Source organism: Coregonus lavaretus (genome assembly GCF_964263955.1).
Source record: "Coregonus lavaretus genome assembly, chromosome: 36".
NCBI lineage: Eukaryota > Metazoa > Chordata > Actinopteri > Salmoniformes > Salmonidae > Coregonus > Coregonus lavaretus.
In genome coordinates, this window is record NC_140023.1 from 399,623 (window position 1) to 454,790 (window position 55,168).

The following is a 55,168-nucleotide window of genomic DNA, read 5'->3' on the forward strand; positions in this document are numbered from 1 at the left end:
TGTCTGGTTTCTCTGTGGTACCTTCTGCTTTCCTTTTTCTTTTCTATATGGAGATACTAAGGGTAGGTTCTCTCAATATTAATGGAGGAAGGGACAGGAATAAGAGGTCTTGGGTATTAGAAGTAATAAAACAGAAAAGGCTTAATGTAGTTTTCCTACAGGAGACACATAGTGATGAGGAAAATGAGGTTGACTGGGGTATGAGGTGGGAGGGGCAGCATATACTCAGTCATGGTGCTAACTTCGAATTGAATTTAAAGAGACTATCAGGGCCCTTGAACAGGACATCAAATCTATTGAATTGAAGTTGCTCACTCAGAATGACCCCGGACTAGTCATGAACTTACAGGACAAGAAACATGAACTGAGGTCGTTTCTGCATGAAAGAGTGAAGGGTGCCTTGATTAGGTCTCGTTTCGCTTCCCTGAAGGATATGGATGCTCCTAGCGATTTTTTTAAAACCTAGGACAGTCGACATTGCAACGTAAACAGATGGTCTGCCTTCGTCTCCCTGATGGGAAGGTGACCACGGATGACAGTGAAATGCATCAACATGCCGTGGATTTCTACTCTGCCCTCTATAAGGCGGAGGATTGTGACTCTCTGTGTACTGAACAGTTGCTACACGGTCTTCCTCAATTGGGACCTGAGCAAAGAGTCGTATTGGACTCTGACATTACACTGCAAGAGCTGTCCACAGCAGTTATGCAGCTCTCAACAGGCCGAGCCCCTGGCATTGATGGTTTACCATCTGAGTTTTATAAGCACTTTTGGGGGTCTATTGGGGTGGATTTTTATGAAGTGGTGTGTGAATCTTTTCATGAGGGCTCTCTTCCTGTATCTTGTTAACGTGCGGTACTTTCACTGTTGCCAAAAAAGGGGGATTTGGCTCTCATAAAAAATTGGAGACCTGTTGCTTTGCTGTGTGCAGAATATAAAATTGTTTCTAAATGTCTCTCAAACAGGTTGAAAGAGTATCTGGGATTGTTGGTCCACAAGGACCAGTCCTACTGTGTACCTGATCGCTCTATTGTTGATAACTTGTTTCTAATAAGAGATGTTTTAGACATTTGTAAACTGTCTGATGTAAATGTGGGTTTACTTTCTTTGGATCAGGAGAAGGCTTTTGATCGTGTGGACCACCAGTACTTGTTTAAAACAATGAAAGCCTTTGGGTTTGGGGATGTTTTTTTGTCTTGGATGAATTTACTGTATGCTGGGGCCTCATGTATGGTGAAGGTGGGGGGTGGTTTGAGTTGCCCCATCCCTGTCCAAAGGGGCATCAGGCAGGGATGCCCAATTTCAGGGCAGTTATATAGTCTGGCGATTGAACCAATGCTTTGTTTTTTAAGAGCGAAGCTTACTGGTTTCTCTGTGCCAGGTGTAATGAAGGGTCCCACGATAGCACTGTCTGCGTATGCAGATGACGTGACAGTTTTTATTACAGGGGGTGAGGATGTTAAGGTTCTCTCAAACGCTTTAAAGGTGTATGAGGAGGCCTCCTCAGCTAGAGTCAATTGGGGAAAGAGTGAAGCGCTGTGGGCAGGTCAGCTTCAGATGGGGTCCGCTCCACGGTTACCAGGGGGGCTTCAGTGGGGCAGAGATGGGATGAAGACTTTGGGGAAAGACGATGTCTTTCAGAAAAAGAACTGGGAGGGTGTAGTGGAGAAAGTGTGTGCCAGACTGTCAAGATGGAAATGGGTGCTGCCCCAGCTGTCTTATAGGGGAAGGGTACTGGTAGCTAATAATCTTGCTGCCTCTACCCTGTGGCACAGACTAATGATGTTGCAGCCACCAAAGGGTCTGATACAAGAGCTTCAGAGGACCCTTGTCAATTTCTTCTGGTCTGGACAACACTGGATTAAAGCTGCAGCCCTGTACCTGCCACTGCACGAGGGTGGGCAAGGCCTGGTGGACATTTCCTCTAGGATCATGGCTTTCCGGCTTCAAGCAGCCCAGAGACTGTTGTACAGTGACGGTTCTAGCTGGGTTGACACAGCTTACACATTGATGAGGAGAGCGGGCTGTTTGTTCTTAGACAAGCACCTTTTCCTCTTAAAGCTGGATGGGGGTGAGTTGCCTGGCCTGACTCCATTTTATGAGTCTGTTATGCAGGCTTGGAGAGTTCTGGTCAAGTCCCGTAAGGCCTGCACGCCACCAGGGATGTGGCTTTTTGAAGAGCCTCTTTTTCACAACACTGCCATCCAGTCCCGTGTTCTGGGTTCAGCTAGCCTACGTTCATGCCTGTTAGGCGTGGGGTGTACTAAGCTGGGTCATCTGATGCGGAACAGGAATAGGTCGTTGGAGGAGCTGGGAGAAAGAGCGGGGATCCGATCGTCTCGCCTACTGAGGAAGGTCGTCGCTGAGGTCTGTGACTCCTTGCCAGTACTTCATCTGCAGAATGTGACTGACACTTCCAATTCTGATCGGTGGAAGGAGGGTCTGGATTATGTGTGTCCCTGCACTGATTGTTAGTGCTGCGGCGGGGGCATTCGAGGAGGACGTGGGGATGCTGCTTTCCTTCGATACCCCGGAGCTGGGGGAGTTCAAGGAGGTGGGAAAGAAGGCCATGTACAGAATATGTGTAAAGGTGTCCCATGCCTCTTCCCTGGAAGGGGTAAAATCGACGAGGTGTGCGGCTGTGCTTGGTCCAGGTGCCTCCCCAAAAGGCTGTTGGCGATCATTATACAAACTGCCTATTGATAAGATGACAGCTGACCTCCAATGGAGGATAATACATGGAGCCATAGCCACCAACATGTATCTGGTACACCTGGATCTTACTGTTGGGGAGGGGTGTCCATTCTGTGCTGAGTCTGAAACTCTGTCACATCTGTTTTTACAGTGTCCCAGGTTGGTCGGGATGATTGACCTGATCACTAATTGGTTCTCGACGTTGGGAGAGGTTTTCTCTTCCCAACTGTATATATTTGGGCCAAAGTACAGGTTTAGTCAAAACGGTGTAGTTGTGTTGCTTAATTTTGTGTTAGGGGCAGCAAAATTAGCGATATGGAAGACCTGAGAGAACAGTATTCAGGGACAGGGGTCTGTGGATGTGGTGGGAATGCTGGAGGGAATGTTGGCAGCGAGACTAAGGGTTGAGTTTGCCTATTATAAACTTGTCAACAATATTGATCTGTTTATGAGTATATGGGGTATTGAGAGGCTGTTGTGTTTAGTTACTGTGGAGGAGGAATTGGAGTTGTGTTTTTAATTGATGTGTAACTACGGTTTTGTATGAGTATTTATTGTGTGGTGGGCTCCCAGACCCAATAAAGATTATTTAAAACTCAAATCTCTCTCTCTCTCTCTCTCTCTACCTCTCTCTCTCTCTCTACCTCTCTCTCTACCTCTCTCTCTCTCTCGTCTTCTGAGAATACTATTATTAGGTCTAAAATCCACACAGAGCTGTCATTTACACCTCCTAGAACCAATATTTTCTGACATTGTAAAACCCATGAGATCATGTTGTCATAGATATGGAATGGATGTTCAAAACACCATGCACAATATAGCTGCCTGAAAGGGAGCTCCTACCAAGTGGCGTGGCGGGAAGCTGTCTCCGCACCACGTGCTCTCACCACTGGTGTCCCCCAGGGATCGGTTTTGGGCCCTCTCCTTTTCTCCCTATACACCAAGTCACTTGGCTCTGTCATATCCTCACATGGCCTTTCCTATCATTGCTACGCTGACGATACACAACTAATCTTCTCCTTTCCCCCTTCTGATCACCAGGTGGCGAATCGCATCTCTGCATGTCTGGCAGACATATCAGTATGGATGACGGATCACCACCTCAAGCTGAACCCTGGCAAGACGGAGCTGCTCTTCCTCCCCGGGAAGGACTGCCCGTTCCATGATCTCGCCATCACGGTAGACAACTCCGCTGTGTCCTCCTCCCAGAGTGCGAAGAGCCTAGGCGTGACCCTGGACAACACCCTGTCGTTCTCCGCCAACATCAAGGCGGTGACCCGCTCCTGCAGGTTCATGCTCTACAACATTCGGAGAGTGCGACCCTGCCTTACACAGGAAGCGGCGCAGGTCCTGGTCCAGGCACTTGTCATCTCCCGTCTGGACTACTGCAACTCGCTGTTGGCTGGGCTCCCTGCCTGTGCCATTAAACCCCTACAACTCATCCAGAATGCCGCAGCCCGTCTGGTGTTCAACCTTCCCAAGTTCTCTCACGTCACCCCCCTCCTCCGCACACTCCACTGGCTTCCAATTGAAGCTCGCATCCGCTACAAGACCATGGTGCTTGCCTTTGGAGCAGTGAGGGGAACGGCACCCCTGTACCTTCAGGCTCTGATCAGTCCCTACACCCAAACGAGGACATTGCGTTCATCCACCTCTGGCCTGCTGGCTCCCCTTCCTCTGCGGAAGCACAGCTCCCCCTCAGCCCAGTCAAAACTGTTCGCTGCTCTGGCACCCCAATGGTGGAACAAGCTCCCTCACGACGCCAGGACAGCGGAGTCACTCACCACCTTCCGGAGACATTTGAAACCCCACCTCTTTAAGGAATACCTGGGATAGGCTAAAGTATTCCTTCTAACCCCCCCCCCCCCCCCCCCAAATTGTAAAGTGGTTATCCCACTGGCTATAGGGTGAACGCACCAATTTGTGAGTCGCTCTGGCTAAGAGCGTCTGCTAAATGACGTTGATGTGCCCTTGAGCAAGGCACTTAACCCTAATTGCTCCTGTAAGTCGCTCTGGTTAAGAGCGTCTGCTAAATGACTAAAATGTAAAATGTAAATGTAAATAAAATGATAGCTTTCTGAAACTAATATAAGGGCTTTCTGAATATTGACAAATTACAAATAAGTACAAAATGAGATTTCAACACCTGTTTTTCATTTAATTTGGCTACTTAATATTTGTTACACCAATGTGCACACTGCACACAAAATGAAGTGGAAACTGAGCTGCACTTCCTAACCTCCTGCCAAATGTATGATCATATTAGAGACACATATTTCCCTCAGATTACACAGACCCACAAAGAATTTGAAAATAACTCAAATGTTGATCAACTCCCATATCTATACCACAGTGTGCCATCACTTCAGCAATATTTTTCACCCGTTGCCACAAGAAAAGGGCAACCAGTGAAGAACAAACATCATTGTGCATACAAACCATATTTATGTTTATTTATTTTCCGTTCTGTACTTTAACTATTTGCACAACATTACAATACTGTATATAGCCATAATATGACATTTGAAATGTCTCTATTCCTTTGGAACTTTTGTGAGTGTTTACTGTTAATTTTTTATTGTTTATTTCACTTTTGTTTATGATCTATTTCACTTGCTTTGGCAATGTAAACATATGTTTCCCATGCCAATAAAGCCCTTTGAATTGAATTGAGCAAATGAAGAAGAAGAAGAAGAGAGAGGTCTAATTATAGTTGTTCAGAGGTTTGTAAACAGGCTTTGCCAAACTGACAGAACGTGTCAACATGAAAGAAAACACTGATTGGTCAGTCAAATGCCTGCGGAAGACCACCAGGCAAATGTTTGAGCAAGCCGACGTTTATTGGACATCGCGTCTGAAGCTTTGTGACAGATCCAATAGATAGTTTGCCATGGCCTGCATTTCAAAGCTTTGACTTCTACACCAATCACCACATGAATGAAACAGGCAGGGTATAGAAGCCTAGACGTGAACATCCTCTAGCACTGAAGCCAACGTTCTCTTTTTGTTGGATAATTGGTATGGTAGGCCATGCCTATTTCTTATCCTGTTAATAGACCTACTGAGTAATATACCTCTAAATACGGTATTGAGGACCAATAGCCTAACTGCATAATATAATATAGAATAGAATAAAATAACTTTAGGCTATTCTTTCTAGAGGGATTATGAGCAGTGCATGCTCAATCTCAATGTTGGTCTTCAAGTGTCCAATGCAATAAGCTTCAAAAAATTTATACATTCTTCAGGAACATCAAGTAGGCGTATCTGAACAATACAACACAACAACAAAAAGTCCGTCCCGACGACAGGAGCAGATCACATGTCATTGACATTTTTTCAGGCTTTTATTTTCATTATCCGACACATTTTCTCTCTCGAGGCTGCGAAGTGCTGTGTAAACAAAGCATTTCCCAAAGAGTCCCTAGAAATTCTGGTGAGTGGGGACTCAAGTCAATACTTAAACCCATTATGGGGTTTGATCATTTTCTTATTAAAGAAAATCATCATTTATTGTGCGCCAAGATGGCAATGTCCATTCATTTTTTTTTATTGTTGCACAGGCAACATGTTTTCTCAGACATGTAAACACGTAAAAAATGATAAATAGTGATGGTAGAATAATAATTCGGGTACATACCCACTGCTTTGATGACAAACCCTTTGGGTGACCTCAGCGCTCTGCGCATCCAAGCTTCCCTCAGCACCTCTAGGTTGTTGGCATTCCCATGGACGAACAACACCAAATTCTCCATCCATCCTTGAAAGTAAACTTCAGCTATAGCTTTCACAAGTCTTTTATTCCAAAAACTGCGCAGATTTTGCGCTTTAAAATCCGCAAAAATCTCCTGGCCGCTTGCAGCGTTGTATTTCCCTCCACCCGTGGCTATCGAGCACTCCTCGTCATTGCAGAAGACCAGCGCGAGCGAGGCGGTCGACAGTTGGACGATCCGCTGTTGTTGTGACATTTTCGTTGTTATGTCGGATTTGCTCGATTCCAGGTGAGAAATATCATGCTACAGACACCATCAAAGATCGAAGCTCTTCTTCCAACTCATAAAGTGATGCTACTCCCCCATACTCTCCTTTGAACGCTAGAATTTGTAAAACATTCCGACAGTGGCTGTGAGCTGTGCCTGTAATTTAGAGGAGCGCAGACTGGGGTAGTTTCTCCTGCTTCCAAGGTAACCGGTGGTGACACGGGCAGAGGAGGCGGAGGATGCTGATAATCAGCTAGTTGTGACAGGGCCAATAAAATTAGTCTCAGGTTGGCTATTGAATAGGCCCTTGCTATCCGGGATCCTTGGGAGTCGGGACGTCCCTACCCCATTTAAGTTAAAATGGTTAAAGTAAGGGTTAGGGGTAGGTAAGGGTTAGGGTAGGGTTTAGGGGCAATGACGTCCCAAGGATACAATATATCACTAACCCTATTGAATAGCCATTCAACTGGAACCTGACAGACAGGTGCGAATCTCGACTGTTACCTATAGGCCTACACTCTAAAAAAGTTAAGGTTCCTGGAGGGTCCTTTATGGGTTCTTCAAATTGAAACTGTGGGGGAATCCCTATAAGTTCTTCGAATAACTCTTTAAAAGGGTTCTTCAAAGAACCCCTTTTAATTGATCCCCGAAGAACCTTTTGAATAACATTTTGGGGTACATTTTTTAACTACTCCCCCCTCCCCTCTTATTATTAGTAATACTCTTAACAATAACAACAATAACACAATATTTTAGTTGTCAGTGTTTATTAGGATTTTAGTGGCAAAGCAGAATAAAAAAATCTAAATATAAGGTAAACTCCCAGCAGAGCCCCATGTCCAATAGGTATATCCTCTGGCATGTGGATGTTAATATGTTGATGTTCTCCGTATCCATAGCCAGAATGATTTTTCAGTGCATGGTGATCGAACAGGTTTCCTTTTAAGTTCATCAGAGGTGTAGGGAGGGTGAAGTCTGTGAATCCCAAAAATAGTAATTATACAGATGATTAATAAAACATGCACACAACAGTATTCATACCTTGGTTTTTGTGGTAAATGTGGATGAATAAAACTCTTTTGATAATGGTTTTCATACACATACCTTGTCCATAATGTAGAGGCCTATGGGATTTTCTTTGAAGAGGTAAGGGAGGATTGTACATGTATGCATAACATACCAATACCAATTGACATACCTTTGTATACCTCCTCGTCTGTAAACCTGCAGACACAGACACAAAAGTGAGCAGTTCAGTCATCTGCACCCAATACAGCTAGCCTTCAAACATATTCTTATAGCATACATATTCTTACCTCTTTGTTGATTGATATCCATTGAATTGTGTCCATTTTCTGTTTTAGAAAGATTTGCACAAAGATGAAAAGATAGATGGTATCATCATAAAACAATATCAATTTAGGACATACAAGAGACAAACCTTACCTTAAATTGTGGAGGTCTTTATATTTTTCTGTTAAGTGCCTGCACCTGCTGTCCTTTCAAATTCAAATCCGAATGTTTCAGTTGGGCAGTTAGGTTCCTGCAAGAACCCCCACCAACTAATGAGGTTCCTCGATGAACCCCACCTCCTATGGGGTTCTTGGAAGTACCTTTTGGGGGCAATTTTCAGTGCTAAGAACCCTAAGGTTCTTTGAATAATTTTGAGGATCTTAGAAGAACCCTTGTTGAAGCCCTAATTTTTAGAGTATACTATGGTCTATGATTTTGACGCATTGCCATTCCAGCATAATAATATGCATATTATGCAAGGTTATAATTATACACCAACCGCACTCTAAACCCAAATACACTTGCCATGTTGCATATAATAAATAAACCATTTAATTATTTAACACGTGTGACATAGTAACACATGTAGACTATGTCTATTTAATTAGGGCTGGTATCAAAATGATATTCTGGATGACATTGAAATACACATGGGCCTACCGATGGGCTTTTCTAAAGTCAATAATCTCCAACAGTTCTTAGTTGGCATGTAGAAATTAGATAGGCCTAGCCATTTCATTCTGTAGGCTCCGTAATTATATCATGAATGCAAGACTTCATGCAAGAAAAAATATGTGCAAATGCCCTTGCTCACAGAAAACACAAGACAGATGTTGTTTGTTCAGTATACATCAATAGTAGCAGGTTAGGGTTTGGAATCAGACCAGCTTCAAGGTTCCTGTTCAAGGTTTCTCTTATAAATGGTTCCTACATCAGAAAAGCACACAGGATAGCTCATAGCGCCAGGCTTGAAAGCAACTTTTGTTGAGGGCTAGGCCTTTTAAATGAGGGCACCTCTTTCCTCTCTCACTAGACTGTGTTGCTCTGGGTTACTTCTTCCAACAGCCAAATAACTTGATGCCAATAAGAACATTTTCGCAAAAGGGTGCCATAGTTCTTTAGTTGTGGTACATGGAACTTACATGCAATGCCACAGGGCACAGGAAAAACAAACACTCGCTCAGTGGCTCTCATGAAAGTTTGGTAACCAGTAACCACTGCCCTATATAGATAGATAGCTACATTGAGAACCATTCCCTCCCATATGTTTTTACTACAGACACCCCATTAGGCCAGGCTTTTTCTCCAGCCTTTTAAAGGCCCAGTCAGAGCCACAGACAGACAGACAGACAGACAGACAGACAGCTCATATATCACAGTCTCAGAGAGCCCCTCAGGTCTATAGTTTCAGGGGCACTCAGAGCCCTGTACAAGTAGAGGGGCCACCCTGACTCCTTGTGGTATTAAGCCCAGTGCTTGAACAGGATATTGCGTTTCCTCCGTACATGAAAATAATACATCACCCAGACTACATGATGAATTATGTGCTGTGTTTAACCGGCGGTGGAGGGGAGGGGAGGGGAGGGGAGGGGAGGGGTCTGTTATTCACTTGGTATTGACATGGTAAGATGTAATTACCTAATGATTACTCTTTTGTTTCTTCTGGGACTTCTGAAAACAAGCAGCATTACCATTTGGTAACAGGTAGTTACCGATTACCCTGAATTATTTGAAGTAGCTAATTCACTGCTACCAGATCATTTTAGAAAACAGCCGGCAAATACCAGCTGAAATAGGAATGTTAATTGAAACCATATTTTCCCCTCAGTCATTAACCCATGATTTAGTATCTGAAATGCTTCTCTGGCTGACCCTAGAATGAAACATAAAAACTTTATTTGCATTTAACTGACATTTTTCTTTGTTTTTTACAAAAATGTCACCATTGTCATTCCAATTTAATAGAATCCCTGAAGGACAGTTATTATGTAGCGTAAAAAAATATGTAGATGTTGTTGAATTGCCTGATAAAGTTAGTCGGCAGACTGTGGGTAACTTTGTGAGAAGGTAACAATGGTAGTTGGAAGCCCCTGCTGATTCTTATTTAGATGTTTAGTCTACCGGTGGAACTGATTATCACAACGTATACTTCAGCAAGTTACTATAATTATTTGAAATACTACGTGGGTGGGTGCATCAGTGTGTGTGCATGTGCATGTGTGTGTTAATCTGAAACAATCTAGCCTGAGGCAGTCAGTTGTCTCTCCAGGTTTGTGCATGCCAGATATCCCAGATTGTATTATAGCCTACTGTATGTTTTCAACCAAATACAGTGGGGAAAAAAAGTATTTAGTCAGCCACCAATTGTGCAAGTTCTCCCACTTAAAAAGATGAGAGAGGCCTGTAATTTCCATCATAGGTACACGTCAACTATGACAGACAAATTGAGGGAAAAAAATCCAGAAAATCACATTGTAGGATTTTTTATGAATTTATTTGCAAATTATGGTGGAAAATAAGTATTTGGTCACCTACAAACAAGCAAGATTTCTGGCTCTCACAGACCTGTAACTTCTTCTTTAAGTGGCTCCTCTGTCCTCCGCTCGTTACCTGTATTAATGGCACCTGTTTGAACTTGTTGTCAGTATAAAAGACACCTGTCCACAACCTCAAACAGTCACACTCCAAACTCCACTATGGCCAAGACCAAAGAGCTGTCAAAGGACACCAGAAACAAAATTGTAGACCTGCACCAGGCTGGGAAGACTGGGAAGACTGAATCTGCAATAGGTAAGCAGCTTGGTTTGAAGAAATCAACTGTGGGAGCAATTATTAGGAAATGGAAGACATACAAGACCACTGATAATCTCCCTCGATCTGGGGCTCCACGCAAGATCTCACCCCGAGGGGTCCAAATGATCACAAGAACGGTGAGCAAAAATCCCAGAACCACACGGGGGGACCTAGTGAATGACCTGCATAAAGCTGGGACCAAAGTAACAAAGCCTACCATCAGTAACACACTACGCCGCCAGGGACTCAAATCCTGCAGTGCCAGACGTGTCCCCCTGCTTAAGCCACTATATGTCCAGGCCCGTCTGAAGTTTGCTAGAGTGCATTTGGATGATCCAGAAGAGGATTGGGAGAATGTCATATGGTCAGATGAAACCAAAATATAACTTTTTGGTAAAAACTCAACTCGTCGTGTTTGGAGGACAAAGAATGCTGAGTTGCATCCAAAGAACACCATACCTACTGTGAAGCATGGGGGTGGGAACATCATGCTTTGGGGCTGTTTTTCTGCAAAGGGACCAGGACGACTGATCAGTGTAAAGGAAAGAATGAATGGGGCCATGTATCGTGAGATTTGGAGTGAAAACCTCCTTCCATCTGCAAGGGCATTGAAGATGAAACGTGGCTGGGTCTTTCAGCATGACAATGATCCCAAACACACCGCCCGGGCAACGAAGGAGTGGCTTCGTAAGAAGCATTTCAAGGTCCTGGAGTGGCCTAGCCAGTCTCCAGATCTCAACCCCATAGAAAATCTTTGGAGGGAGTTGAAAGTCCGTGTTGCCCAGCGACAGCCCCAAAACATCACTGCTCTAGAGGAGATCTGCATGGAGGAATGGGCCAAAATACCAGCAACAGTGTGTGAAAACCTTGTGAAGACTTACAGAAAACGTTTGACCTGTGTCATTGACAACAAAGGGTATATAACAAAGTATTGAGAAACTTTTGTTATTGAACAAATACTTATTTTCCACCATAATTTTAAAATAAATTCATTAAAAATCCTACAATGTGATTTTCTGGATTTCTTTTTCTCATTTTGTCTGTCATAGTTGACGTGTACCTATGATGAAAATTACAGGCCTCTCTCATCTTTTTAAGTGGGAGAACTTGCACAATTGTTGGCTGACTAAATACTTTTTTCCCCCACTGTATGTCAATGAAGTGAATGTTTAACCACAACGTCTGAATTTCCCCCTTCATGCCAATACATTGGTTACCACTACAGCTGCTCTGGCTTTGGGACAGATTCGGACTAAACCCCAGAAAGGCTTTCCCGAATCCCCTGTCCCTCCCTGACCCGATTAATTCCAAAACCACTGCAGGACTCAACACATATGGAGCTCCCTCCCACAAAACTATAGCAATACTGAGACACTCAAGTGCGAGTCAAGCTGAAATGGTACCCAGAGCATTAACTTTGGCCAGAGCTACTTTAGTACAGGGAAAAGTAGTGCACTACATAGGAAATAGGGAGCCATTTGGCGCACTGTCAACCTATTTATTGTTAATTGGACTCCTTCATTCCAAATCTCTCCAAGCTGGTTGGGTTGTCTCGGGATGAATCAGGATTGACCCAGCTCTTGTCGTGAGCAGTGACCTGGATGGAAGGGAGCTGTCAGAATCGGAATGTTATAGTTAATTGGAATGGGCCATAGAAGAGAGGGGTCGGGCCAGAAGAGGTCAGGGTGAGGATTAGAATGTCTGGTGTAAGCAATCCATTCTCCTGCCTGCCAATACTGCTGCCAAAGTCCACGATAGATAGCAGGATATGTCTGTCTGCGGGGCTGGAGTTTTTCCTAGTCGGGACACATGGTCAGTGTCCCTTGACTCTATCTTTCCCTTCCCAACCAATCAGAACAGAGATTCCAAATGCATTTACTACTACTAGATATTTACAGAACATTATTGACAGGAGACCACAGGCATATACCTTTGTAATAGTGACCAAATTCGATAATGAGAAATGGTCAACATAAACGTATGTAGTATGTAACATCACCACGAACACACCCTATAGTGGCCTATATCCTTCCAGAGGGGTTCTATACATTTGAAGATGGACTTCCTGTGGAGAAAATGACCCGGAATTCATCACTTTACAGGCTGGACACAACACTGCGAGGCTGGTGGGGAATCAGTCATGTTTTAACAGTTTATTGTTTAAATGTAAGAAAGAACAAGCTTGATCCAATGTGGTGAGTCATCACCACAGACATCATGTAGGGTGGAAATCAGACAGGGTTGACTAGATTATCATGTACATTTAGACGTTGAATTGTCCCTCAATTAGTATAGAAAAGTATTTCACATTCACTTCATACTAAAGTCGTTTCACTATGCCTTCACATTTTCACCAGGCTTCTTCAAATAGAAAATTGGATTTCATATTTCAGTGTTTATATTTTTGTGTGATGTATCAGCCTGAGAGGAGAGGTTATGTCTCCCAACCCCCTCTCTATTCTCTTACTACAGTTTTCTTCTTATGAGAGGTTACTCCTCCAGCCCACCCCCTCTGCTACCAAGATCAAAGCAGCCTGGACCTGGTTCCTGTTCACTCCTGATGTTAATAAGACAGAAACAAGCGCATGACGAGTGCTTTAGTGGATAAAATCTATGCACTTCCTAATTCAAGCCTGGATGAGGCTTTGTTTCATCTTATTACACACACACACACACACACACACACACACACACACACACACACACACACACACACACACACACACACACACACACACACACACACACACATACACACACACACACACACACACACACACACATACACACACATACACACACACACATACACACACAGACAATGCAACAGTTGTAGGAGGTGTTTCCCTCTCTCAACTCTTGATCTCTCTCCCTGACACCCAAAGCGTCCCATTCACACACACACACACACACACACACACACACACGCACACACACACACACACACACACACACACACACATACACACACACACACACACACACACACACACACACACACACACACATAGGGTGCAGACAGCCACAGACAGGTCGTAAAACTTGACTGCTGAAGTCAGATCCTAAATTGGGTTGTCTTGTTTTAATAACTTGTGGATAGGAGGAGAACGTTACCAAAACAGCACTGAACTCTCAGAGCATTATGTGAAAGTTATCCCTGCTTTTAGATTTTCCAGGGTGGTTTTTACACATGGGGATATACGGCCCATTAAGGAAATAGACTCAATAGGAAAAGGATTATGACGGTTGCGTCGATGCATAGATCTATAATGTGTGTTGAGGGATTAGTGTATGTCTGTGTATGTGTATGTCTGTGTATGTGTGTATGTGTATGTCTGTGTATGTGTGTATGTGTATGTCTGTGTATGTGTGTATGTGTATGTCTGTGTATGTGTGTGTGTGTGCATGTAAGGAAGATTCAGGAAGGTCCATACTGAGCAGAAAGCAGAAGCCAGGCATTCTCTCAGATAACTGTTGAGTTGACAACGTTCCCTGAGAAAAGCTACGAACTTCCCGTCAAATTCCTATCAGTATTCCTGTCAGTATTCCTGTCAGATTCCTGTCAATATTCCCGTCAGATTCCTGTCAGTATTCCTGTCAGTATTCCCGTCAGATTCCTGTCAGTATTCCTGTCAGTATTCCCATCAGATTCCTGTCAGTATTCCTGTCAGGATTTCCGTCAGATTCCTGTCAGTATTCCCGTCAGATTCCAATCCTGTCAGTATTTATGTCAGATTCCTGTCAGTATTCCCGTCAGTATTCCTGTCAGATTCCTGTCAGTATTCCCGTCAGATTCATGTCAGTATTCCTGTCAGTATTCCTGTCAGATTCCTGTCAGTATTCCCGTCAGATTCCCCTCAGTATTCCCGTCAGATTCCTGTCAGTATTCCTGTCAGTATTCCCGTCAGATTCCCGTCAGTATTCCCGTCAGATTCCTGTCAGTATTCCCATCAGATTCCTGCCAGTATTCCCATCAGATTCCTGTCAGTATTCCCGTCAGATTCCTGTCAGTATTCCCGTCAGATTCCCGTCAGTATTCCCAACAGATTCCTGTCAGTATTCCCATCAGATTCCTGTCAGTATTCCTGTCAGATTCCTGTCAGTATTCCTGACAATCTTTACAGTCACTCACACAAAGAAGGGCCATACCACCTCAGACTCCTACGCACACAGCTCACACACAGCTCAGAGCCTAGTGTGAGGTGTCCACAGCTCACAGCCTAGTGAGAGGTTTCTACAGCTCAGAGCCTTGTGAGAGGTATCCACAGCTCATAGCCTAGTGTGAGGTGTCCACAGGTGAGAGCCTAGTGTGAGGTGTCCACAGCTGAGAGTCTAGTGTGAGGTGTCCACAGCTGAGAGTCTAGTGTGAGGTGTCCACAGCTGAGAGTCTAGTGTGAGGTGTCCACAGCTGAGAGTCTAGTGTGAGGTGTCCACAGCTGAGAGTCTAGTGTGAGGTGTCCACAGCTGAGAGTCTAGTGTGAGGTGTCCACAGCTGAGAGTCTAGTGTGAGGTGTCCACAGCTGAGAGTCTAGTGTGAGGTGTCCACAGCTGAGAGTCTAGTGTGAGGTGTCCACAGCTGAGAGTCTAGTGTGAGGTGTCCACAGCTGAGAGTCTAGTGTGAGGTGTCCACAGCTGAGAGTCTAGTGTGAGGTGTCCACAGCTGAGAGTCTAGTGTGAGGTGTCCACAGCTGAGAGTCTAGTGTGAGGTGTCCACAGCTGAGAGTGTGATGTCTCCACAGTGTGAGAGTGTGAGATGGGTGGGTTTCCTTTCTCTCATCGCCATGGGCAACAGTGTGCACTGAAACCATCAATCAGAAACCACCATTGTGGAGCTCACAGCACAGGTGCACTCATTCAGGTGGTGCCGTGCAGACAATAAAATGTGATTTCACAACGTCTAGTTACTCAGTGTTATTAAGTTGCCTTCTGTTAGTCTGTGTACTGTGCTTCAGTACTCAATCAATCAAATGTATTTTATAACGCCCTTTTTACATCAGCAGTTGTCACAAAGTACTTATACAGAAACCTAGCCTAAAACCCCAAACAGCAAGCAATGCAGATGTAGAAGTACAGTGGGTAAGAAAAACTCCCTAGAAAGGCAGGAACCTAGGAAAAAACCTGGCTCCAAGGGGTGGCCAGTCTAGTCGAGAGGGTTTGAATGATACACTGACTTTTTGGATTAGTGACATGAAGCAGGACAGGAGGATTCAATATGTGGAATCACAGTAATATGGTAACATTCACATGTGGTCCTTCTGCCAATGTGTACTTGGAATGAAAACGTTTTATAAATGTTTTATAAATATACATCCGTCTCAGTATGACTGAAACCTGAAGACATCTGAGTGATTGGCTAACTACACAAATATGAACTGTAAATCAGCCCTGAGTAGAGCTGTTCTCCATTACCTGTCATCTCCATCACCTGTCACCATGTTAACACAGGGCCGACTGCAGAGCCTTAACTACATTACAGCCCAGGTCTAAATGACTGTTACAGGCTTTGGTTTTTCCATTTATATTTCGAGTTTGGACTTTAGCACGTATAGCATGTTAGCACTTAGGGCACACCGATTGGTGTCACCTCCTTAGTCAGTATGTGTTACACCTGTGCTGGCTTGTCCATCTCATTAGTCGGAGGTACTGGCCCAGGTGATAGTACTGTACTGGCCCAGGTGATATTTAAGAGTGGCTGGCCCAGTGCTCCAGCTGTCTTGAGAGATGTGGAGGGTCAACACCTTTAGTTGGCTCTCCCTATTTGATTTCTAGAAAAACATCCTTTATCTCATCTTCTCGTTTTTTTGTTTTGCTCTACTTTTTGGTTTGCTTTGTGTCTTTATGTTTGTTGTGGGTTTCTTCTTTTGTTTGCCTCTTAGTGGGCAAATTTAGTGGGTGCTCATGGTAGGTGTCTTTTAGGTCCCAGTTGTTGTTACTAGTCAACTTACAGTGGACACCCCCATGAGTTTCTTTCAGAACCCATCCTAAAACCCCACCTGTTTCGTTTAGGTTGTTGCCAGTGACTCTTTGTTAGTTCCCCCTTCTGTTTAAGCGACAGTTTTGGTTTTCTTGCTGGGGAACGTAACAATGACCAAGGCTTTGTACAACCAGTCTGAAAACTGCTGTGGCAGAGCGATGTCAAACATTAGCCACATGAGGTTCATTAGGGGACAAATACACACACGTCCTGACACACACGCATGCGCACGCACACACACACCGACTGGCAGAGAAGAGAACCTTCCCACTTTTCCCAGTGACCCCTGCACCAAGGTGACCTGAAGTATACAGGAAATACCTCGCTGTGACTTCCTGGTTCTGGTTTAGAGCTTTACACTTCAATGACGGAGACAGGGAGGGACATGGTGTGAGAAGGAGAGAGAGCGAGAGAGAGAGAAGGGGGATGAGTGAGAGAGAGAGAGAGAGAGAGAGAGAGAGAGAGAGAGAGAGAGAGAGAGAGAGAGAGAGAGAGAGAGAGAGAATGAGCTGTATTTGCATTATTACACCAGCTTGAGCTGTGAATGATAGAAGACAAGTGAAATCTGAAGAGATGACTGAGCTGCAGGTTGTTTTTCATCTGTAGAGGCTCATGGCAAGATGATGCGGCTCTAAGACTTGTGAATGACATTGTAACAACTGGCACGAACGGAAATGTGTTTGTCTGTGTGTTTTCCTGCGCTTTTTCTCATAAATGTTGCTTGCTGTATGTTTTGACCCGTTTGCATGCACCACCACGACTAAGACAAAGCCAAAGACAGCTATGTAGTTTCACAATGGAGATGTTGTTTGTTTTTCCAAATTGCAGGCTGGGACTGGCTCACCGTATGATTATCTTATTGAGTGAAATGCTTTCCTTCAGGCCAGCTTACTGCAGCGCAATTAAACTAAAATCTGCTTTTGCCCCAAAGTGTATATGCCAAGCGCAGATGAATGCTATGCTTCATGTGCATATTGTCTGTGAAATCTGAAACACGCTATTATATCCAATATTAGCGCTTTGTGTCAGGTTTGACTTGGAGTTCTTTTTGAAGGAGATTATAACATGCCTAGTTGTGGATAAGAATCAGTTGTGGATAGATGCATGCACACATGCAGGTCCACACACACATAATGAAGTCACTCCTGTGTAGACAGCTTGTTATTTAGGTAGAGGTCGTCCAGACGACGACTCAGGGGCGTTCCGACATTCCCAGTGGGATTCTATGCCCCTAGAGGGAATGTTGTCAAAAGCAGCCGTGAAAGGTTCTCACACTGTAACCCAGTCTTCCCAGTATTCCCATGTCCTCCAGGCCAGGAAAGAGGATCATTTCCTCAACAACCACACCACTCTACCCCGCTCAGGAGAAACCATGGGTACCGTATCGGCTACGGAGGCCCTGAACATTGAACATAAGGGCCCTTATACATAAGGGTGGGTGTGTGGGTGTGGGTGCAGGGGGCCGGGGGTGTCGATAGGACAGGGAGAGGCCAGGGAGGACTAAATCAATGGGACCACTCATGTATCAATTACCTAAAGTATCAAACAGCACTGAAGTGGGCGGTTTGCCTGTTTGACTACGGTGGACAGGCATCTTCTGGTGAGAGGGAGAGAGAGAGGTAGAGATATAGAGAGAGAACCCAGAACAGCGTGTTCCCTCCTTTTCCACTATAGGTAACATGCTCCAACAAAATTCTATGTGAATATGGTTTCCATTTCCTAAAGCAGGCAATATATGGTGCAAATGTTACCTATACAGGGCTGTTACAAGGAGTCTTCTGAGGCACACCAAACTTCCATTGTCAACCTAATGGAGTCTCGTCCCTCCTAATCTTGCATGCCAGGTTTAACATGAAATATTCAGACACACTCGTCTGGTTTGGCTAGATGACTTCCCCAACTAACTACTGGCAAGAAATCAAGACAACAACCCAAAGTAAACAGACAGAAAGTTGGGGTGAGTTACGAAAAGCAGACATCAGATCACTAACGGCTGTGAGCGAAGCTGGGGGAAACAGGCTTTGTCATGATAATCACAACACTGAACTTTTGACAGACACAGAGAATGGGACGCTTTGGGAGTCAGGGAGAGAGATCAAGAGTTGAGAGAGGGAAACACCTCCTACAACTGTTGCATTATGTGTGTGCATGCATCAATGGTTCTCCCTAAGATGGGGGAGGTGTTGATGGTGATTGTAGACAGGGGATGTGTTGGACTCCCAGACTGACACAGAGGAGAGATTGAACAGAGAATGCCCCCACTGCCACAGGACAATGGACCCCCATCAGACCATACAACTCTACACAGGATAGCTGGAGGACGGCCATCAACCCCTACAGACAACCAGCTAGTTACTATCACATCTATAAGAACTCCGACTGAGCTGAACAGAGACAAAATAAAGGGTAATGATAGGCAGATCAGAGGTCAATACCTGCAAGGTGAGAGGTCAAATTTTGTAAAGCATGTTCTGACTATATCCAACCATCAATGGAACCAGGGTAGCACCATATCCAGATCAACATGTGTTTTTAACCTCCACAATCCCAACAAACACCAAGGGAGAAGAAAATGCAACTTGATCTGTAAAAAAAGCCAACCTGCTCCCCTCCTCTCTACCTAATTTACCATCACAGTCCCCTTAGTTCCCCCACAGGTAAAACCTACGGGGGAGGCAGGGAACTCTAAACCTGACCCTACCAGAAAGGAGGGGAACTCTGACCCTGCCGGGAAGGAAAGGAACTCTGACCCTGCCAGGAAGGGAGGGAACTCTGACCCTGCCAGGAAGGCAGGGAACTCTGCCAGGAAGGATAGGAACTCGGACCCTGCCAGGAAGGAAGGGAACTCTGACCCTGCCGGGAAGGAAGGGAACTCTGACCCTGCCAGGAAGGAAGGGAACTCTGACCCTGCCGGGAAGGAAGGGAACTCTGACCCTGCCAGGAAGGAAGGGAACTCTGACCCTGCCGGGAAGGAAGGGAACTCTGCCCCTGCCGGGAAGGAAGGGAACTCTGACCCTGCCGGGAAGGAAGGGAACTCTGACCCTGCCAGGAAGGAAGGGAACTCTGACCCTGCCGGGAAGGAAGGGAACTCTGCCCCTGCCGGGAAGGAGGGGAACTCTGACCCTGCCAGGAAGGAAGGGAACTCTGACCCTGCCAGGAAGGAAGGGAACTCTGACCCTGCTGGGAAGGAAGGGAACTCTGACCCTGCCAGGAAGGAGGGGAACTCTGACCTTGCCGGGAAGGAAGGGAACTCTGACCCTGCCGGGAGGGAAGAGAACTCTGACCCTGCAGGGAGGGAAGAGAACTCTGACCTTGCCGGGAGGGAAGAGAACTCTGACCCTACAGCAACTTAAGTTGGGCTTTGTATTGTTGGGGATGTATTATGCTGTTAAGTGGCCTAATTACATTGCTACTGGTTGCTATTTTGCAAAATGTGTAATTTATTGGTAATGACATTAGCTTGTAGCCTTGTTTACCTCAGGCATGTCATCTCCTTATTACCGGCTTGCCAACCACTGTAACTGTTGCATGTTTGTAGCTATAAACTCTCCCTTTATAAACGCAACCTGGCACCACCCTAAAAACACCACCCCTGCATTGAAATAACCTGATTGTCCACAGACTAGCTTGTGTGTGTTGCCCTTTGATACAGGGGGTTAAAGAGGAGGGAGGGGAGGAGGCCACAAAGGTCCTCTGTCTGAGTCTGGGAGTGAGGTTATCTGCATCACTCTCTGTGGCAGGGGTCTGATTTCACAACATGCACACATGCACGGAAACTGGATGTGATGGGGGTGTCCCTAGGGGGAATGGGGTTTGTGTGCTACCCATTCAGACCAGGATAGACGGGACAAAAGCCCTGACAGGCAGTCACATAATATACTGATGGATTTAGGATAGTCATTGTTCCTCTGACTGTGCCCTAGGAAATTACATACATAGAGCTGTCGAATAAATGTCAACAAAATGTAGAGACATTTCCTGCTAAGTCAGAAGTTCACACAAACATGTCTATCTTCTTGCGACCCACCATGTAAGGAATACAACTGTTCCAGCCAGGATCCAGTCGTCAACTGTTCTAGCCAGGATCCAGTCGTCAACTGTGACTCAAAAGGAGTCAGCTGCAACCCACCACCAGTGGTCCCTTCCCACCATTTGGGAAACATTGGGTGAAATCCTTCATACAATATGAGCTTACACAGTACAGAGAGAATTTTCTGAAATCCTGAGCATCTGAAAATGTTTTATATGCGTAAATATCTGTGATACTAAACGTCTGTGAGATGAAACATTAAAAAGGCCATTGTTTCAGTTAACAGTGGACCCCTGAAATGTTAAATACCTGAGAGGTTTGAGGTGACCTTTGTGAATGGTGGACAGAGAGAAGTTCAGAAATGTCTCACAGGCTTCCCAGAGCCCTCTCTGGGAAGGTTGTGGCCAGAGTTCAGCTCTCTGGGAAGGTTTTGGCCAGTGGTCCGAGTGACCTCTGGCCACAACCTTCCCAGAGAGGTGACCTCTGTCCACAACCTTCCCAGAGTGATGACCTCTGGCCACAACCTTCCCAGAGAGGTGACCTCTGGCCACAACCTTCCCAGAGAGCCGACCTTTGGCCACAACCTTCCCAGAGAGATGAACTCTAGCCACAACCTTCCCAGAGAGTGCCTAAAGACAGGAAATAACCCTACAAGTGTCACTGTATTGTCTATTCCTAGAGGTAGACTTAACCATAGACCAGGGTTTCCCAAACTCAGTCCTGGGGCTTTCGAGAGGTGCACATTTTGGTTTTGCCCTAGCACTACACAGCTGATTCAAATATTCAACTCATCAAGCTTATTATTTGAATCAGTCACATAGCGCTTGGGCAAAAACTGAAAAAGTGCACCCCTGGAGTTTTGGGAAACTCTGCCATAGACAATGAAGCTGAAACCAATGTCTTGTTCAAGTGTTCTCTTTTAAACCTGGAGTCTTGACCTCTAACCTCCAGGACACCATTTCTGATTAATTTGTCTAAAACGCTATAAGGACACGTCTGACACCCAAACCGATATTTAATTTCTGAATGTATTAAAATTAGGTTAAGTTAAGGGTTGGTTTAAGCGTCAGCTGTGTCCTTGTCTCTCCTTGCTGAAGCAGTGCTGTAGGATGGGCCACTGTAAACTTGCTCACATGGTTCAATAGGGGAAAACCATCTATGATTATCTACTGTTGCCCCCTGGTGGTTCATTCAGTCTATTACATCTTTCTAGATTCTACATCTGTAACACAGACCTCACATGCAGAATTGTACACATATATAATATTTAAATACACTTCTATCCAATAAGCATTTTCCATAAGTTTCTATCTTTCATTGCAATATTAATAAGCATTTCTATATCAATGTTAACTAAAATATGTTGTACACATTTTCTTTTACAAACAAAATGGCTCTAAAAACAAAGGACAAAAAGGCAATAAGACAATAAAATGGACCACTTTAATTCTGCACAGGACAACCACAGAGTCAATTTTCAATAGAAAAATAAAATGCACTAGGCTGCTTTGGGCTCATTTCTCAAGTTTGGCTCTCATCTAAGAACTCATCACCATCATCACCCCTGGTGCACAGCCTTCATCTGAGAAGAGGGACAGAATAGCTCCTCATAGTTCTACAACAACCCAAGAACAGAAAAAACAGCACTTCTAGAACATCCAGAATTCTACAACAGAACTCCAGTAGTATTCTCATGTGGTTTTAGTCTAGAATCAGAACCATTATATCTGTGGTCAAAATGCAGGACCAGACCTGAGGCTCCAGTTCCTTTGGTGTTAGTGGAGACATTCCATTTCATGGTTTGGCCATGTAATTACTTCCCTTTACAATAAACAAAAACTCAACGCTAAACAATCCCAACATGGATAAACATAACATAGACCACCAGACTGACTGACTATCATGGTCTCACAACTCCTGGGATAAAACAAGCTTGTTACTGGAATAGGCCTCAGAGACTGAGGTTTCACATAAGGAGCTGCATGCAAACCTACGGTCGTATTTATTGGGCACCAAACGGAAGCAACCGGGCCGAAACGGGGAGGTACTACCTGAACATGTACAATAAGAAACTCATTCTTGTTTTCCATTGTAAAACACTTCGTTACGTTGTTCCCTAATGAATACGACCCATGTCTCAGTCAGAACAGTGGCAGCCAGTCAGTTTGAAAGAGCAATAGTAGGAAATACAAAATGACTAATGCAGTTTATGATCAGCTGTCAGTAGAACAGAGTTAAGAGAGAAGAGGAACGTGATAAAGCAATTCTGTTGACTCATCAAAAACATAGCTTCTTTGAGGTCCTAATCCCTGATCCCTCCCCTTCAAATATAATTGTTCTTTTTTTTTTTTATATAATATTTTATGAATCCACTTGAACATAAATAACACCATTATTGCGCATTAGAATGATCTGATTAAGTACAATCAGGGTTCTCCCCTAAGCATGTAAGAGGGGTGCTGTGCCACCTTGTGGACTGGTTGCACCACTATGTAAATTGTTATCTTTATTTGTTATCATTTAAGGCCCACCGCCGTACTCAGCAGCACCACCGTGTTAAAAAATCCTGGGGAGAACCCTGTACATATCACACATACTGGAATCAACGTCGTGGTACTATTTGGGCAAGGCAATGAATAGGCAAACCAATACAGAATAAAACAAAACATTTAAATCATCATCAATTGAGGCAGCTACAGAAATCTAAAACCAATGCCGTAAACAAAGAAGCACTTCACAATGCCATGCACACAATTTCTAACAAAAATACTTTTTTAAATATCAAACTTCTATTCAGTCATTAATAGTTTTAGAATTAGAATGTGTCATAATAAACAGAGAGATAATCAAACTAATGGATATCAAACCAATGAAATGAATTTCTTATTTTCAGGTGGAAACAGTGAGGTTACATGAAAACATTAGAATCAATTAAGTGAATGCCCGTCCCAAATGGCACTATATTCCCTATATAGTGCACTACTTTTGACTAGAGCCCTATGGGTTCCAATCAAAAGCAGTGCAATACATAGGGAATAGAGTGCCACTTAGGATTAATCCAATGAGAATCTATACATGGTCCTGGAGGGGAAAAACAACAACCATAGGTCCAAATGAAACTCAATCAAATGATGCTTGCTTTTAGTGCATATTAACAAGGCTGGTAAGAAACGTGTCCGATTAGACAACTCATTCACTGTCCAACTCCTTCATTAATTCGTCCGAGCCATTCGTTGTTAGGGATATTTGGTCAGGGGCGGCTTCTGTGGGAACCTCCTGGAATGAGAGAAACAAGAATTGCTCAGTTAATTTCAACATACAAAAACAGAACAACCTTCTGTTGGACAAACTAATGATTTCTTTATGAACAGTCCATATTATAACTGTACTGCTTATGAATTCATTATGTAAGATAGTGAAACTTCGAACTTGTAAGACAAGTACATTGTTGTCTTATCACACAGCTGATTATAGCACAAATCCTAAACTTTACCATAGAGGACCACTTTGGAAACAAGTGTTTTAATTAATAAGTTGAAGTGCTTTCCTCTGGATATACAATGTATACTGAACAAAAATATTAACGCAACATGTAAAGTGTTGGTCCCATGTTTCATGAGCTGAAATAAAAGATCCCAGACATTTTCCGTAAGCACAAAAAGCTTATTTCGCTCAAATGTTGTGCACAAATTTGTTTACATCCCCGTTAGTGAGCATTTCTTCTTTGCCAAGATAATCCTTCCACCTGGCAGTTGTGGCATATCAAGAAGCTGATTAAACAGCATGATCATTACACAGGTGCACCTTGTGCTGGGGACAATAAAAGGCCACTATAAAATGTGCTGTTCTGTCACACAACCCCACAGATGTCTCAAGTTGAGGGAGCGTGCAACTGGCATGCTGACTGCAGGAATGTCCACCAGAGCTGTTGCCAGAGAATGTAATGTTCATTTCTCTACAATAAGCCGCCTCCAACGTTGTTTTAGAGAATTTGGCAGTACGTCCAACAGGCCTCACAACCGCAGACCACGTGTATGGCGTTGTGTGGGCGAGCGGTTTGCTGATGTCAACGTTGTGAACAGTGCCCCATGGTGGCAGTGGGGTTATGGTATGGGCAGGCATAAGCTACGGACAACGAACACAATTGCATTTTATCTATGTCAATTTCAATGCACAAAGATACCGTGACGAGATCCTGAGGCCCATTTTTAAAAAGATATCTGTGACCAACAGATGCATATCTCTATTCCCAGTCATGTGAAATCCATAGATTAGGGCCTACTGAATTCATTTCAATTGATTGATTTCCTTATATGAACTGTAACTCAGTAAAATCTTTGAAATTGTTGCATGTTGCGTTTATATTTTTTGTTCAGTATACATCTTGCTGTATATGTTTTTACCCAAATAAATTCAATTCAAGATCCGCAAATCTCCCAACTAACCCGATCCACCAGCAACTGGTATGTTCTTTCTAACTTCTCTCTTTTACGTAACAAATTATCACAAATCTAAAACCAACTCATGTCTACGAATAAATAAATCAACCAGTCAATCAATCGTACCTTCTTGAGGACTCCCTGAAGTTCCTTCATGGCATTGCCCAGGTTGTTGAGTGTCTTGCTAAGCTGGTAGTGGTAGACCGTGTTCTGTTCCTCTGTGGTCCTGAGGTTGTTCTCTGTCTGGCCCAGGGTTCCCTTCACCACCTCCAGATCTTTAGACAGGACTCTGTTAGCAGATACCAGCTGGAAGATCTGCTTGGTGTCCTCCACTGGAACGCACACACACACACACATATAGCTACAGGTCACACAAATGAATGATAAAATGTATGAAAAATAACCTTATGCATTGTCAATGTTATTTCCATTTCAAGACATTTGTACAATATGTTTTCCGAGAGAGAGAGAAGAGAGAGACAGAGAGGGAGTGAGAGAGAGAGAGATTGCCACCACCTTGAATAAAGGAACAAAATGCTGTACTTCAAGTTGAACCTTTATTACAAATATCAGGTCTGAATCCTAACTTGAGACACACTGGTAAACACAGTTGTGTGTTGATATCAATAGGGGAGTTTCATTAAAGTTTGAATTTGGTGTTTTTAAATTAGGATTATGTGAATTGGAGAGGTAAGTGGATTGTCCTACCCATCTTGGAGTCCTGCACCATGAGTTTCTGCTCTATCTCCTCCCTGGCCTTCTCACTCTTGTCCAGTTTCTGCATCATACTGCCCACGTCCACCATGGCTCCATTATACACTATCAGTCTGCTGCCTCCTCCTGACTCACTAGCCTCCGCTGGCGCTGCCTGGCCACGAGACACAAGCATGGGCAGCAACGCACGGTTACCTGAGGAGGGAGGAGAGAGAGAGGGAAATAGGGAAAGAGAGGGGAGAGGTAGAAAGAGGTAAAGAAAGAGGGAGAGAGAGGTGGAGATAGAGAGGTGGAGACAGAGAGGTGGAGACAGAGAGGTGGAGACAGAGAGGTAAGAGAGTGTTGGACTCAAAATAAACCACAGTAGGTCAGTTCTTACTATGATGTTAGATATTCACCTAAATCACTGGTGAAAGAATAGATTATTCTGATCAACATTAGTAAAGCTTTAAAATGCTTTGAGACGAGTCAAAAAGAGAATTAATAACCCACTCCAGTGTCTCCTTCACTCACCTAGCAGGTTGTCCAGCAGGGCTTCACTGAAGGAAGGAGCAGCCTCGTCTTTAGCTGCGTCCGTCAGTTTACGGTAGTAACACGACTCTCTCACCACCGGCTTGTTCAACAACTTCTTTACCTGCAAATTAATCAACGTTATAAGTAGGGCTAACTAATTATCAATCACATATATTGTGACAAATGTAAAAAGGGTAAGACGGGCGTATGTAACCTTGAGCTCTAGACAGGTATAAGCCCCGTGTGTGTGTGTGTGTGTGTGTTTGTATATACCTGAGCTCTGGACAGATGTAACCCCAGTGTGTACATGATGTCCTCCAGGTCTTTCTCCAGCAGGTAGCCACAGTGACTCTGGTCAAAGTAGACAAAGGCCATGAGCAGGTCCTTGTTGTAGGTCACCATCTGCTTCTTCTCCTTGTCTTTAGAGGACCCCTCTTTGGACTTCCTGTCGTCTCTCCTGTCCTCATCGTCTTTACCTGAGAGGGATGGAGAGAAATAGATCATAACAGAGGAGAGAGAAAAAGGAGGGAAGTCGATCAGATTGGCCCTTCTATTGAAATCACACCGCATAAACTGGAAGAGAGATACAGGAGAGTGTCAGTCCAGAATGAGAGGACAGGACAGGAGAGTGTCAGTCCAGAATGAGAGGACAGGACAGGAGAGTGTCAGTCCAGAATGAGAGGACAGGACAGGAGATTGTCAGTCCAGAATGAGAGGACAGGACAGGAGAGTGTCAGTCCAGAATGAGAGGACAGGAGAGTGTCAGTGCAGAATGAGAGGACAGTGCAGAATGAGAGGACAGGACAGGAATGTCAGTGCAGAATGAGAGGACAGGGCAGGAGTGTCAGTCCAGAATGAGAGGATAGGAGAGTGTCAGTGCAGAATGAGAGGACAGTGCAGAATGAGAGGACAGGACAGGAGTGTCAGTGCAGAATGAGAGGACAGGACAGGACAGGAGTGTCAGTGCAGAATGAGAGGACAGGACAGGAGTGTCAGTGCAGAATGAGAGGACAGTACAGGACAGGAGTGTCAGTGCAGAATGAGAGGACAGGACAGGAGAGTATCAGTGCAGAATGAAAGGACAGGACAGGAGAGTCAGTGCAGAATGAGAGGACAGGACAGGAGAGTATCAGTGCAGAATGAGAGAACAGGACAGGAGAGTATCAATGCAGAATGAGAGGACAGGACAGGAGAGTATCAGTGCAGAATGAGAGGACAGGACAGGAGAGTATCAGTGCAGAATGAGAGGACAGGACAGGAGAGTCAGTGCAGAATAAGAGGACAGGACAGGAGAGTATCAGTGCAGAATGAGAGGACAGGACAGGAGAGTATCAGTGCAGAATGAGAGGACAGGACAGGAGTGTCAGTGCAGAATGAGAGGACAGGAGTGTCAGTGCAGAATGAGAGGACAAGACAGGAGTATCAGTGCAGAATGAGAGGACAGGACAGGAGTGTCAGTGCAGAATGAGAGGACAGGACAGGAGAGTATCAGTGCAGAATGAGAGGACAGGAGAGTCAGTGCAGTATGAGAGGACAGGACAGGAGTGTCAGTGCAGAATGAGAGGACAGGACAGGAGTGTCAGTGCAGAATGAGAGGACAGGACAGGAGTGTCAGTGCAGAATCATATGTACCATCTTCATCGTCGTCGTCTTCGGCCTCCAGAGGGTCGTACTCCTCAGCATTATTGTTGCTGCTCTCATCTTCCTCCTTCTCCTCTATAGACTCCTCCTTTTTCAGCACCTTCTCTTCCTCTTCCTTCTTCTTCTTCTCCTCCTCCTCCTTCTCGCCCTCCTTCTCACCCTCCTCCTCACCCTCACCCTCCTCCTGGGTTTGGAAAGGAAATGACAGTTAGAACTAGCAGGCCGTTTGAAAAACCGAGCATTTGAATCATGGAGTAAACTTAAACTGTAAACTGCTTCATGATCTAGTAAAACTGTCAATATGAATACAATTCACCTTCAAGAGCTATGAACCACCCACCTTCTTCTCCGGTTCCTCTTCTTTTGCCTTCTTCATAGCCGGCTCTCCACTCTTCTCCTCGTCTTTCTTAACTTCCCCCTTCTGCCCCGCCTCTCTCTGCCCCGCCTCTCTCTTGGCCTTGTCCTTCTTGTCGTCCTTGCAGGGCACAGAGGCCAGGGCCTTGAAGATCCTGTAGCCAAAGTCTCTCTGTAGCATCTCGTTAAACAGCTCCGCAAACAGAGACACCTGGAGAGAAGAGGAGACAGAGATATTTGATGCAAATCTGTACTTCTAGGCATCTAAATAATAATAATAATAATAATAATAAGCCATTTAGCAGACGCTTTTATCCAAAGCGACTTACAGTCATGCGTGCATACATTATTTATTTTTTTGTGTATGGGTGGTCCCGGGGATCGAACCCACTACCTTGGCGTTACAAGCGCCGTGCTCTACCAGTTGAGCTACAGAGGACCACATGAGTGTAAAAGTGTGTGTGTGTGTGTATGTCCTGAATGTGTGTGTGTTGTCTCACCTCGAAGGAGTGTTCCTTGTTGTCCTCCAGTCTGTAGTCCAGCAGCACGCTCAGAGACATGACGCTGCAGTCAAACTTTCCGCTCTTGGCCGCCCAGTTGGGGTGTACGATGATGGTGGGCTCGTCTGGCAGGACGTAACGCTTCTCTCTGCGCTGGCGCTCCAACTCCTCCTGCTTCTTCCTCTCCTCCTCCTGATGGACGGACAGAGAGAGATGGAGAGATGGATAATCAGAAACAAGTAATCAGTGGATCCATTCTAGTAAGCCATCCATGGTGATGCTGTTGGTAAGTGTGCTACCTGTCCCTAAGTTTTTTATTTATTTTACCTTTATTTAACTAGGCAAGTCAGTTAAGAACAAATTCTTATTTACAATGACGGCCTACACCGGCCAAACCCGGACGACACTGGGCCAATTGTGCGCCGCCCTATGGGACTCCCAATCACGGCCGGTTGTGATACAGCCTGGAATCAAACCAGGGGGTCTGTAGTGACGCCTCAAGCCCTGAGATGCAGTGCCTTAGACCGCTACGACACTCGGGAGCTTAGTGCACTAAAAGCATACCTCTGTCCAGCTTTGGTGCTTCTGTCTATAAGTACGTGAACTAGTTGTAAGTGTCCTAGTCTTAAGTACCCTAACTTCCTGTACTGTACCTCTCTGTCCTCCTCCATGAGTTGAGGCGCCTCCTCCTCCGGGGCCTGGCTCTCCGGTATCTCGGGCTCCTTGGACTCCTCCACCTGCTCCTCCACCTTCAACTGCTTGGTGAGACGGGCAATCAGCTGGGACTTTAACCCCTTAGAGCTCAGGGAGCGGGACTCTAACTCCTTACGAAGGTCATTCACCTACAGAGGAGAGGTGGTTGGTCAGTTCATCATTAAGCATTATTTTATTACACATTTTGAAAAGTTAGGAACTCGCACATCTAGAATGTCTCGTGTTAGGATTGGATATGCAATGTGATTCAAAAGTGGAAGCTCCTGTCACATTGTTTAAAACTATTTTGTGCTGAACAAACGTTGCAAGTGAGTAGTATGCAGTGTGCAGTAAGCAGTACGCAGTGAGCAGTACGGAGACTGTGGAAGCTGCTTCTTTTGTATCACTTTACTACACAGCAACACAGAAATCAATATATCAACACATCACTACAGCAACACATCAGTCAACACACCACATAACTACATCACCACAGGAATGAGCCAAACAATACATAAGTACATAACAAAAAATAAGCACACCAGGAAACTACAGCAAAATACAAGCCCTGTGGAGGAGCTAATTATAGATAGGAATGCACTGTCATGACTTGTGATTAGTCTATTGTTAGGATGGTTGTGATGTTGCGTGGCTAGGGAGACGAGGACGTGGGGAACTGACTAAACCAAAACCGCTAATAGTACGTCAGAAGAAAAAAGTATCCTGCCTGACTTGCTAGCAGTGCCAAGGTTGTGGCATTTCCTGCAGTGATAATTTTTTTTACATTTACATTTTTAGTCATTTAGCAGACGCTCTTATCCAGAGCGACTTACAGTTTTAGTGAATACATATTTTTAAAAATATTTTTCATTTTTTATTTTTTTTATACTGGCCCCCCGTGGGAATCGAACCCACAACCCTGGCGTTGCAAACGCCATGCTCTATCAACTGAGCTACATCCCTGCCGGCCATTCCATCCCCTACCCTGGACGACGCTGGGCCAATTGTGCACCGCCCATGAGTCTCCCGGTCGCGGCCGGCTGCGACAGAGCCTGGATTCGAACCAGGATCTCTAGTGGCACAGTTAGCACTGCGATGCAGTGCCTTAGACCACTGCGCCACTCATCACCATACACATACATTTCTTTTGACTATGCACTCACTGTACTGTAAAACTGTTTGAATAAAAGTATCTGCTAAGTGGTTTTGAAAGTCAAAGTAGTTAACTTTGTACTGACTGAGTAGTATTCAGTCATTTCTCAAGTATAGGCTATTCAACAATCAAATCCATGAGTATCCTACCTTCATTGATTTCGGATCAAGCTTAGCCCAGTGTGTCGGAGTGGTCACCTCCTTCGAATCTTCTTCATCCTTCTCCTCTTCCTCCTTTGAGAAAGACCCATCCAACCAAGACAGAAAGAAAGAGAGAGGGACCATTAAAACACTTCTTCTGCCGTTTTAACTAGTAAAAAAAAAAGTTGATCCGTGCAAGAAGCAAGGTTCACATCCTGTGTCTCTGATAGTTTCTCTGGTCCTAGTGAGTTGCTCTGAGATGATAAAGTAGTCCTCTGCTACTGCAGGGTGGGTAGGTAGGTAACACAGGGATACCACCCTCTAGTTCTTTATAATAAAACCTTTATCAAACCCACGGAAAACCAATGCCCCGCCCCCCAGCGGCCAATCAATCACGTTCTGTGGAACACAAAAAGGTAAATCAATGACAGTGGGTTCCAAAGGGGGTGTGGTCTGTGTAGTGGTAGGTACATCAGGTTCAGCTCAAAGCTGGTGCCCCCAAACTCAGCATATAGCCTAACTGTCTAGCTAGCCATCCTAATTTAGCATGGATTCTGATTCAGGATAGTTCTGGATTCTGCATTCTTTTGGTTTTGTTTAGGTTCTAGAAGATCATAGAAGACCTTCTGTCCAACCAACTGCCCTGGAACAAACCAAGCTCTAGATACAGTCCAATCAAAAACAGGGACAGACAAGAGACAGAACTTAGAGGGGCTTTTCTCTCCTTTCGAATTCAGCAGATATTGAAGTAAACAAATTATCATAAAAAGGAATCAAAATCTAGAACACACAAACATGTCAACGCAACTGGCTCTGCAGGTTCCAGCATTCTCTTTTAGAATCCTCAGTGGTTCCAAGCAAAGAATCAAATGTAATTTTATCCACCCCACATGCAAGTAGACAATTCCAAGCAGGTTCATTTTTGATTAATTGTGATAATAACACAAGCAAATGAAGTAAATTAAAACTTAAGCTATATCCAGTTTGGTACCGAATTATGAGTCATTTCTAGAGCTGGAAGCTGATTGGCCAGTTGCGGCTGTATCATTCAGATACGACCTAGTCTCCTTCCACTGTGTGTCTGCCGAGTGTGAGGGCGGGTGGGGGTGTAGAGCAGGGAGGGTGGGGGTAGGAGCAGGTAGCAGGACGGTAGGAGAGGAACTGAACCTAAAGGGGGTCTGGTAGTTCAGTATTCTGCCTGTATTGTGTGTATTTAGGTGGGTATAACATATGTAGTGTGTGTATCTGAGGTTGTTGTGTCTAGTGAATATCCTGTGGCTGTGTTCGTCCTGTGAGAAGCGGGGGAAATGAGAAGAGAAGGATTAGCGGTTCAGTGCCTGTTCTCCATCAGCCTCCTTCCTCTCGGCGGACAGCTTCTCAGCCAGCTGTTCCCGGAGTCCCCGCGACAGCCCCTCCCACTCTGAGCGGGTAGGAAGACAATGCCAAACATCCGGGAGAAACAAAACCACTGTCTCCACATGTGCGGGCACTGTCCGCCCCTTGTGAGTCTCCTCAGGGCGATGATAGCGAATCTCTGCAAAACGATACCTGTCGCAAAGGAAGAAGGCGCATTGGAAAGAAACATTCGGGTCAGGGACACACATCTCTTAAAAACAGGGCTAGGGCTAGCCTAGGCTACATTCCCCCCCAATGACTTTTGAAATTGTTACAGTATCCCCCCAACACACAGAACACACAATTAGCATAATGGAACCCAGTCCACAGCTCTCCATTGGTTGTCAGGGGTAACGGTGGCCATTTTGGGAAATTTGACAGAAAAACATTACCCCTGGTAACACCCCCAAAACCACCCCAACCCTCGCCTTCAGCCAATTAAAGCTCAGTATTTCTGCGTTACGACCTCACGGACGGGAGAGTTTGAGAGAAGACACAGAATCAGAGGACAGGACAGTGAAAGCAAGAAGTTAAATATGTAAGATATTTAACAGAATAAAAGGGGGAAAAAAATTAACCCGAAAAAGTAATTGTGGCGTCTTCTCGTCCGGGAGACTGCTCTTCAAGCCACAGAATCAATGCATTCACTCATTCATCCACCACATAGATATACAAAGATATTGAAAATCAGGACGGCATCATACGGAAGCCAAAGGGACATATTGCGAAACAAAAAATGATTAACAGGCAAATCAAATGACAGAATAATAGTAATTAATGTCCAAAAAACAACCCCCCCCCACCCCCCCACCCCCCAAAAAAAAAGCACCCATCCAAAGTGTCAGAGATCGATATTAAGTGTTGGAAGGTAAGAAAACCATCACGGACCGTCGCAATTTGTATTTTTTTGTAATAATATTACCACAGGCCTAGTTATATAGAGAAACACCATCGAGACAGAAAAGAGAGAAAGGAGGTTGAGGAAAAGAGCAGGACTTACCACTGAGTGCAGAGACTCAGGTCTATGCCTGTGAGGGCCTTACAACAGCGTATGGCTGTCTTTATGAGCACAGCCGGGTCCTTCTCAGGCTCCGCTCCATCCAGGGAGGGGGACCAGTGACCCCCAATAGCCATGGCCTCGTCCTTACCCCGCATCCCCACTAGGAACTGATTATATATATTTTTTTTTAAAGAGAGAGAGAGTGAGAGCGAGGATAGAGAGAGAGAGAGCGAGGATAGAGAGAGAGAGAGAGAGCGAGAAGGAGAGAGAGAGAGAGAGCGAGAAGGAGAGAGAGAGAGAGCGAGAAGGAGAGAGAGAGCGAGAGCGATACAGAGAGAGAGCGAGAAGGATAGAGAGCGAGAAGGATAGAGAGCGAGAAGGATAGAGAGAGCGAGAGTGAGAGCGAGAGAGATAAATTGAAAAGAGAAACAAGAGAAGTCAAAAAACAAGCCTAAGCCATGGGACTAACTCCATAACTACAACGTACTGTACAAACCAGAGTGGTTGACACCTAACTGACCTTGATGAGGCGGGCGGGGTGCTGGAAGGAGTCTCTAAGTTCTTGGGGGTCCTCAGCCAGAGCACAGGACTTATGGTAGAGCTCCTCTAGACTGGGGTTGGCCAGCAACATCACCTGTTTAACACAAGACAACAGACAGGACAGGACAGGTCAAAGTGTGAACGTTTGTATGTGTGGACTACCTTAGTGCTGTATGTGGTATTAGTAGGTGTGCGTGTGTGTATCACAACATAGCGCTGTACAGGTGTGTGTGTGTGTCAGGGTTTCCGTCAGCTGGTAATAGCAGTCTTTTGTCAGATAGAAAAAATTGAAAAGCCAATAAATTAAATTGCAGCCGGCCAATTGTTCGGTAGAAGAAGAAAAAAATCCCATTGCGAAATAATGCTTTTTAGCCTATTCATGGATGGAAATAGATTTGACTGGTCATGCTTATCGGTCTATAGGTTAATTTGCATAATTTAGTGGAATTAAATTGGCGCTTGTGTACAGTCTATTCGTTATGTATCTTATTTATCACACACGTACAGCATACAGATACAGAGACTTTTAGTGGAGAATCTGTCAGACAGCACAAGAGCTGCTGCTGCAGCATCTTGTGGTGCCTTCAAGACAACTGGGAACTCTGAAAAATACAAGATCAAATCATGACGTCAGTGATCTTCAGGTCGGAAAGTCAGAGCTCTAGAAAGAGGCCCAAGTTCCCGAGTTGGATGACCGCTCAAACCAATTTTTCCCCAGTCGGAGCTCGTTTTTCTTCCAGTTCCCAATTGTCTTGAAGTCAGAGATTTCAGAGTTCCCAGCTGTTTTGAACGCGGCATCAAACCACAACGGAAGGCAGGCTTCATCAGCACGTCACACACCACTTTGCAATGAGATGGAGGCAGTATGCATTTTGAAAATGTCTTACCTTGCTTCAAAATAGACTATTTGATCTCCTCGCTTTCTACATTTCTAAAGGATATTTTCATCGCTAATTGCATTATCGAAAGAACATTCACGCGTAGCCTACTGCCTTGTGTGCATTGCTGAGCTTATAATGTGAAGAAATAATAGTTTCTGAAAATGTTTTGCTAAATGCTGTGATTCAATGCGTTTTAACGTTGTTGTTTTTTATGTAGCCGAGGCCTACTGGTTGTATGAATTTGGGATCTATCATCTCACAACTATCCCAGAGTCTGTTTGGAATAGGCAATTTCTTTCTCGACAAGCTGGCCAATAGAATAGGTAGCCTAAACTTTTCTACTATAGTAGATTGACATAGGCTAGTGATGCGCATATGGGTCTGGTACATTTCTCAAATGTCGGGTAAATAAAAATGGAAACCCTGGTGTGTGTGTGTACATGTGCATGCAGCCTGTCTGTGTGTATACCCCACCTTAGCACTGTATGTGTGGTTGGCATCTGGAGGGTCCAGCACCGCAGTGTTCTTGACCAGAGAGTCTACCTCCTTGTGCATGATGTGGAAGTTACAGTAGTTGCCGAACTGGAAGGGTCGTTGCAGGGGGAAGCCATCCACCCAGGTGAACACAGCATTAAAGAAGTCACTGGGGATGTACAGGCTCTGGTAGCGTCTCCTCAGCTCCATCATGTCACAGTTAGAACTGGAGGGGAGAGAAATGCTTCTGTCAGAGAAAATAGTACCGTTCTACCAAATGTACAGTCACTGCAAATGGTTCTAGAATGGATGAAGGACACCTGGGATCCACTTCAATGCAGCTACGACACAAATTGGTTTTTCAATCAATTACCAAACATATTTTATACAAACTCAATTGACCTCCTCATATGGACTTTCTTTATAACTATCAGAAACAACAGGGACAGAATGAAGGATGTATGAAAACTGTAAGAGGCCCAGAGAGGATGCCAATACCCCATGAATATATACAGTCCACTACACACAAAGTTCTAAAGTAAACTGACCCCTGACCCAGAGATCGTATCAATCAAAAGCTGAAACGGATCAATCATCATAATGAATCGTTGACCCACCCGTCCAGGCTGAACTTGGAGAACTGCACGGTATAGCGAGGCACCACCTTGCGAGGGCGGCGGGGGGAGCGGTCACGTCTCGGAGAACGGTCCCTGGAGCGTTTACGTGTGACAGAGCGCTCTCTGGACCTCCTGCGCTCACGGTCTCTTTCACGACTGCGTTCATCCTTGGTCCTGAGGATGAGTTCAGGGCGGTCGTTGCGGTTGGGAAAGCGGGGGGAGGGGTCCAGCCGCCTGACGGGCTGAGGCATCATCCTCCTTGGGGGCTGAAGCAGACCACCTGAGAACACATCTAGAGGGAGGGGGAAACACACACAGAGAGAGAGACAGACAAATACACACACAGACAGACAGATATAACAAATCATCATTTCTTTATTTTCTGCAGAAGTAGCACGTTACCAACTCAAACCAAAAGCATCAGAGAAACACAAATCACCATCATAGCGCCCCCTACCTTTGGGTGGTGGCTGTGACAGCAGAGGCGGAGGGGGGTTCTTGAGGAGCGGGGCCAGGGAGGCTGCAGAGAGCTGGGCCTGGAGCAGGGGAGGAGGGGGGCCCTGGGCCTGTACACTGAAAGTGTTGGGGGGAGGCAGAGATTGGAGCATGTTGGGGCCCGGCTTCATCATGTTGGTGCCTGGAGGCTGGCTCTGGAGAGGGGGGAGAGAGGGGAAAGGTTAGCATTATCCCAGGGCCGTTCCATGAAGTATGTTATCAGAGTGTTTTTGTTTTGATTTCTTGTCCTATATACAGTACCAGTCAAAAGTTTGGACACACCTACTCATTCAAGGATTTTCCTTTATTTGTACCATTTTTTACTATGAAATAACACATATGGAATCATGTAGTAACCAAAAAAAGTGTTAAACAAAGCAGATTATATTTTATATTTGAGATCCTTCAAATAGCCACCCTTTGCCTTGATGACAGCTTTGCACACACTTGGCATTCTCTCAACCAGCTTCACCTGGAATGCTTTTGCAACAGTCTTGAAGGAGTTCCCACATATGCTGAGCACTTGATGGCTGCTTTTCCTTCACTCTGCGGTCTGACTAATCCCAAACCATCTCAATTGGGTTGAGGATGGGGGATTGTAGAGGCCAGGACATCTGATGCAGCACTCCATCACTCTCCTTCTTGGTAAAATAGCCCGTACACAGCCTGGAGGTGTGTTGGGTCATTGTCCTGTTGAAAAACAAATGATAGTCCCACTAAGCCCAAACCAGATGGGATGGCGTATCGCTGCAGAATGCTGTGGTAGCCATGCTGGTTAAGTGTGCCTTGAATTCTAAATAAATCACAGTGTCACCAGCAAAGCACCCCCACACCATAACACCTCCTCCTCCATGCTTTACGGTGGGAACTACACATGCAGAGATCATCCGTTCACCCACACCACGTCTCACAAAGACACGGCGGTTGGAACCAAAAATCTCAAATTTGGACTCCAGAGCAATGGACACATTTCCACCGGTCTAATGTCCATTGCTCGGGTTTCTTGGCCCAAGCAGGTCTCTTATTCTTATTGGTGTCCTTTAGTAGTGGTTTCTTTGCAGCAATTCGACCATGAAGGCCTGATTCACACAGTCCCCTCCGAACAGTTGATGTTGAGATGTGTCTGTTACTTGACTTCTGTGAAGCATTTATTTGGGCTGCAATTTCTGAGGCTGGTAACTCTAATGAACTTATCCTCTACAGCAGAGGTAACTCTGGGTCTTCCATTCCTGTGGTGGTCCTCATGAGAGCCAGTTTCATCATCGCGCTTGATGGTTTTTACGACTGCACTTGAAGAAACGTTCAAAGTTCTTGACATTTTCCATATTGACTGACCTTCATGTCTTCAAGTAATGATGGACTGTCATTTCTCTTTGCTTATTTGAGCTGTTCTTGCCATAATATGGACTTGGTCTTTTACCAAACAGGGCTGTCTTCTGTATACCACCCCCCTACCCTTTTTGGTTACTACATGATTCCATGTGTCTTATTTCATAGTTTTGATGTCTTCACTATTATTCTACAATGTAGAAAATAGTAAAAATTAAGAAAAACCCTTGAATGAGTAGGTGTGTCCTAACTTTTGACTGGTACTGTAGGAGCTTTTAGTTTAAGAAATGTGCTTAATTATGCATAGAGGACATCCACCAAATTAACCAGAGGTTTGTGTCGCTGCCAACAGGTAACCGTGTGCTAAAGCAAAACAGAACTAGAGGAGTAAGGTTTGGTTAGACGTCTTTTTTTCAGCAACATTTTTGGGGGGAGCTGGTGCAGTCATGCTATGTGTCAATCAGGTACAGGGACTCAATTCTGTCAAAAAAACAAGAAAACTACTGCCGAAGTAGCATATATTCAGTCATCATTATCTGCAAAGACAAGGACAAGTTCCACAAAGAAACAAGGCAACAGTAAACATGTTGTCCCCCACGAATGATGACAAACGGGACAGGAGATATGCTTGTTCAAATTTCAGAATTTACGTTGATTACTATAGCGACCCCCTTGGGCCTATCAGTGTAATTTTGTAAATGGCGGATATCTATGGCAAGACTCATCATTCACCCAAGTTTCGTCAAAAGTGGTGTCAGATATCGTGTGGGTTAGCAATACTCAAATTGCATGTGTGCCAAATTTCAGCACTCCGAGTCAAACAGTTCAAGAGATATAATCATGTGCCCCTTATTGTGCCACCATGTGGTTGATATGAATGTTCTTTCAAATGTTGAGTATTGACTGTGTTTGCAACATGTGTACCAAATTGTGTTACAATACGAATACCCTTGACAAATGTATATGCCAGACCACGCCCACGTGAATGTTTATTGGTCAATAGCAGCCATGTTGTTTTAGGTACTAGTATGGAAAATATTGAGTCGAGAGACCTTTGTCCGTAGATGCCACATATCAAGTTTCGTGCAGATCGGTCATTCGGTGTCAGAAGTGTAGCGTTTTAAGTGTTTTTCGCAAGATTCTAAATGGTGGAAAATCCTGAGGCAAAATGTTCCTTGTGAGGAGAGGGACCTATGTACCGAATGTCATTACTTTAGGTTAAACGGGGTGAGGGGCGTGACCTTTCAAAGTTTGCATTTTCAATCTCTTGTTATAGCGCCACTATCTGGCCAGTCAGTATACTTTTTTAAATGCCGGATCTCTATGGCAAGACGCTTCATTCACCCAAGTTTCATCAAAATCTGTCCAGTGCTGTCTGAGATATCGCGTGTGACTAACATACAAACAAACGTATGGACGGAGACCGATCCACTGTCCCCTCCCGATTTCATGGTAGGGGACAACTACAAAAAGGTCAAGTTATAAAACTCTGGAATAATCGGTGTATGGCTTTCTGTGAGATGTATGGAGAAGTGTATGGAGAGTTCCTAACCTGTTTGTATGGTGAAAAAGTGCATATCATGTATGAAAATCATGTATTCATCATAACATTGAAAAAGAAAGGGTTAGAAGTGAAGAAAAAGTGTCAAAAGTGCATTCTGTAAGAAATCCTAGACATCCAAGTATTTGTTCATTTAACTACTGTAATGTCTCAAAAAATGTAAGAGAAAAACACAAAACGCATGACTATCTCAATGGGACTCTCTCATTAGCCTAAATGAACAATGACAGGCCATCTTATGGATAGCACCTATAAAAGCACATTCCCCCCGTTGAGAGATTGACGGATTTCACCGTTAGAGAAGGCCAAAAAATAAGTGTAAAGAGAAATGTAGATGGCATTCTTTGGTGTTTCTGAATTTTTTTCGGAAAGACCATAGATAAAAATGTATTTATAAAAGTATTCAACGCTATGTCCTATGAGCTTTAATTGATCAGGAAGCCATTTTGGTCAAAAACACAAATGAATCCTCAGAGTGAAGAAGGAAGAGAAAGATGAGAGAGAACAGGAGAGAAGAAGAGGGAGAAGCACAGGCATCAGAAAGAAGCAGGAGGATGTATGAAGAAAGAAGGACAGAAAAGAGAGAGAGAGAAAGAGAGTAAGGCTGAGAGAGAAAGAGAGTAAGGCTGAGAGAGAGAGAGAGTAAGGCAGAGAGAGAGAGAGAGAGAGTAAGGCGGAGAGAGAGAGAGAGTAAGGCAGAGAGAGAGAGAGAGAGTAAGGCGGAGAGAGAGAGAGTAAGGCAGAGAGAGAGAGAGTAAGGCAGAGAGAGAGAGTAAGGCAGAAAGAGAGAGAAAGGCGGAGAGAGAGAGAGAGTGTAAGGCGGAGAGAGAGAGAGAGTGTAAGGCGGAGAGAGAGAGTAAGGCAGAGAGAGAGAGGGAGAGAGAGAGAGTAAAGCAGAGAGAGAGAGAGTAAGGCAGAGAGAGAGAGAGAGAGTAAGGCAGAGAGAGAGAGAGAGAAAGGCGGAGAGAGAGAGAGAGAGTAAGGCAGAGAGAGAGAGAGAGAGAGAGAGTAAGGCAGAGAGGGAGAGAGAGAGAGAGAGTAAGGCGGAGAGAGAGAGAGAGTAAGGCAGAGAGAGAGAGAGAGAGTAAGGCAGAGAGAGAGAGAGAGAGAGAGAGAAAGGCGGAGAGAGAGAAAGAGTGTAAGGCGGAGAGAGAGAGAGAGAGAGTAAGGCGGAGAGAGAGAGAGAAAGGCGGAGAGAGAGAGAGAAAGGCGGGGAGAGAGAGGGAGAGAGAGAGAGAGAGTAAGGCGGAGAGAGAGAGAGAGAGAGTGTAAGGCGGAGAGAGAGAGAGAAAGGCGGGGAGAGAGAGTTACATTTTGTCTGCTGTCCATGCCGACGGGGTGCATATCTGAGTAGCGCTGCTGCATCCCCGGGTCAGCATAGAAGCTGCTCAGCTGTGGGGGAACTGGAGGTAAGGACTGGGGCTGCTGCTGATGCTAGGAGGGTGGAGAACAAAGTGGTTAATAACAGATACACAACCATCTGTTCCAATCTGATCACTCTCAAACTTCACTTCTGCACTAATTGAGGCCCCCTCTAAGATCGGAGGGTGAATATGGAAATGGCTCCATCTATACTTCTTGTAGGGTTACATTACATTTTAAATCTGAGAGAGTGAGTCAACCAGGGCAGACGGGAAGAGAGACAAGGATGCAAACTGGCGAGGGCCCAAAAAGTTGACATGGAAACATGGGAAAATTCTGTGTAAACTGCAAGGAAATGTGCTTATGTTCAGAGAGGGGTTGTCACGTTACCAACACTTTACTAACGATGTGATACAAGGTACAATGTCACAATCCCGTTTTTTTATACGTTCTGCATGTGTACGACACAAAAACCTGTCCCTGATATTCACACCTCTACTCAATACAACACATTGAATTTAACTTCACACGGTTTACTGTATAATAGATAAAGCTACTGTTCATATCCAAAGGCCTAGCTGTGATTGGGCAGGAGGGAATAGAAATGCATAATCTGCATTTTCATTGAAGCAATAAGGAGGAAAACACACTATATGAAACCATAATTAGCCTACTCGTCAGACAACTGTACACAAATAGCCAACACTCTCCCTCACACACACACACTCTCCCTCCCTCCCTCCCTCACACACACTCTCCCTCCCTCCCTCCCTCACACACAACCTCTCTCACACACACACACACACAGCTCCCAAAAGTTAGGCACCAAACTGAATTTAAGGAACACCAGAAAAATATACAGATGTTTTATTTCGATATAGATTAGAATGACATTGATTAGGCATCCTACCTTTGAAGCGTCTCTTTGACTAGGCTGTCTGTCCTATGCATAGCCAAGTTACCAGGTTGTTAGCTATCTAGGTAACATGACTAAACAAGCTTGTTTGTTATCAAACAAAAAACTAACGGCGCACGAGTAGTTTAAAAACGGCCCGCGACATGGTTTATGGAATTATATAAAATGCGCATCAACTCGTGGTAGAAAGGGAAGATTATCTCCGGTAATATCGGGCATAACTTTTGAGTGGTTTGGTCTAGAGACACACGGTTTTCAGCGATGTAAAGGCGCAGGCGTGACTGTCACTGTGCTCCGTTCTTCCTCTATGGCAGTGGCACTCAGAGGCTGCGTGACAGCGAAGCCTAGTCAGACTGGACTGTGCTCTTGTTCTTGTTCTTACAGGCGGAATTAAAAGATACGTGTATCTACATCGCTCCAATAATAACATGTAACAGAAGCCTCATCACTGTCTGCACACCCCAGATCGTCATCACGGCTAAATTACATTTTAAAATTGACGGAGATGCGGATGGCGAGAAGCAGATGAGAAGGCGAATGTGCAAATTTCTCTCCGCCCGCTCTTTCTGCACATCTCCATCCGCTTTAAAATGGAATTTAGCCGTGATGCTAATGGCTGGTTAGGTGATGCAGCTGATCACACAAGCTGTCACACATGATAATGGATGAAGCACTATGGCATATCTGACATCACGCTCTGAACTCGGTTTGATATTCTCATTGTAGGAAGCGCAGGGAAGCATTCTGTGCTTAGTCAATGATTTCGATATGAGAAACATACACCCCCCCACCAACATTTTATTTTCTTCGGATCTACGCAGATTACCCATTTTGAAATCAAAACGGCGAATATCGCCGAAAAGTGACGAGTCCCTGAGAGAGACAATGATCAAATTGGAACCAAACCCTGGAAGAACTCAAATCGAGGTCTAAGATGTCACTGGGTAAGGGCCACCAGGATCACGTTCAGTGGGGAGACAAATCTTTTCTTCAGTTTCACTTCATGTCTACTGAATGTGACCCCAGGTGTCTGTGGAGGCTAGGTGAGGCTCACCGATTGGTTGGCCAGCTGAGGTAAGGTCTGAATGCGCTGGGCGTTCCATTTGAAGGGCATGTTGGGGTTATACACGGCCTCCACTAGGACCCTGTCGCCCACCTGGGGGGTCTTCCCTTTCACTGCACTGTGGAGACAACACCCATTATTCACCCACTTGGAAATGCTTTAGAAACTGCAATATATGGAGACTTGAAAAATACATTTCTGCTTTAGAATAATGGTACACAAATCAGGGATGCGACCAGCAAAATATAGAAAACCCATGGAAAAAAGGTACTGGTCCGATGTAATAAGACACTTGATGTAAAACATCTAGCTAAGTCTTCTGTGGCCCAATCCCAAATGGACTCCTAGACCCTATGCACTTGTGGAGATCTGAGAGGGCTTGGGCTAGAGAGGCAGAGACTGGACACTTACCTGAGCTGGAAGAAGACGTCCTCGTCCACAAAGCCAAAGGTGTCGTGAAGCTTGTTGACCACGCCAGTGAAGACGCGCTGCTTCTGGGGCTGGCTCTGCTGCTGGCTCTGCTGCTGGCTCTGCTGCTGGTGGCTGGAGCGAGGCGTGGGATAGGACACGGTGATCTGGGCTGTCTGCTGGGGGTTGGACAGAGAGAGGCTGGTGGGGAGAGCCACGGGGGGCTGGGGAGGAGGAGGAAAGTTATAGGTCAGCAACTTCATCCTACTCCTACCTTCTCTATTAGTCCTAAATGTGTGGATTGTATCAAGCCTAGGGTTGCAAAACTCTGGTAACTTTCCCAAATTGTTTCGATTTTCCGACAACCTGGTTGGAGGATTCCTGGAATCAGGAGGGAATAGGCAGAAAAGCTGGAATCTTCCAGCCAGGATTTCTGGTAGACCTTGGAATTTTGGGAAAGTAACTGGAATTTTGTAACCCTAATCAAGCCCACTAAATTCAAAACATGTGTATCTAACTGCTGGAAGTGTCTATACGGAGCAGATCATGTTATTTGGGATTTATTGGAATCAAATGTCCTCATTTACCAGAGGTGTTGATTATTACTCTGTCTCATTGTGGCCATACACGTCACATTGTATTTGGCTGTATGCTATGAAGAAGGTTAAAAACTGAAACTTGTATAGGTAAAGTGATAAGGCGGGAATGCCTACCGGGAATTTGTTTTCACCACTCCAGTTCTTTCAACATCAGCGCAGGCGGCAGAAAAGGAGACAAGGCCGCGTTAGGATGTAATCACAATTCTTTCCCCAATATCTTTGGGTTGTATTGTACCGCATGCTTCCAAAATCACCACCTCCGTATAACCAGAGAGCTCTTGGAATTTTCATGACAAAATGGCATCTTCTTAGACCTATTATGTTGGACTAAATAATTATCCTCAAGACAAGCTGACTTCAGTTGCATTACTTTAGCTAAAAGGTTATTTAAATGTACCAGAAACTAGTTTGTTCCTAATTATCCTACCTGTGAAATCAGCGCTTGCTGGGGCTGGGGGAGCTGTGGAGAGTGACAAGAGGAGAGAGGAGAGAGAGACAGAGGAGAGAGGGTGAGAGACAGAGGAGAGAGGGTGAGAAACAGAGGAGAGAGGGTGAGAGACAGAGGAGAGAGGGTGAGAGACAGAGGAGGGAGGGTGAGAGAAGTAGAGAAGTTAATACTGACAGTGTCTGTAGAAGAGTACATTCCACACACCAGCACCAAGCATAAATGGCCTTGTGATTTGACTGTGCTGCGTCTGTGAACTGCTGCTGCTTACCCCGTACAAGTCTGTGTGTTGTTGATGTTGCTAAAGAGACGGGGTACACAAACACGTAGAAATTGCAATAAGTCTTTCATTGAGTCAATAGTACAGTGTTGATTGATACATATCATGAGTATGGCCTTTCTCAAATCAAGGCGATTCAGAGTTGTCTGTGTGAGTTGCAAACAACAATAATTTACCCCGTATGAGTCTGTATGTTGTTGTTGTTGCTAAAGAGATGGGGTACACAAACACGTAGAAATTTCAATAAGTCTTTCATTGAGTCAACAGTAGTGTTGATTTATACATATCATGAGTATGGCCTTTCTCAAATCATGGCGATTCAGAGTTGTCTGTGAGTTGCAAACATCAATCATTTACCCTGTACGAGTCTGTATGTTGTTGTTGTTGTTGTTGCTGAAGAGACGGGGTACACAAACACGTAGAAATTGCAATAAGTCTTTCATTGAGTCAACAATACATTTGTTGATTGATACATATCATGAGTATGGCCTTTCTCAAATCTAGGCGATTCAGAGTTGTCTGTGTGATTTGTAAATATCAATAATTTACCCCGTATGAGTCTGTATGTTGTTGATGTTGCTGAAGAGATGGGGTACACAAACACGTAGAAATTGCAATAAGTCTTTCATTGAGTCAACAATACATTTGTTGATTGATGCATACAGTGCATTCGTAAAGTATTCAGACCCCTTGACTTTTTCCACATTTTGTTACGTTACAGCCTTATTCTAAAATGGATTAAATAAATAAATCTCAATCTAAACAATACCCCATAATGACTAAGCGGAAACAAGTTTTTAGAAATATTTGCAAATGTATTAAAAATAAACAGAAATACCTTATTTACATAAGTATTCAGACCCTTTGCTATGAGACTCGAAATTGAGCTCAGGTGCATCCTGTTTCCATTGATCATCCTTGAGATGTTTCTACAACTTGATTGGAGTCCACCTGTGGTAAATTCAATTGATTGGACATGATTTGGAAAGGCACACACCTGTCAATATACAAGTTGACAGTGCATGTCAGAGCAAAAACCAAGCCATGAGGTCGAAGGAATTGTCCGTAGAGCTCCGAGAAAGGATTGTGTCGAGGCACAGATCTGGGGAAGAGTACCAAAAAATTTATCCAGCATTGAAGGTCCCCAAGAACACAGTGGCCTCCATCACTTAAATGGAAAAGGGTGGAATCGCCAAGACTCTTCCTAGAGCTGGCCGCTTGGCCAAACTGAGCAATTGGCGGAGAAGGGCCTTGGGAGGTGACCAAGAACCCGATGGTCACTGACAGAGCTCCAGAGTTCCTCTGTGGAGATCGGAGAACCTTCCAGAAAGACAAACATCTCTGCAGAACTCCACCAATCAGACCTTTATGATAGAGTGGCCAGACGGAAGCCACTCCTCAGTAAAAGGCAGATGACAGCCCACTTGGAGTTTGCCAAAAAGCACCCAAAGGACTCTCAGCCCATGAGAAACAAGATTCTCTGGTCTGATGAAACCAAGATTGAACGCTTTGGTCTGAATGCCAAGCATCACGTCTGGAGGAAACCTGGCACCATCCCTACGGTGATGCATGGTGGTGGCAGCATCATGCTGTAGGGATGTTTTTCAGAGGCAGGGACTGGGAGACTAGTCAGGATCGAGGGAAAGATGAACGGAGCAAAGTACAGAGAGATCCTTGATGAAAACCTGCTCCAGAGCACTCAGGACCTCAGACTTGGGCGAAGGTTCACCTTCCAACAGGACAACGACCCTAAGCACACAGCCAAGACAACGCAGGAGTGGCTTCGGGACAAGTCTCTGAATGTCCTTGAGTGGCCCAGCCAGAGCCCGGACTTGAACCCGATCGAACATCTCTGGATAGACCTGAAAATAGCTGTGCAGCGACGCTCCCCATTCAACATGACAGCGCTTGAGAGGATCTGCAGAGAAAAATGGGAGAAACTCCCCAAATACAGGTGTGCCAAGCTTGTAGTGTCATACCCAAGAAGACTCAAGGGTGTAATCACTGCCAAAGGTGCTTCAACAAAGTACTGAGTAAAGGGTCTGAATACTTATGTAAATGTGATATTTCCGTTTTTTTATTTGTAATACATTTGCAACATTTTATAAAAAACTGTTTTTGCTTTGTCATTATGGGGTATTGTGTGTAGATTTATGCATTTTAGAATAAGGCTGTAACGTAACGAAATGTGGAAAAAGTGAAGGGGTCTGAATATTTTCCGAATGCGTTGATTGATACATAATGAGTATGGCCTTTCTCAAATCAAGGCGATTCAGAGTTGTCTGTGAGTTGCAAACATCAATAATTTACCCCGTATGAGTCTGTATGTTGTTGATGTTGCTGAAGAGACAGGGTACACAAACACGTAGAAATTGCAATAAGTATTTCATTGAGTAAACAGTACAGTTGATTGATACATATGAGCATATGGCCAAAATATCATATCACTGGAATGTTCTTCTTTTTGACTGTTTGACAGTTTGATGTTTTCAGAATAATAAAAGTTCTAAATATGCATTATGGGTAATACAGACCTGACAATGACACTAAAATACACAGATGCGATAAAATATATATTGGCACCGTTGCACCATTCACAATTTCTTCTCAAATAAGTTAAGAATTTGAAAAAATAAAGTTAACTGTACAGGACCAAGAAAAGAAAATCTACAGAAATTTAGATTTTTCACTTCAAAGTAAAAAAAATGTTTTTGACGGTTTGACTGGTAATATATCTCACCTGTGGTAAATTGCAGGTTCCTACAGGTAGAGCTGGGCGATATGTCCAAAATATCATATCACTATATTCTTTGTATTTTTGACGGTATTTTATGTATTTGATGTTTCTTAATTCTAAGTAGTTTTAATGGTCTTTCTCCATTCTGATTGCTTTAAAATGTTTAACCAAAATGCAACCAAATTGTTATATGTTTTCTTGTAACTGTCCAGTCCTGTCCTGTCTAGCTGTCCCTACCAGTACCTGTTGAATGTCTTGTACGTCTATATGTCTTGTTTTGCAGGTTGCTGTTGTTTTGTTTTTCTTTGTTTTACTCCGACTCGCATCAGGTTAATAGGTTTGGGTAGGTTAAGCAAGGGTAGCGGGTGGTCAGTGGTGGAGATGACAACTGAGTGGTTTTGTGCACCGCCCTATGGGACTCCCGGGTCACTGACAGTTATGACACCGCCTGGGATCGAAACCGGGTCTGTAGTGACGCCTCAAGCACTGCGATGCAGTGCCTTAGACCGCTGAGCCACTCGGGAGGCCCTTTATGAGAATAATTATTATCATCTTTGACTGTATTATCAGCTTCAGTTGCAGTTCTTACTTTCACCACTAGGGGTGGCTTTCCGGGGGTATATCTGGCAAGCTTGCCCTCCCGAAGTTGTTGAATTGTTGTGCTAGAAAGTTAGACAGCAGTTCGCAGCTGTTACAAGTTTCTTACTGGCGATAAAAACGGATGATTAACATAAATTTTTTGAGTGATTAGGTAAAGTAAAAATCCAAACCGGTCTGAATGAATACCGGTATATCGGGTTTTCTTTTACAGTTTGCCGCCCCAGCCCTACATGACTTTGAACTTTCTCAAATCAAGGCGATTCAGAGTTGTCTGTGTGAGTTGCACATCAATAATTTACCCCCGTATGAGTCTGTATGTTGCTGATGAGACGGGGTACACACGCAGAAATTGCAATAAGTGGGGCCTCCCGAGTGGCGCAGCGGTCTGAGGCATCACTACAGACCCGGGTTCGATCCCAGGCTGTCACAGCCGGCCGTGACCTGGAGACCCATGAGGCGCCGCACAATTGGCCCAGCGTCTGTCGGGTTAGGGGAGGGTTTGGCCGGCCTAGGATGTCCTTGTCCCATCGCGCTCTAGCGACTCCTTGTGGCGGGCCGGGCGCCTGCAAGCTGACTTCGGTCGCCAGTTGTACAGTGTTTCCTCCGACACATTGGTGTGGCTGGCTTCCGGGTTAAGCGAGCAGTGTGTCAAGAAGCAGTGCGGCTTGGCAGGGTCGTGTTTCAGAGGACGCATGGCTCTTGACCTTTGCCTCTCCCGAGTCCGTACGGGAGTTACAGTGATGGGAAAAGATTGTAACTACCAATTGGATATCACAAAAGGGGGTAAAAGTACAAACAAAAAAGTACTATAATAATTTGCAATAAGTACACTATATATACGCTAAAGTATGTGGACACCCCTTCAAATTAGTGGATTTGGCTATTTCAGCCACACCCGTTACTGGCAGGTATATAAAATCGAGCACAATCTCCATAGACAAACACTGGTAGTAGAATGGCCTTACTGAAGAGCTCAACGTGGCATCATCATAGGATGCCACCTTTCCAAAAAGTCTGTTTGTAAAATGTCTGCCCTGCTAGAGCTGCCCCAGTCAACTGTAAGTGTTGTTATTTTGAAGTGGAAACGTCTAGGAGCAACAACGTCTCAGCCGCGAAGTGGTAGGCCACACAAGCTAACAGGATGGGACCGCTGAGTGCTGAAACGCGTAAAAATCATATGTCCTCGGTTGCAACACTCACTACCGAGTTCCAAACTGCCTCTGGAAGCAACGTCCGCACAATAAATGTTCGTCGGGAGCTTCATGAAATAAGATCACCTTGCACAATGCCAAGCATCGGCTGGAGTGGTGTAAAGCTCGCCGCCATTGGACTCTGGAGCAATGGAAACGCGTTCTCTGGTGTGATGAATCACTCTTCACCATCTGGCAGTCCGACGGACTAATCTGGGTTTGGCGGATGCCAGGAGAATGCTACCTGCCCCAATGCATAGTGCCAACTGTACATTTTGGTGGAGGAGGACTAATGGTCTGGGGCTGTTTTTCATGGTTCGGCCTAGGCCCCTAAATTACAGTGAAGGGAAATCTAAATGCTACAGCATACAATGACATTCTAGACGATTCTGTGCTTCCAACTTTGTGTTAACTGTTTGGGGACGGCCCTTTCCTGTTTCAGCATGACAATGCCCCCGTGCACAAAGCGAGGTCCATACAGAAATGGTTTGTCGAGGTCGGTGTGGAAGAACTTGATTGGCCTGCACAGAGCCCTGACCTCAACCCCATCAAACACCTTTGGGATGAATTGGAACACCGACTGCGAGCCAGGCCTAATCGCCCAACATCAGTGGCAGAATGGAAGCAAGTCCCCGCAGCAATGTTCCAACACCTAGTGGAAAGCCTTCCCAGAAGAGTGGAGGCTATTATAGCAGCAAAGGGGGGAAGAACTCCATATTAATGCCCATGATTTTGGAATGAGATGTTCGACGAGCAGGTGTCCACATACTTTTGGTCACGTAGTGTATTTAATTGCGTAAACAATATATTTGTTGATTGATACATATCAAGCGACCAGCATTAGCAAGGTCTTTTTCATGATAAGTGGGTGATTCAGAGATGTACATCAATAATTTGCACCAAAAAAATTATATAACATATAAGACAAATACTACATTGGACGAGGTCAAAGAGAATAAGAGGGAAAACTGTGCAGCAGCGTCTAGCATCTAACAAATCTGATTTGACAAACAGTGAGGCAAATGTATTTTACTTAAGTGAAACCCATTGAGTGAGTGGTCTACCTTACGTGATATGAACTGGCTGCTCTGGGTTAGAACACACAGCGTTCTTAAAGTTCTGACACTCTGCCAGTTTTGCTGACGAGCTCTAATTCATTTACAATCCAAGCAACAAAAACATGTAACAAACTACCAAGCAACAGAGCACTACACCAGATAAGACCCAGTGGCATTCTCAAAGCCTTTAAAACAGTACCAATGTCCACCACAGAACATCACATTACATTACTGACTCCATGACAGGGAAACAGAATATTTTGTACAACTAAAAAGGCAAGATGTGATCATTAGGACAGAGATTGATGAAATTAGGAATTCTGGATTGATTGTCATATGACATCTTCCTCCAACTATAGCCATTAGGGGCAAAACTCAAAACGCACATTAGATCAATAGCTTCTAAGTGCAACTTCATCCTACTCAACCTAGAACAGGATATTTCACGTGGTGTATTGGCAATGTGTCTCACCTGATGGGTTACATTGTAGAGCTGCTGAGGAGGCGGCTGCTGCTGTGGAGGAGGTTGTTGCTGTTGCTGCTGATACTGCTGCAGGGCCGAGTTGATTTGAGACTGAAACAATAGGAGAGACGAGCCAGAGAGAGAAAAAGTTAAATGACAGGGGAGGCAGGTAGCCTAGCGGTTAAGGGAGTTAGGCCAGTAACCGAAAGGTCGCTGGTTCGAATCCCTGAGTCGACTTGGTGCAAAATCTGTCTGTCCCCTTGAGCAAAGCACTAAACCTTAACTGCTCCTGTAAGAAGCTCTGGATAAGATTGGCTGCTAAAAGACAAAAATGTAAATGTAAAATGTTGATGCTCTGTCTGGATAGACAGACTCAAGCGCGTAAGGTACGACTCAGATGTTAGTTTGAGGCAGGTGATACGTCGACAAAGATACTAGCTAGTCGAAATGTGTCATCTTTTTCTTTTGAATGAAATTTCAGGAAATGGCCCTTGGTCATTGAGTTCTGTTGCGGTTTATATGAGTGATGTCACTTTGAAGGGAAGACTATTTACTGAACAGTTAAAGTGACTTCATGCTCAACTAGAGACAAGTGAAGAAAAAAGGGGTATTTTTCTCAGCATCTAAAGAAAGTGGTCTGTCTGATGGTGGGGGGATTTTATAAGTTGAATCATTTCATTACTCACTCACAAATCAGAACAGGTTTTCCAACAACACAGCTTCTTCAAGTCTAGTGAGGTATGGCCTCTCACCAAGCTCTGTAACTGTGGTTCCCAAACCAGTTTGTCTGACCCAAATAATGTTTCTCATTGGGAATGTTTCTTCAGTAAACAACATTTTAAAAACTTTAAGTGAAATTAGCCGTGACCAACCAATGGGGAATCTCCCCACCATTTTGGAGACTATGGGTTGTGTTCACTTGGCACGAAACTGGAGTTACTACCTGAGCTTATACAATAACAACAAATATTATCATATTCTGTTTGAGAACGTTTAGCTACATTGTGCCTAACTGAACACTGCCCTGCTGATCCTAGTGTAGCTCACCTGTTGCAGTGCTGCAGCTGCGGCGGCTGCAGCTTGCTGCTGCAGGGCTGAAGTCTGCTGGGACAACTGGTAGTTAGCGGCAGCCGACTGGGAGTTGAGGGAGGCTGCAGCCATGGCTGACTGCTGGGAGTACATAGAGGGAGACGCACCCAAGAGAGATGGCTGCTGCACACCTAGAGCTGCAGGGGAGAGTGGGGTGTGGAATAGAATAATTCCGAAAGAGGATGGAGTGAGGAGGTAGGGCAAGCGAGAGGAATGGAGAGATAGAAAGACGGGTAGAACGAGAAACAAGAGGAAAAAATGGCAGGAGAGAGAAATAAAAAGTACAGTACTTTTAACATCGTTGAATGTCTAGTTGACCACTGAATCCCCTCCATCACAAACTTTGCCAAACAGATCCGAGACGCAGTTTCCTTCAAGCACTGTACCCTCAACCCCTTTAATTTTATCCCACCAATGAGCACAGAGTATAAAATAAAATACAGTTATCCAGCAAAGTGTCATACTCACAGTGTAGGCTGTTGAGGTCCAGGGACTGTCCTGAGTGGCTGGGCTGGGACACCACTGTGGCAGCAAACTGGGCCGCCCACGGAGGGTTCTTCTGACCCCCAAACTGGGCCATGAGTCAATGCTCGAGTTTAGGTGTATTGACGGAACCAATTTAAGTTTATATTCTGTCAATACAACAGGAAATGGGCCTGTTAATATAAGGATTCTTCATTTGACATTTACCTTTGCTTTGAACACAAACATTGACAGCTAGCAACAAAAACAAACAATACCAGGAGAAGATTGTTACAGATTTACTTGCAGCTAATACAATACTTAACTAGCAACACATAACCACGCAGCCAACGTTAGCATGGCTAATATAACGTTACCTCCTTGGCTAAAACGACAACAACGTTAGGCCTCCTGACAGCTTCCTCTAATCAGCAGGATAGTAATGGGACTGGCAACAACAGAATGGGTAAACAAGCAATTCGTAAAAATAAAAACTTTAGATGTTGGCAAATGTCGCTAGAAACTACTGTTAGTTGGCCAGCTAACCGTAACTAAGTTAGCCCTATAAATAGTACGCCAAATTCATGATATTACTTTTTTTTATGATTAGAAAGCATTAGACTTAATGAACTTGGCGAGCTAGCTCTAGTTTAGATCCCTGTAGACTTGAATAAACGTACTTCACTTGTTGCTAACGTGAGTTAACTATGTTAGTTAATGCATTCGCTAGACACTTGCAGAAATTAACTAACGTCAACTATAAATAGCTATAGGCTAGCGAACATGTTTACTTTGGCTGGGTTAACTTGCTAACGGAGATAAATAGTTAGCTAGGTACCTAACTTGCTAACTAGATGGCTAGTTAACTATAATGACGACTCAAGGGTTTTGTTTTCAAAACAACAATGACTAACGTCGTTAGCTAACTAATGCATTTGTTAGACACTTGCCGATATTAGATAACGTTAGCTACCTGTTAGCCTTTAGCTATAAATAGCCACAGGCTAGCTAACAACATGTTTACTTTGGCTGGGTTGGCTTGTTAACGGAAATACATTTTTAACTTAGCTAGCTACCTAGCTATAATGATGACTCGTGGGTTTTGTTTTCAAAGCAACGTTGACCAACGTCGCTAGCTTGATATAACGAGGCCTAAGCTAAGCAAGGCAACACACACGATGCTGCCTGAAATGTTAGCAAACAGCAAGGCTGATGGAAATTCAAATTTTGCACCAATAATTGCATTCTGCAATAAGGAAACCATCCGAACTGTATCTGTAAATGTAAAGTTCTAATGGCATTAACGTTACCGAAACAAATTGTCCTCACTGCTTTACCTCTGTCCTGCTCTGTTCACTGGCGGAGATAGATCCAAAACTGTCACTGCGCACGCGTGCTCCATACGGGTACTTTTTTTCATATCAGAGAAACTGTATATAATGATGAGATGTTCTTGTGTCCCCCCTAAAAATGGGAGCCGTTGTCCCAATTATCACTATATTCCCGCGTGGACACAATTTAACGAGTGGACTCTCTCGCTTCGCTTCTTCCTCTCTGGTCATATGTGCAGGTGTAGGGGTCATTTACGGTCACGGTAACAAGGTTCATCATAGACCCGTGCCTAAACACGAACAATGAAAAGCTTGAAATATCACTGCTGCTCTGTTGCAACTTGGAGAAAATATTAAATACAGTGTGTGATAATATACTGTGTGAGAAATAATATATGGAAAATATTGCATAATATACAGTGCCTGTGTTCATCACTAGCCATGTGTCCATCTCTAGCCAGCTACCACCCAGTTACTCAACCCTGCACCTTAGAGGCTGCTGCCCTATATACATAGACATGGAATCACTGGTCACTTTAATAATGTTTACATACTGCTTTACTCATTTAATGTATATACTGTATTCTATTCTACTGTATTTTAGTCAATGCCACTCTGACATTGCTCGTCCTAATATTTATATGTTTCTTAATTCCATTATTTTACTTTTAAATGTGTGTGTATTGTGGTGAATTGTTAGCTACTACTGCACTGTTGGAGCTAGGAACACAAGCATTTCGCTACACCCGCAATAACATCTGCTAAATAAACTCAGCAAAAAAAAGAAACCCTGTTTTCAGGACCCTGTCTTTCAAAGATAAGTCGTACAAATCCAAATAACTTCACAGATCTTCATTGTAAAAGGTTTAAACACTGTTTCCCATGCTTGTTCAATGAACCATAAACATTTAATGAACATGCACCTGTGGAACGGTCATTAAGACACTAACAGCTTACAGACGGTAGGCAATTAAGGTCACAGTTATGAAAACTTAAGACACTAAAGAGGCCTTTCTACTGACTCTGAAAAACACCAAAAGAAAGATGCCCAGGGTCCCTGCTCATCTGTGTGAACGTGCCTTAGGCATGCTGCAAGGAGGCATGAGGACTGCAGATGTGGCCAGGGCAATAAATTGCAATGTCCGTACTATGAGACACCTAAGACAGTGCTACAGGGAGACAGGATGGACAGCTGATCGTCCTCGCAGTGGCAGACCACGTGTAACAACACCTGCACAGGATCGGTATATCCGAACATCACACCTGCGGGACAGGTAAAGGATGGCAACAACAACTGCCCAAGTTACACCAGGAACGCACAATCCCTCCATCAGTGCTCAGACTGTCCGCAATAGGCTGAGAGAGGCTGGACTGAGGGCTTGTAGTAAGGCAGGTCCTCACCAGACATCACCGGCAACATCGTCGCCTATGGGCACAAACCCACCGTCACTGGACCAGACAGGACTGGCAAAAAGTGCTCTTCACTGACGAGTCGCGGTTTTGTCTCACCAGGGGTGATGGTCGGATTCGCGTTTATCGTCGAAGGAATGAGCGTTACACCGAGGCCTGTACTCTGGAGCGGGATCGATTTGGAGGTGGAGGGTCCGTCATGGTCTGGGGCGGTGTGTCACAGCATCATCGGACTGAGCTTGTTGTCATTGCAGGCAATCTCAACGCTGTGCATTACAGGGAAGACATCCTCCTCCCTCATGTGGTACCCATCCTGCAGGCTCATCCTGACATGACCCTCCAGAATGACAATGCCACCAGCCATACTGCTCGTTCTGTGTGTGATTTCCAGCAAGACAGGAATGTCAGTGTTCTGCCATGGCCAGCGAAGAGCCCGGATCTCAATCCCATTGAGCACGTCTGGGACCTGTTGGATCGGAAGGTGAGGGCTAGGGCCATTCCCCACAGAAATGTCCGGGAACTTGCAGGTGCCTTGGTGGAAGAGTGGGGTAA

General features: G+C 44.6%; 2 protein-coding genes across 5 annotated transcripts in view; both read right to left on the bottom strand.

Annotated features, from left to right (window-relative positions):
• Nucleotides 1-6,742, bottom strand: part of LOC311110784 (uncharacterized protein) — a 78,753-nt gene extending 72,011 nt beyond the window's left edge. Inside the window, exon 1 of the mRNA XM_084153348.1 lies at nucleotides 6,335-6,742. Coding sequence (XP_084009474.1) covers nucleotides 6,335-6,662 — 328 coding nt within the window. The 5' untranslated portion in view covers nucleotides 6,663-6,742. The remainder of the gene's footprint in view (nucleotides 1-6,334) is intronic.
• Nucleotides 6,743-22,188: 15,446 nt separating this feature from the next.
• Nucleotides 22,189-53,238, bottom strand: LOC311110844 (cell division cycle and apoptosis regulator protein 1-like). 4 transcript variants are annotated; one of them, XM_084153434.1, is made up of 30 exons: nucleotides 53,213-53,238; nucleotides 51,882-52,045; nucleotides 51,372-51,550; nucleotides 50,334-50,435; nucleotides 46,587-46,616; nucleotides 44,826-44,855; nucleotides 44,634-44,669; nucleotides 44,453-44,482; nucleotides 44,268-44,297; nucleotides 43,979-44,011; nucleotides 43,666-43,692; nucleotides 42,956-43,176; nucleotides 42,536-42,662; nucleotides 40,515-40,637; nucleotides 36,276-36,468; nucleotides 35,819-36,110; nucleotides 35,202-35,427; nucleotides 33,827-33,940; nucleotides 33,307-33,473; nucleotides 32,249-32,459; nucleotides 30,921-31,004; nucleotides 29,579-29,767; nucleotides 28,926-29,117; nucleotides 28,412-28,636; nucleotides 28,063-28,255; nucleotides 26,704-26,906; nucleotides 26,431-26,551; nucleotides 25,912-26,112; nucleotides 25,330-25,535; nucleotides 22,189-24,040 (listed from the first exon to the last, which is right to left on the bottom strand). In XM_084153434.1, exons 2-30 carry the CDS (start codon nucleotides 51,991-51,993, stop codon nucleotides 23,954-23,956), a joined length of 3,984 nt encoding a protein of 1,327 aa, XP_084009560.1. In that variant the 5' UTR covers nucleotides 51,994-52,045; nucleotides 53,213-53,238; the 3' UTR covers nucleotides 22,189-23,953. The 4 variants fall into 4 exon arrangements, with proteins under 4 accessions (XP_084009560.1, XP_084009559.1, XP_084009561.1 ...); XM_084153433.1 differs by having other exon boundaries at nucleotides 53,186-53,238; XM_084153435.1 differs by lacking the exon at nucleotides 44,826-44,855 and having other exon boundaries at nucleotides 53,186-53,238.
• Between the last annotated feature and the right edge of the window lie 1,930 nt (nucleotides 53,239-55,168).

Coding starts and splice junctions, on each gene's coding strand:
- LOC311110844 (XM_084153434.1), bottom strand. CDS start 51,993: ATGGCCCAGTTTGGGGGTCAGAAGAACCCTCCGTGGGCGGCCCAGTTT. Junction 44,670..44,825: donor AACATACAGACTCATACGGG/GTAAATTATTGA, acceptor CCGTCTCTTCAG/CAACAACAACAACAACAACA. Junction 44,012..44,267: donor AACACACAGACTTGTACGGG/GTAAGCAGCAGC, acceptor CACTCTCCACAG/CTCCCCCAGCCCCAGCAAGC.